This window comes from Pollachius pollachius (assembly GCF_949987615.1).
Source record: "Pollachius pollachius genome assembly, chromosome: 2".
NCBI classification, from domain to species: domain Eukaryota; kingdom Metazoa; phylum Chordata; class Actinopteri; order Gadiformes; family Gadidae; genus Pollachius; species Pollachius pollachius.
Genome location: NC_136935.1, coordinates 36,586,875 through 36,648,087, shown reverse-complemented (window position 1 = coordinate 36,648,087; position 61,213 = coordinate 36,586,875). Strand labels below are relative to the sequence as shown.

The 61,213-nt window shown below is 44.7% G+C and overlaps 1 protein-coding gene across 1 annotated transcript; it reads right to left on the bottom strand.

The window, feature by feature from the left end:
* Positions 1-23,664: 23,664 nt before the first annotated feature.
* Positions 23,665-36,046, bottom strand: LOC307071614 (uncharacterized protein). The gene is made up of 5 exons (XM_079730656.1): positions 35,959-36,046; positions 26,638-26,781; positions 26,373-26,448; positions 25,666-26,001; positions 23,665-25,123 (listed from the first exon to the last, which is right to left on the bottom strand). The coding sequence occupies exons 3-5, from the start codon at positions 26,434-26,436 to the stop codon at positions 24,747-24,749; spliced, it is 777 nt and encodes a 258-aa protein (XP_079586782.1). The 5' UTR covers positions 26,437-26,448; positions 26,638-26,781; positions 35,959-36,046; the 3' UTR covers positions 23,665-24,746.
* Positions 36,047-61,213: the final 25,167 nt, after the last annotated feature.

Below are 61,213 nucleotides of genomic sequence, written 5' to 3'. Positions count from 1 at the left end.
ACATAGTTTGTCCAGTCTTCGCGTGATGGACGATAAACAGACTCTAAGATCACTCTCCACATGGAGACGAGCTCTGTACTTTGTCTTCATTGCAGTCAAAGTTGAGAAAGATGACTCGCATAAGTAAGTAGTAGGAAATGGTAGCAATACCTGCATGGCCTGTGCTGTGAGCTCACGATACTCACATGAGAGGGAGGGCCAAAAGTCTACATGGCTCACCTGCTGGAATAGGGCCTTCAAAGTCCGATCACAAGATAAGTCCACCAACTCATCCTCTGCTTTGCTAGTGAGGTCGCTACATGTTACTCCTGGAGCAAAGGGATCTCGCACCCAGTCCCAAGCATCAGTATTCACGTCCGCGAAGTACGAATTGAAGTGCTTGCTGAGTGCAGTGAGGTGAGAGGTGGCTACCTTCTGCACTGCACCAACTGTTGTTTGTGTGAAGATAATCCGTGAGTTGCGGGAACATGTCGGTCACTCAATCTTGGAGTCTTCTTCTCCATAGCTTTGTTTTCCTCATAAAAGCAATTATTTTGTCGCTAACGTCAAGGATGGATGCATAGCGTCCCTGGATGGAGAGGTTGAGGCTATTGAGAATGTTGAATACATCCACAAGATATGTTCCCGAGTATGTTGCCAATTTGGCAACATACTCTGGGTCGGAAAAAACTGCGAGGTCGGGCTTTTCAGTTCTCAGAAGCTCTGACATCTCGCTGCGTAGCTCGAATACCTGCTGAAGCACCTTCCCACGAGACAGCCACCTTACTTCAGAATGGTAAAGCAGTGTGTCATGGCCCGCATCCATCTCCCGACAAAGTTGCCCAAACAAACGTGACTGCAATGCCCTCGACTTAACAAAATTAACTGCAGTTACAGCTTTACTCAACACAAAGTGCCGATCTGGTTCCATACCTTTGGAGGCGAGCGCTTGCCGGTGCAGCATACAGTGCACAGATTTCACTTTTGGATTTACTGCCTTTATCCGAGCGACAACGCCGCTCTTTCGGCCCGTCATTGCTGCAGCTCCATCAGTGCAAACAGCCACACATTTCCCCCAACTCAGCTCATGGAACTCAAAAAACTCGTTCAGGATCTTGAAAACCTCCTCGCCGGTTGTCCTGCCAGGGACCTCTTTGCAGAACAAGAAGTCCTCCAGAATGGCTCCATCCCACAGGTAGCAGGACAAGAGTGATTAGCTGTGCTGCGCTAGCCACATCAGTTGATTCGTCCAACTGTATGGAAAATTGCACCTCACTGCAACGAAGTCTCCCCAGAAGCTGCGATACGATATCATCCGACAGGTCATCGATCCAGCGCTTCACGGTGTCATCGGAGAGGGGTATGCTTTTTAATTTATTTGCTGCCTCTGTCCCGAGCATTATCTCACACATACCCACTGCTGCTGGGAGGATCAGCTCATGTGCGATGGTATGAGGCTTCTTGCATTTTGCTATCTGCTGAGCCACTAAAAATGAAGCCTTCTGTGCCCTCTCAGACGTTGTGGCCAAATTAGTGAGTTTTGATCGTTGATGGATATATTCTTCACTTTTCCTCACACAGAAGACCTTTGATGTATCACTGTACTCCGGGTGCTTGGGTAGGAGATGACGCTTTAGCTTAGCGGGCTTCATTGATTCGTTTGCTAACACTTGAAGACACACAACGCACATCGGCTTCCCACCACTGTTTTCAATAAATCCAAAGACAATGTAGTTTTCATCGTACCTCCTAACTTTTCCGCTTTGTTTAGGATGATCATTATTAGGCCTTTTTAAATATTTATCCATTGTGGATTCTCCTCAGTAGGCTACTTAAAAGTTTTCAGACTCGAGAATGCGTTGACAGATTGACGTAATGTTAACAGAGTTACTATTGGTCCAAAATTAAAGCAGACGGAGGGCTGAACACATTGCGCCTGTTTAATTGGCTTTCATTTAGTTATTCAGCTGCGAGATGTGAAGTTAAAGCCTGAGGGAGTTTGACGTAATGTAAAAGCTGAGTGTTCATTGGTTTAACGTTACGCCGACGGAAGTAATGACGACAGGCCCAGCACTTGCTCCATAAATACCGGTATGTTTATGTTGTAACAAGCTCTTCACGGACCCCCTGGCAACGCGCCGCGGACCCCCGGGGGTCCGGGGACACCACTTTGAGACCCTAGAGTCTAGGGTCTATAGCATATAACCGCGTTGTCTGATTACAGTTTAATTCATTTTTTCACAATTTACCAGCTCTCGTTTTGAAGAAAAATCACCGCGCCATTCGTTTCAATGGGAATTGCGACGGTACTTTCAACATAAAGTGTACATATTTATAATTCGAAATCGTCCCAGCCTTTATACCACAGATACTCTCGCGTTTTCTGATTACAGTTTAATGTAACAGTAACCTGAAAAAATCGCTAATTAACACCGCAATTGCAAATTAACTGCACAGAGATAACCATGGCAACCGGTCAAACAAAAGTTATTTTTGCCATTCGTCTGCGCGCGCATCCGCCGTGTTGATAAACATAATCCCCTATTGTCCGCACTCCGCTCCGTCATTTCCTGTTTACATGTTTACAAGTTAATTATAATTGTTTTGACAATGGATATATTCTATTTCAAGGGATTTTGAAGACGATGTTACTATAGAAACACACAGCTTCCATTTACAGTACATTTTTATTTCTGAGTAACCTTCTTCTTCTCCTTAAGGTCGAAAGGAACCGACATTGATCTGATCAAAACATTCAGTAGCTACTCCATGAAATCTCATTTCATGGAGTAGTCGAGGCCAGCGTAGGGTTTGGTGTGCCTGAGAGATGGCCTTTTTAATTGAAAAGGTTGATGTTACATCTTAAGAAGGACGATTCAAGACTATTTTCAGTATTATAGGATAGCTTGGATTACTCGACATTTGAATGATACATTTGGTGAGGTAGGCTCAGTTTAATTGAAGTTGTTTGTTTGATGTCCTTCCTTTTTCTTTGATTAATAAAAAAAAATTGTCTTTGTTACCTGCATGGACTGCCTATTGAATCATTAACTTGTATCCTGGCAAATTCATTATACGATATTGAGTAGCACACAGTATTTGCAGAATAAAATAGCATTATTGAAGGCATACAAGAGTCTCCTCTCTAGTAGAATGAGCCCCGATCAGAGTCTCACTACATCTCTCACCCTCCCCCACTCATTCTCCCCCTCTCTCATCCTCCCTTGCCCTCTTAATCTGCCTCTGTTTCCCCTCTCGCTCCCTCTCGCTCCCTCTCTCACTCTACCTATTACCCTCCCTCACTCACATACCTCTCTACGTCTCTCACTCTCCCTCCCTCTCTCACCCTTTCGCTCCTCTCTCCTCTGTCACTTTTAAATCCTACCTTTTAAATCCGCCTGTCCCGCTTTTTCTGTAAATCTTTCTTCATCCCCCTCCCTTCTCCATCCTGATTGTGATGTCAACACCTGTGGTTGCCATGGAAACCCCTCACTGGTTTGAGACTGAATAAATTTAAACACTGACCTACAATATAAGCATACCAACACCCATGCACCTCTAGATCATCAATAGTTCACTAGTATGTACTATAATACATGCAAATTAAAATGACACCTATTTAATAGGACCCCCATACTGTATGTGAAGCTGTGTGGTAGTTTGCCTTGTTATAATTCAGAGCACCTTTTAGCATGTGTCTGAATATATATATATATACAGGGTGCGATTTGTGAAAAAACCAGAGGGGGGGATAATTTTGAGAAACATTTTAAAATGTTTCAAAATGAAGACGGACCCTGTGTATTTTGGTTGTTAATTATTACGATGTAATGGTGAAAATACTTTGGGTGGGGGGGATAATTTTTATCCCCACCGAGGATAACAATAATTCAGCAGAGGGTAGGACGTGTAAACCAGAGGGGGGGATAATCCCCACCATCCCCACCGGCAAATCGCACCCTGTATATATATATATATATATATATGGTAACATATTGAAACATGTTGTGTTGTTGTACTAGTGTGCTTAAGAGTCTACAGCCTTAGTGCTCTTATTAGGGGTCCGAGCAGCAAAGCTGCTTGGCCTCTATTGTTTCTGTAATGGGTTTTTTTTCCCTCAAATTCTGTAAAAGTCATACTGCAGCCTATACCATAAGTCAAAAACTGTTGAAATTTTCAGGTATGGTTACCAATAACCCCCTCTACCCATAAACCCAAATTTGTGGTACTGCACCAAAAGGTGGCGCTATTGTAAAAAATCATGAATTAGGCTTATTTCTCCTCACCAGATTGACCTGGACTCAAAATTCTTTCAGAATATGAATCTCTAGAATCAGATGCATTTATAAAATCCCACAAGTTCATATTAAAGCTAAACATGATAAAAAGATTCACAGGCTACAAAAATAATCAAAAATTCACCAAATTCGCCACATAAAATCTTCAGACCAAGCCTCACAAAAATCATCGAATTTTGATTTTGTTTTACTTAGTTCCACTTGAGAAATATTGGGCAATAAAGTTGGAGCAGTTAGCCCATTTTTCTTATATGACTATTTTGTTATAGTATAAAAAACATACGACTATTATTAGGTGGATACCAATACCCTCCACTACTAATAAACCCAAATTGTGGTATTGCACCCAAAGGTGGCGCTATTAAAAAAAAATATGAACCAGCCTTATTTCTCCTTACGAGATTAACCTGGACTCAAAATTCTTTCATCATATTAATCTCTAAAATCAGATGCATCTTTTCACCCTGGTCTTCTGCTCTAAAAATGTTTACTTTCCCACAATTTCATAGAAAAGCCAAACATCCACAATCTCAACCCATTTTGCCTATATGACCATTTTGTTATTGTATAACTACCATACGGCTATCATTAGGTGGATGCCATTAAAAGTGCAAATTTTCAGATCTGTACTCTTTTAAGAAAGCCCTTAATTCTCTTGTGAAATGTGTGCTTGGAGTTTTCTTGATGTTGTCTGCTTATCAATCGACCGTGTGAATGAGGCTTCATGCAGCTCAGGAATGTCAGTGGCTCAATGGGATAATGCCGTGTACTGGAGATCTGGAAAATAGGTTGAGAATTTGAATACTGATTAGGGCATTATGACCAAGCTGAACATGACATTCTGTCATTGCCACTCATTTAAGAAACACTGCATTGAACAGCACCTGAAATTCATCAGGCAATCAACATTCCGGCTCATTAGTTTCCAAGAATCTGACTGCCAAGAAACAGTATGGCATTAAGGGGAACTTCTTTGTTAACCATTTTTCCTTCATAATTAACTCTTTCATATTTATATTTCTTCCGTTAGTTTTCTTGACTACAAATGTTTAATTTCCTCAGAATTTCAAAGATTGTTTAGGTATATGCTTTTAAGAAAGCCCTTAATTCACTTGAGAAATGTGTGCTTGGAGGTTTCTGGATGGTGTATGCTTATCAATAGACATTTTGACCATGTGAATGAAGCTGCAGTTCAGGTTTATCAGTGGCTCAATGGGATAATGCCTTGTACAGTTGATCCTTAGGTTGAGCGTTTGAATCCAGATTATAGCATTATGAACAAGCTGAACATGACATTCGGCCATTGCTCTGCAGCTCACCTGAAAGCAGAGGCACAGCATTGCATTAAGTGGAACATCTTCATCAACATCTTTCCTTCATAATTATTTGTCATATTTATGTATCTTCCATCAGTGTGTTCTTGACTTTTAATTTTGCTCGGACCATGCTAATCACCGCTTGCGGTTATATTTATTATTTAGAATGCAAGACAAAAAACCTTCTTATTGCCAAGAAAATAATCCTCCTGGATATCCATATAACTACACACACGCATGCGCGCAGGCACACACACACTTGTGCCTGCGTGTGTGTGTGTGTAGTTGGGAAGGTACAAAACTAAATATATACACTATGTATCGTTTTGTACCTTCTCTACTATACCCACACGGGCAGAGAGAGAGGTAACCATCACCATGTCCTCTATGGAGTGGTGGTTAATCCTAGTTGAACCACTTTACCTCTTCTTGATGTCCATCTTATGACCGTCTGTCTGTCAGGCTTTTGGAACTCCTTTATCTCATCCCTGTTCAGATTTGTCTGAAACGTCTTTGAGTGATACAGAAAAAGAACCCAAAAGGGCATGCTGTAACTTGTCTTTGCCATTGATGGAGCATTCAGACACTTAAATGCTTTCAGAGCACCACAGATGACTTGTGGGTGGAGGAAGAGGAGGGACTGAGTTCTCCATTTGAGGCCAAATAAGGGAACAACTGGCACAGGTGCTTAGAAGAAAGGCAACTTCAACAGAGCTTTCGACCTCTTCACAGCTCTCTGCAGGCATGAACCAATGCCCCCCCTCATTGTGCACCCTGCTCATTGTGCTCCACTCATTCATGCAATCCATTGGACAAATGGCAGGTAATGTGTTTCTAAGCTGTTGCAGGAGAGAAGGGTCCTGTTTAATCATTGCTAGGTTGTCACGACGATTAGATTGGATAAGGGTTGTCAAGGTAATGTTTAAAAGCGTCCTGTCTGCTTTTTTGGATCTCAACACAGAGGGTCCACTTATCTATTTTTACATCTATTTTGCATCTGTGATCTAATCTTGAATACAATTTCAGTACATTTCCCTTAAAGGGGACATATCATACCACCAGGTGTGAGTGTGATTAGCCATTACAAGCCGTTTTCAAAATGTGCAGCATTGTGACATCACAGGTGGGCGTGTCCATCTAGATGTGTTACGGATAGATGGACACGTCAACCTGTGATGTCACAATGCTGCACATTTTCAAATTTTTTTGCTTGTAATGGCTAATCACACTCACACCTGGTGGTATGATATGTCCCCTTTAACACAATCTTTTATGGTTAAATAGTTTGTCGGAAGTCTATGTGCGGAGTCAAGTTAATGTCAAACTAATGTGACACTCAATAGTAGCAGTGCAGGATGAATAAGCGGTACTTTCTTTGTCGATTGTCGTTCTTGATGATGCAGCGACAATGAAGCTGGTGTAAATGACCACACAAAACCACCACACCATGTGGTCCAGGCCTACACCTGCTTGGACGCTTGCAGCTGTCAGGCATCACAGCATGAGGCCGGATGATTCAACGGTCCAATGCAGATAATTGCCCTTGGCAACAGCGTTATTCTCGTTTGCACGCAGAATGCCAGATGTATATAAACGAAACCTGTGGGGTGAAAATATGCATCTTTCAATACACCTGAGCCTAAACATCCTTGGTAGGCTAGGGTGAGCAGAAAGAAGCATTTTTTTCCACCACAAGCTTGCAGTAGTTGGAAGCCAGTGGGAAATTGTGAGTGAAAGAGCCGAGAGATATGTGCATGTAGTAAGACCTCGGACTATCTAAACTAAACATGAAGGAAGGTGTCTCTGTATGTATGTCTTTCAAACGTTCCTCCCATCAACCTCACCTTCGTGTATTGCTGAGGGGCCAAGAGACTGCAGGGTCAAGTGCCGGCTCTTCAGATCCAAGGGATATATTTATTACCAGGCACAGCAGCAGTAAAGATCAAGGCACTTTTGAGCTTACATGCGATGGAAATAACAAATAGCAAATCCAGTCCACCCATCTCTAACCGTGAGCCCTGTGTAGGGCTCAGGGTTAGAGATGGCGTTATGCGCTCGATGCCGCGGCAACCTGTTTCCCAAATGTAATTGGAGCAATCATATTTTTCACAACTTTTGCGATTTTGATGTGATGAATGAGGCAAACCTAATGATTGGCCCCAGGCGTGTGGCTCCCAGGCGTGTGGCTCCCAGGTGTGTGCAACATCAATGAGACACAGCGACATGGTTGCTGAGCCACATGTCACTCAAATCAAGGGGCGTGACTGCAACTGGATTTCATAGTGGATCACTGATTGGTGGATTGACGAGTGGGTCTGCATGAGCAGCCTCTAAAAGCTTAGTTATGGTTCCATGTCGACGCAACGCAAGGGGGTTTACGGACCCAATACGTTCTTGCGGACCCTCCTTGCGCCACCGCAAGGGCCTGAAGTGCGCCTCCCAAAAATGTTAACCTTGCGTCGAGGCGAGAGCTGTGATTGGTCCGCTCACTAAAACCTGACGCACCTGACGTCTGCGTGGTCGGTGCATTTGCTTAAACGTGGATCCATAACTGAGCCCTTACCTGCAGGCTCCAGCTTACAGGGGCACTGGAACAAGGAGGGCTAGGCTGCAACCGGCCCATCCACTTTTCGCTCCTGCTCCTGCATATCTTTAAGTTGCAAATCACCTAACACTTTAAATGCTTCTATATTGCATATGGTAAAAGACGCATAGATTGTTCCCATCCACACACACCCACACACACACACACACACACACACACACACACACACACACACAGGTACATCCTCCTCAATGGAGACGGTAAATATGTTGATATTTCCTTTGCGAAAGTGTAAATGAGCCCTAGTGAAGGCAGATCATAATCTGCAAACACAGGTTCACCTGGGTGTCTGGTGAAAACATCTTCCCACCCTCTCTGTTTCTGTTTATCCGCACTTCCCTGTTTCACAAGAATGTCGTGCAAAGTTATTGTGTGATTGTGATTGTCGCACAGCCGTGTGCATTCTTGTCATCAAGTAACTCCCCACCACATATATTGCACAATTTCATCAGATGGTTAGAGATTACAGTAGAGGGGGTTAGCTTAACCGGAGGAAAAGTTTACATTAAGTGATCAAATCCACCTTCATTTGGGCACGTTCTCAATGTACACAGCAAACTAGTTGATCATTGACTTGTAAATTTACTGTAGCCTTATATTCTGAAACTCATGCTCTTTCAGACGGATATGTATTCCACACATAGATATGCAGTATGTATAAGACAGATGTTGATCTTAAAGCCTTTATGCTGGTGTTGGTTGTAAAGACCGCTCTCTGACTGTATACGTGTAGAGAGGAATGGGAGAGAAGTGGGAGTCAGCCGGGGCACCGGGGCACAGCAGGGCCCCGCTTGATCTCAGCCAACACGTCTCTCATCAAGGCTGCAACCACAGCGGCAGTGGGAGACCACCAACAGACGTGTTATCACCTCCAGTCACCTTACCTGTAAGCCCAGAGGGTAAAAGGTGTTGTTTCGGCCGTATCTCAGGATGCAAACGATAACCAACATCCTGGTTACATGTAGAGTAGAAATTGAAATTGTTATTTATTATGGAGCTCTACTCATGGCTTTGACTTTAGTTTTAACAGTTGTTATAGAATATAAAACCCTCTAGACTTTACCCATCGCTGGGACCCTAAGTCGATACAGAATAAAATAGCCAAACACAGCACAGTATGTACTGATGATACAGAAATTTTTTCATCTAGCTAAATGTGTATTTCTTATGTTCAGAGTGCAATTGGAACGTCAACGTTTTTGTAATAACTTATCCTTTTTATCCTTAGGCATCAGGAATATCATGTTTGATAACGATGATGTTATCTATGTGTATGCTTCAGCAGCAGATCTGATTTACCACGCTGCCATTCGTTGTAATTCTGGTGATAGATTTTGTATACACACCATTGTGAAAGGTGGGATGGCCATCGCTCATTAAGACAAGAACATCACTCCATTTCATTTGTTCATGCTCTCCTGCTGAAAATACCTCATTACTTGCGGCTGGCTACATAAACACTGAAATCGATTGCATAACTTTACAGATGCAACACAAAAGAATAACGTGTGTGTGTGGGGGGGGGGGGGGGGGGGTTAGTGTGTGTGTGTGTGTGTGTATGTGTTGGGAAGGGTGAGTGGATGGCTGGGGGTGTGTGTGGGGAGGGACCCAGCTGGGACCCAGCGTCTGGCTCGGCACAGGGACCTGATCTGCACCAATCAGGGCCGAGACGGCGGGGGGAAACCTGTCTCTCTCCATCTCAGGCGGCTTTCTTCCTCGCAGCGCTGCGAAGGCAGGAAGGAGAAGCAGACTAATGGGGGGAGTGGAGGTTTCTAAGCAGAGCAAGCAGCTGGCGGTTTGGTTAGGGGATCATCACAAGCCGGCGGATGTGCAAACTTTGAGGTGTGTGTGTGTGTGTGTGTGTGTGTGTGTGTGTGTGTGTGTGTGTGTGTGTGTGTGTGTGTGTGTGTGTGTGTGTGTGTGTGTGTGTGTGTGTGTGTGTGTGTGTGTGTGTGTGTGTGTGTGCGTGTGTGTGTGTGTTGTTGTCTGTCTATATGACCTTATTGATCCGTGTACAATTTATTAGCTCCTCGCTGCAATTACCCGCCAGGAAGCCCTCTCCATCCGGCCTCGATGGTTTTAACTCGACATGAAGCTTGGTTTGCAGTGTTTATTTGTCATGTAGTGAATTGCCTGAGCTCAGAGTCTTGGCAGAAGGGCTATTCATCAAAGCCAATCATTCACATTAAGTGGATTCAAGGAACATGGAGATATTGATTCTGTTTTTCCCGGAATGGTTAAATTGGTTATGCCTAATACATTGCAGAGAACCAACATCAGAGGAGAAATACGGTTATGATTCTGTCCATTGATTTATTTTGTTGTAGCCACATGTGGTTTGTGAATAATGTTAAAAAGCATATAAAACATATTTTTTACATTACTGTATGATCAACTTTCTGCTGATACTCCCACTTAAGCATATTTTATTCTGCTTCTGCGGATGACCTCTGGAGAGGCGCAGTCAGATGGCTGCCGGAGAGGACCCCAGAGAGCTGTGGGAGTTGTAGTTCTCCCATTAGATCCACTGCTGACCTTGAGGTCATTTTGGAAATCTCAAAGATGAGATTTGTTTGGACACACATACACACGCACACACACCCACGCACGCACGCACACACACAAACTCACTCCCAAACACACACACACTCCAAAACACACACACACACACACACACACACACACACACACACACTCACTCACTCACTCACTCACTCACTCACTCACTCACTCACTCACTCACTCACTCACTCACTCACTCACTCACTCACTCACTCACTCACTCACTCACTAACTCTCTCACACTGTTTACCACCTGTCACATGAATTCAAACATGGCTGTGGCTGCATGGCCTGAGTTACATCAGTGTGTTACAGAGCAGCACATACAGACCACATGGGTCTGTCAGGGAGGTCGCTGCATCTGAGCTGCTTGTTTTAGACACCGTTGATGCTTCTTATTCATTGCTGTCACGTTGCCAGTGCCACCAGGATGTGTATTTAGGTGAAATCCCTCCCAATAACTAATAAGATTTATTCTTTTCCGTTTCCTCTTTCAACGCTCAGCAAACATGTGGCGTGTAGGCAGTGGCAGTAATTTAAGAAGCTTATTGTCAACAGAAATATGCAGGGGATGCCTTTTTCATTCAACCACCAACAAATGTTATTCAATTTGCCTTTTTTGTGTATGTATGAAATGTGTAGCAATAAACCCAGGTGGTCATAAACTGACAGATGAGGCTTATTTCTTTTGGGCTATATGATTATTTTCTGTTGCATTACCGTATTTAAATCCTAATAGATATAGCTATCAGGCTTCAATGGTCTCCTCTACCACACAACTTGTTTGGCTGTGAGTCCCTCATTTAAGCACCCAGGAAGTAATTCTGCAGCAAATGTTGTCGAACTGGAATGTCTTGTAAACAACATATGAACTGTCAACAGTTAAACAATAAGTTTAACATCTTCCTGACCTGAAACATTGTATGAATGCAACCAAATATGAGATGGAGAGCAGGAAGTGTTCACTGGATACACATCCACTGGGTTTGTGTGAAGATATGTTTCTTGGAGTTTGAGTGTTAGTTCAAGCAGTGGTGATTTTGGCACCCTAGGGGAGGTCTAATACACATATAGATATGGGGGCTGCCACCCAATTGCTCTGCAGGCGACCGCTCAGGTTGCCTATGCCTAGAAGCACCCCTAAGTTCAAGCCTAAGAGAAATAGATAGATGGATGTGTATATATATATATATATATATATATATATATATATATATATATATATATATATATATATATATATCATCATTTGTTTCTTCAGAAATTGTGGAATTCTATTTTCTTACTGTTTTCAGCATTAAACAGATAGAAATTGACTAAGCAACCGGTCACTGCAGTCATTTGAGAGAGCGCTTACATAAGCGTTTAAATATACTGAGATAATGGAAGCATTGAAGGACAGATATTGCCAACTCGCCCCACACAGGTACTGTGCTTTGGGTTTGTCTTAGCTTACTGAACTTTTATAATAGTGTTACCTGTTATTATTACCTCCATTATAACCTGTTGTTGTTGCTGTTATATTGTATCATACAGTGCATGTGCAGTGTTTAGGCCAGCTACCTGGAAAGTGAACTGAGCTAGCGGGTATGTGGCATTGAAAAAAAGTGTGTGTGTGTGTGTGTGTGTGTACGGAAAAAACAGGTGGGTCTGTGCCCAAAGCGGGGAAAACGAAAATAATACTAATGGCTCCGTGAGCCACGGAAGAGTCAGTGCTATTGTCTCTCCGGCACGGCCGGTCTCGTTTCTGAAGAGGTAGGTCGCTCCCGTCTGGAGCTCCATTCCGGCGGTGCGCTCCTCGCCTGTCAACGTTGTCGGTGTGTGCTGGCTCCCTCGCGAGCACTGGGGAAAGGTCCGCTAGATCCACTGGTCGACCCCTCCAAATCGGGTCCTGGAGGTTCCCTGGGCCACTCGTGCTTCCAGTTCCCCCCCCACCAAGAGAAAATGACACAGCCTTTTGAAGGGTACCTGGTCTTCCTCGTCTTCCGCCGCAGGTGTTCTCCATTGCGCTGATTCTTGTGACGCAATGGATGCTCTCTTGCGCCGACTGGTGGATATCAGAGGTATATGAAATCCACCACCTCACCCGTGCATTAGAGTCCTTCGCACTGGCCATCCACTTGAGTGGTGCATGGTCGGTGACGAGCGTGAACTTCCGGCCCAGGAGGTAGTATCTCAGCTTGTCGAGGGCCCATTTGATGGCCAGGGCCTCCTTCTCCACGGTGGAGTACTTTTTCTTGTTGGAGAGGAGTTTCCTACTAATGTAGGTTACTGGGTGTTCCTCTCCCGCCCGGACCTGTCAGAGTACCGCTCCCAGTCCCACTTTGGACGCGTCGGTGTGGACTACTAGGGGCAGAGAGAAACCAGGTGTCATCAGGATGGGTTCCGAGCAGAGGGCTCGTTGAAGGTTACCGAAGGCCCTCTCTGCTGCCTCCGACCAGGTTACCCGGTCTGGCAGGGCCTTCCGGGTCAGACCATTTAGGGGGCTGGCCAGAGTGCCGAAGCCGGGCATAAACCTCCGGTAGTACCCTACCAGACCAAGAAACGACTTCACCTGTTTTTTGGAGGGGGGGCGGGGCCAGTCCCTGATGACTGCGACTTTGCTCTCCTGGGGTCGGACGTTCCCCTGTCCGACTTGGTTACCCAGGTAAGCCGTCTCCTCCAGACCTAGGCAGCACTTGGCTGGGTGTCCAGCCTTCCTTAACTCCCCCAGGACCATCCCAGCGGGCATCCCAGCTGGCGCTGTGGATGATGATGTCGTCTATGTAGGCTGCTGCGTATGCCTGGTGAGGCCAAAGGAGTTGGTCCATCATCCGCTGGAATATGGCGGGTGCGCCATGGATGCCGAATGGGAGGACAGTATGTTGATACAGGTATATTGATACAGACCCCCCGGGGTCACAAATGCCGTCTTCTCCCTAGTGGTTTTGGGGAGAGGAACCTGCCAGTACCCCTTGGTGAGGTCCAGGGTGGAGAGGTAGCGGGCGGGTCTGAGCCACTCAATCAGTTCATCAAGCCTGGGCATAGGGTAGGCGTCGAAGTCCGAAGTCCCATCAGGTTTGGGGACCAGGACGACGGGACTAGACCAGGCACTGCACGACTCTTCGATGACACTGAGCTTGAGCATTCCGGCGACCTCTCCCCGGATAGCGTTCCTATGGGCTTCGGGGACCCGGTAGAGTGGGACGCGCACCGTGACGCCTGGCGCCGTTTTAATGACATGTTGTGCCACCGTTGTCCTCCCGGGTACTTCCGAGAATACATCCTGGTGCTGTAGGATGACTTCCTCGAGGTCCTGCTTCTGGGTTGGGCTGGGGTCCTACGGGAACCACTGGTATGTCACGTCGGGCGGCCAGAACCAGGGGAGCCGGTGCTGGTGGGGAAGCGGTTGTAGACCAGTGCTTGAGCTTGCTGGGCCTGTCGGAGATGGTCCCGGACGATGGGCCAGACCTGCGCCATGCAGTCCCGCACCTGCTCCTCGTGGTCGACAAAAGTGAGGGGATGGCCGACTCTCCCACGCCTCCTTGGTGAGCTCCAGGAGTCCCCTTGGTATTCTCCCGTACAACAGCTTGAAGGGGGAGAAAGCCATGGAGGCTTGGGGCTTGGGGACTGCGAACAGAGCGTGGGGCAGGAGCTGGTCCCAATTTTTCCCGTCGGTGTCCATGGCCTTCTTGAGCATTTGTTTTAGTGTCTTGTTGAAACATTTCACGAGCCCGTCTGTCTGGGGGTGGTACACCGATGTTCTGAGCTGCTTTACCGGGAGGAGGCTAAAAGTTCTTTCATTACCTGTGACATGAAGCAGGACTCCTGGTCTGTGAATACCTCCCTGGCTATCCCTACCCGACTGAACAGAAGCATAAGCTCCTTAGCGACCGCCTTGGCGGTGGCAGCGCGGAGTGGTAGGGCTTCAGGATACCTGGAAGCGTAGTCCACTAACACTAAAATATACCTATGTTCCTGGCTGGTCTTCGGTAGAGGCCCGACAATGTCCAGTGCTAACCGGTCGAACGGTACTTCAATAATTGGCATGGGGATTAGAGGGTTTGGAACCGAGGGTCTCGGGGCAGTATGCTGGCATTCGGGGCATGTCTGACAGTACTGGACAACGACTCTTTTCACCCCGGGCCAATAAAAATGGTCTAAAATCCGGTCCCTGGTTTTATCCATGCCTAAGTCTGCTCCTAACAGATTGGTAGTTGCCATAAACAATACTTTGCTGATATAAGGTTGGGGTACCACCAGTTGTTCAGTCACCAACCCCCCCCCCCCCCCCCCCCCCCCCCTCTACTACCTATACAGCAGACCTCTCCTGGTGCTGAAGTGAGGGTGTGGCAAGCAACTCACCGACTCCCTCGCTTGGCCATCGTGGGCGAGGATGTGACTCCAGACGTGTTACAAGACGTCGTCCTGTAGCTGGGCGCTGGCGAACTGTCCGGGTCGATCCGTTCCTCCCCCCCATCGGGAAGAAATCCGAAATCTTGGTGAGAGGGGAGCTCTTGGCTTCTCCTGGTGGGCCGATCTGCTAAGCAGCCATCAGGGTATCCGGAGTGTCCAGCGGTGGCCCCGTAGATCCCGCTCGTGGGATCCTCCCGTCGAGTGGGCTGGGGTACCCGGTGAGGTGCAGCCATCCCCCTGGGGCCCATCGTCCTCTGCAGACGATTCTGCTGGGGATGAGTGGGCCACCCGAGCCCCATACGCGGGTCGGCCTGTTCGTCCGTGCCATCGTGGCGGGTCCCGCAGTGGCCGGGAACCCGATTCGGGGTTCCACAGTCTGTGGAATATTGGGCAGTAACTCTAAATGAGTAGGGGTACGGGGAGGTGGGGCACGATCCCGGCCCGTGCCGTAAACACCCCTCAGGGTGTCCGCACGACCACATGGCAGGTCTCATACTTGCAGGTGTCCCCATGCACAAAGGCGACCTGTATGGGCTACCCCCGCCGTCTCCCAGCTAGGTTGGGGCGCAGGAGGGTCACGGTACCGCCGTTATGCAGGAGGGCCTGAGTTTCCTTATTCCCTACCCGCACTGGGAGTGTTGGGGCCCCGGGCTTCTGATGACCCCAACAGGTGGACAGGAGACACAGTCCTGACCGTCCCTCGTCAGCAAAGGCCAAAGGCATGGATACGTCCTGGTTTCCGGGACAATGTCGGGCTAGGTGTCCGGTCTGACCGCAGCTGAAGCACCGTCTATCCTCTCGGGGCTCCTGGGAGAGGGTTGGCAGCCTCGGTGGGGGTGATCGTTGCAAGAAATTCGGTCCTCGTCTGTCCCTACGCGTCTCCGTGGGCCGCGATGGGTTCCGGACGCTGAAACTCAGCTGTTGAGCCACCTGCCAGTTCTCCAGTTGCCGGACCAGCTCGTCTGCCGTGTCAGGGTGGTTGTTGGCGAGGGTTCTCCGGGCTTCTGGCGGGAGCTGACGGATGGTGTTGTTTATTAAAACCCGATCCAGGAGACTGGGTCCTTCCCCAGCCGCGAGCCATCTCCGGATCAGCCTTCTGTTTTGGGAGATTTGAGTCCGCACGGTGCCTCGGATATCAAATCGCCATTAGTGGAAGCGCTGGGCCCTAGCGGCGAGGCTATGGCCATAGTATGCCAATATCGCCTGCTTCAACTGACTGGTGTGCTCCGGCGTCAAATCCTGGCTCGCCTGCTGTGCGGGTCCGGTGAGGAAGGGGGACAGGATGTGAGCCCACTGGCCCTCCGGCCAGCTCTCCCGACGTGCCGTCTTTTCGAATACCTCCAGGTAGGCCTCCACCTCGTCGTCCGGACCGAGTTTGGTGAGGCGGCTGGTTGCCGCGGAGGTCGGGGATTTGCGCACTGCCTGCTGGGTGAGTCGTAGTACCGCCTCCCGGAGAAGGACGAGGCTCTCGGCGGTGTCTCTCCTGTTGCTGATGCTGGGCGACAGCAGCGGCGGCGGCTCCATCCGGGTTCTGCATTGGCGGGTGGGTCGGTAATCTTAAGTAGTTCATAGCGTGGTCAGGCTACCTGCATTCTCCACCATAAGTGGCTACCCGGCCCCAGGAATGTCTCTGTCACTCTGGAATCACCAAGCATTAAGAGGCATTTATTCAATGAACAACGGAAAACTTGTGGGTCTGTGCCTAACACGGGGAAAATGAAAATAATACTAATGCCTCTGTGAGCCACGGAAGAGTCAGTGCTATTGTCTCTCCGGCATGGCCGGTTTCGTCCCTGAAGAGGGAGGTCACTCCCGTCTGAAGCTCCATTACGGCGGTGCGTTCCTCGCCTGTCAACGTCGTCCGTGTGTGCGGGCTCCCTCTTGAGCGCTGGGGAAAGGTCCGCTAGATCCACTGGTCGACCCCTCCGAATCAGGTCCTGGAGTTTCCCTGGTCCACTCATGCTTCCAGTTCCCCCCCCCTAAGAGAACATGATATAGCCTTTTAAAGGGTACCTGGTCTTCCTCGCTCTCCGCCGCAGGTGTTTTCCATTGCGCTGATTCTTGTGACGCAATGAACGCTCTCTGGCGCCAACTGGTGGATATCGGCGGTATACGCCATCCACCACCTCTCCCCTGGGCCGCCTGGCCCGAGGGGTTGGGACCGGGTTGCCACAGTGTGTGTGTGTGTGTGTGTGTGTGTGTGTGTGTGTGTGTGTGTCTGTGTGTGTGTGTCAATAAAAGTGTGTTGCAACTGAAAGTAATTGGATTCAGGAAACAGCGACACATCCAACAGTGGCCATTTTTAACATGCATTTTTATTTCATATTGTCTTTGTCTATTGTCACTTTCCTTCCATACTCAAATTGAACAGTACTTGATTTATTGCCTTATTGAATTTCCTTAGGCATTTTGTTTTGAAAGGCTGGATGGTTTCTTATGCATTTCGTTATAACTAATACAGGGTTTACTTATTAAGAGAGGCTACTGCTCCAATTATGTAATGCAGTCGTATGCCACTTGCATTGTTGTTTTATGTTGTTTATTTGGATCCATCAAATATCATTAAATGAATTGACTGCACAATGGCTTCAGTTACTTTCCATCACTGTGCCCAACAGCGGCTCTTGGGAAACCAACTAGCCTCCACGGCAGGGCCATTTATTTGCCTCATGCACCTCATTATTTTGAGCAAACCAAACAAAATGGTAATCTGCCTCCTTTTGTGCTCCAGCACTAAGTTTAGTGCTAGTTTTTAGGACATCCTGTTTTCAAAGTGCTGTTTTGTGCCCTTTCCCAATTACATTATATAATCCTCAGAGTAAAAGCCATGATATCAATTTGTTAGAGCTCTTAGAATAAAGAATAAAACATCTAACAGAAATAATGGAAGGAACAGAGACTGATATGTGAGGTTTGGTTAGTAAGCCTGTTTTCGTTTCCGTCTCACGATGAACTCACGACAATGCATCCAGGCACCACTGTGAGATGTTTGTTTGGTTGTCATAGATATCACTGCTTTCCCCCTCATTAGAGTGAGAGAGAGAGAGAGAGAGAGAGAGAGAGAGGGAGAGATTTTTTTTCTCCTGTGTATATTTGCGTTTTCTTCAGGGCGCCATTGCCAAAGGGGACATGGACAAGGACACATTTTGTCTTGAGCTTTGTAGATAATGTGTCTTATACAACCAGACACAGCCAGATAATAACCCCAGGGCATAGAAACCGTGGCTCACGCCTCAATTTTGCAGGGCAATGATATAGGCTGTATCTCCTCCTTTTGTTATGTGGTTTAGAGGTTAAACATATGGCACACACACACTCAGACTCACACACATCAAACAACAAAAACTGGGGAACATAAACAAGAAAGAAACTAAGTGTTGGGGAGGGTGTGTGTATGTTCACCGGGGGTTAATGTGTGAGGGGGGAGGGGGGGTGTGTGCAGGGGTGTCTGTGTGCTTAGGTGCCGGTGTGTGTGTGTGTGTGTGTGTGTGTGTGTGTGTGTGTGTGTGTGTGTGTGTGTGGGGGGGGGGGGGGGGGGGTTATTTGCAAGGGTGATGGGGGTGCAGAGGGGTGAGTGTGTATGTGCATTGGGGTTTTACGTTTGGGGGAAGGATTATGTGCAGGGGGGTTGTTTGTGCAGGGGGCTGTGTATGTGCAGTGGAAGCTGATTTAAATGGCCAATAGGTCTATCTGCGGGTTCACGGTGCTGCAGGACACACCCACTGTGCAGATCCTACGTCCAAAGGGATATTCTTGCAATGCCGGATGCTGAAGTGTTCCATTTTTTAATAATCATTTTTGTTTTAGTGAAGGGGGTGTGTCCTGTAGTAAAGGGGGAGTGTCGTATAGTGAAGGGGGTGTGTCCTGTAGTAAAGGGGGAGTGTCGTATAGTGAAGGGGGAGTGTCGTATAGTGAAGGGGGTGTGTCCTGTAGTAAAGGGGAGTGTCGTATAGTGAAGGGGGTGTGTCCTGTAGTAAAGGGGGAGTGTCTTATAGTGAAGGGGGTGTGTCCTGTAGTTAAGGGGGTGTGTCGTATAGTGAAGGGGGTGTGTCCTGTAGTAAAGGGGGAGTGTCGTATAGTGAAGGGGGTGTGTCCTGTAGTAAAGGGGTAGTGTCGTATAGTGAAGGGGGTGTGTCCTGTAGTAAAGGGGTAGTGTCGTATAGTGAAGGGGGTGTGTCCTGTAGTAAAGGGGGAGTGTCTTATAGTGAAGGGGGTGTGTCCTGTAGTTAAGGGGGTGTGTCGTATAGTGAAGGGGGTGTGTCCTGTAGTAAAGGGGGAGTGTCGTATAGTGAAGGGGGTGTGTCCTGTAGTAAAGGGGTAGTGTCGTATAGTGAAGGGGGTGTGTCCTGTAGTAAAGGGGGAGTGTCTTATAGTGAAGGGGGGGTGTCCTGTAGTAAAGGGGGAGTGTCGTATAGTGAAGGGGGTGTGTCCTGTAGTAAAGGGGGAGTGTCGTATAGTGAAGGGGGTGTGTCCTGTAGTAAAGGGGGAGTGTCGTATAGTGAAGGGGGTGTGTCCTGTAGTAAAGGGGGAGTGTCGTATAGTGAAGGGGGAGTGTCGTATAGTGAAGGGGGTGTGTCCTGTAGTAAAGGGGTAGTGTCGTATAGTGAAGGGGGTGTGTCCTGTAGTAAAGGGGGAGTGTCTTATAGTGAAGGGGGTGTGTCCTGTAGTTAAGGGGGTGTGTCGTATAGTGAAGGGGGTGTGTCCTGTAGTAAAGGGGGAGTGTCGTATAGTGAAGGGGGTGTGTCCTGTAGTAAAGGGGTAGTGTCGTATAGTGAAGGGGGTGTGTCCTGTAGTAAAGGGGGAGTGTCTTATAGTGAAGGGGGGGTGTCCTGTAGTAAAGGGGGAGTGTCGTATAGTGAAGGGGGTGTGTCCTGTAGTAAAGGGGGAGTGTCGTATAGTGAAGGGGGTGTGTCCTGTAGTAAAGGGGGAGTGTCGTATAGTGAAGGGGGTGTGTCCTGTAGTAAAGGGGGAGTGTCGTATAGTGAAGGGGGTGTGTCCTGTAGTAAAGGGGGAGTGTCGTATAGTGAAGGGGGTGCCTCGTGTAGACTTGTATGTGAAAGTACAAACCAGAACCTTGCATTCTTCCCATTATAGGCAGTACATAACTGAGGTGTTTGTTAAAAATTATCTATATTTTCAACCTAGTTTCAATCAAGTCGCGTATTCTCGCTCCATCTTTGGTTTCTATTGCCCCTGCTCTTCGCTCCCTCTTGTTTGCCAGCTTTTCGGCATCTTACTCACTCACTCACTCACTCCAATCACACCAATCTGCATGACATTGTTAGGGTGGCAATGAAGAGTTGACTTTAGGAGATAATAACCTACAGAGATGAAGAGTTGACTCTAGGAGATAATAACCTACAGAGATGAAGAGTTGACTCTAGGAGATAATAACCTACAGAGATGCAGAGTTGACTCTAGGAGATAATAACCTACAGAGATGAAGAGTTGACTCTAGGAGATAATAACCTACAGAGATGAAGAGTTGACTCTAGGAGATAATAACCTACAGAGATGAAGAATTGACTATAGGAGATAATAACCTACAGAGATGAAGAGTTGACTATAGGAGATAATAACCTACAGAGATGAAGAGTTGACTATTGGAGATAATTAAGTACAGAGATGATTTTCCACACACAGTATGCCATTAATGATGATTTGGGAGTTAGACTTCTTGCTCAAGGATGCCTGACCCAAAACGTATGGTTGAGAGTCAAACACCCTTATCACCACTACCAGTGCTACCCTTAAGCATCTAATACAAATGCGCACACAATGTCCATGACAACCAGGGACACACATGTATATCAACACGCACACATACACTTGATCACTCGATCATTTATCCATTTACTCTCTCACTCACTCACACTTTCACTCACTCACAGCAGATGAATGTAGCAAAGAGCAGTTGTCATGGAGACTTACTGTGTGTGTGTGTGTGCGTGCGTGCGTGCGTGCGTGCGTGCGTGCGTGCGTGCGTGCGTGCGTGCGTGCGTGCGTGCGTGTTTGTGTGCAGGCTTGAAAGTGGATATGATTGAGTGTGTGTATGTGTTTTGAAACAAGTATAAGTGTGTGTGTGTGTGTGTGTGTGTGTGTGTGTGTTGTGCTATGTACTTTGGCTGGCTGAGTTTTGTTCAGAAGAAGGCAAACTTCAAACCGTGAGTGCTGACATAACCACACTCTGTTTCCAGTGGTAACGGACCCCTTGCTTTGGTGACTTGTTGCTAAGACGAAAAAACAGACAGGTGAGCCCTTTATAACGTTACAACAAAAGTAGCAACCTAAAGTACCTTTGACAAGCAAAGATGCAAACACAGTTTTGACCTCATGCTGCATCGATTTCTGAAATACAAAATAATCGATTCAACAATGCAGCCATCAAGATTCAAGATTCAAAGTGTTTATTGTCATATGCACAATAAGAAACATGTTCTCAGTCATACAATGAAACTCTTCCTTTGTTTTCCACAGACTGAATGCCAAAAAAGAAATATAAAAAATATGCAATATACAATATACAAATAAAATAGAAAAGCAGCAACAATATAGAATATACAATTTACCAGGTAAATAGAAGAGCAGCAACTAGATAAAATAATACATTGTTGTTTATTTGTTATTAAGGAGTCTGAGGGCAGTGGGGAAGAAAGAGTTCTTTAGTCTGGTTGTTTTGGACTTCATACTTCTGTACCTCCGTCCTGAGGGTAGAAGTGTAAACAGTCCTTGCAGGGGGTGGGTGGGGTCCTTGAGTATGGAGGCAGCTCTCCTGTGGACTCTGCGGTGATAGATGCTCTGCAGAGAGGGCAGTGGGGTTCTGATGATCTTCTCTGCAGTCTTTACCACTCTCTGCAGTCGTCTGCAGTCCAAAGCAGAAGTGCTGCCGTACCAGACGTGATACAGCCGGTCAAGATGCACTCAACAATGCAGCTGTAGAGCTGTTCTGAGGATCTCAGGCGACATGCCAAACATCCTCAGCCTCCTCAGGAAGTACAGCTGCTGTTGTGATTCCTGAACCAGCTGTGTGGTGTTGAGTGTCCAAGTGAGGTCGTCGCTGATGTGGACGCCGAGGTACTTCAAGCTGCTCACCCTCTCTACTTCAAGCTCCCCGATGAGCAGTGGCCGATGAGGACTCCTTTTCTTCCTCGTGTCCACTATCATCTCCTTGGTCTTGTCTGTGTTGAGGGTGAGGTTATTGTCCTCAACCCATGACACCAGACTGGCCACCTCCCTCCTGTAGGCCGCTTCGTCCCCGCCCGAGATGCGTCCTATCACTGCGGTGTCGTCCGCAAACTTCAGGATAGTGTTGTCTATGTGGGAGGCGACACAGTCATGAGTGAACAGGGTGTAGAGGATAGGGCTGAGCACGCAGCCCTGTGGCGTGCCAATGTTTGTGATGATGCTGGCTGAAGTCCTATTAACAATCCTGACAGACTGGGGCCTGCCAGTCAGAAAGTCCTGGAGCCAGTCACAGATGGTGGGGTGCAGACCTAGTATAGACAGGTTCACCAGTTTGGATCCTAACCCAGGCAAATACGATTGGATACTGTGAAAAACGAGGGCATTCATCCATGTTTTAACCTGGCCTATAATAACATATATAACAGAGGCCTATGAGTAGGGGGGAACAAAGGTGTATCTCATGATGTAATTGTGTGCACTGGTATGCCTACGGACCCATCATTTACTTAATGAGCCACACCTGTTTACACCACTTCTATTGCGCCTCCGTCATGAAGGCTGTTCAATGGGTCCACTGTGTTTGCAGTGGCAGATGCAAAGGAAATCGCTGCTCATATCCCAAGCCTGAAGCTGGCTAACTTGCTCTATCTTGTGGTGATGCGAGGCTATTGCAAATAAATGTTTACATAGTGAGATTAGTGTTGTTGCCGTCAAATAAATTGCCATCACAGCAAATTAAAGGGGTGATATTGTGCTACCAGGTGTGTGTGTGATAAGCCATAGCAAGGCATTTGAAAATCTCCCTCTGCCTGTGTTTTAGTGACGCCACAATTTGGAGCGTCCACCTATGTATGATGGAAAGATAAGCAACATTAGCTACAGTCCACCGGGTAGGCTGGTAGACTGATACTGTCTATCCATCATAAATCTATGTTAACACTCTTTTGATGTCACTACAACACAGGGAATTTCAGATTTTCAAATGGCTTGTAATGACTAATCACACTCACACCTGGTGGCATAATGTCATCCATTTAAATGATCCTCATATATTTCACTTTGAAATTGACTGTAATCCTTATTTATTTCTTCTCTTTGGTCTTTGGTTTTTCTCTTGTGATTCGCTGTGTCCTGTAGTCCTATCCTTTGAAAGTTCCCTTGCAAATTCTTTGAAGCTATTTCATATTTAAAAAAAAACAATAATAAAAGGTTGTGAATTAAATATACTTGACGTGGTTCACTCTGTCAAAAAGAATAACGTTGATAGGAGAAACACAAGACCTGCTATTTAATAATTCATTTTTCCAATAGAGGACAATTGATGTACAGTAGTGTTGAATAAATTCTTTAATTGAAAAAATCGAACACGATAAAAATTAAAATTAATATATTTTATATGCATTGTAAAAAAAACACTAAAACAATCATAATTTCATCTAATAAATGCAGCTTATCCAGTTATACAAACGGATTAGTCCAGTCCGCACATTTTCCACGTCATTTATATTTTTTATATACACATCAGTACCAACATGTAGGTTGCAGTATCAAATAACAAAAGCTAAATAATAACCTCCTCAAATCTACAAAATAGGCCAGTAGTGGCCTACAGCCCTTTCAGGTACTGATACGACATAGCCAGATGATAAAGGCTGTGTTTGGGCTCCATCCAGAGTGACCCATCATCAGTGCAGGGACCTTCATCATCCATGGGACAATTCTCAAGGTGCCCTCCTCTCCGGCTCCCATCCGGACACGAATGACACATGCATGGTCTCATAATTAGACACAGATCCAACACACAGGCATTAAAAAATAAGTGGAAGTGTTTCATTCTATCAGGATACATTCAATGTAGCATTTTTAGCAATCAAATAAACTAACCTCAACTTCTCCCCTAGATGGCAGCAAATAATCACTTACAAAAGTATTGCCGGAGTACTGCCTGTGGTACTCACACAGGCGGCCATAAAGATTACAGTCTCTGTCCTTTAACCTACAGCAAGAATTTAAGTGGCACTGCTATAGTGGTGTTCAGTGGTGTGTGTAATGTAAAGTGGATGAGTCTAAACTGAAGCCCTACAACTCCCTGTTGACTCTCTAGGCTATTCACCTGCAAGTCCCCCCCTGCCAATTAACCGAACACCCGTTGCAACCCACGAAGAGCGCTGCAGGCTTTGTTATTACAGCATAAAGATTTTCCATTGTCTGGAGAATGTCTCCATTCTCGCGCTTATCTTTTCCAAAGTTCATCGTTGAATAGCAAACCTTTATCTCCCAAAAAGTTGTCCAAAGGTTTCTTGACATTTGCACTGTAAACCTACCATAATTAGTGTCGCCATGTCAGTTTCGCCCCGGCTCCAGGCAGTTTGGACTAAAACATGGAATGTGTGTGTGTGTGTGTGTCTACAAGGACATCAGTAGCACGGATATAATTAAACAATTCCCAATACTCCACCGAGCATGGAGCATCCCTGATCCAGACGTGGATTTTTTTGGGATTTGCTCAGGCTGGAATGTATGGCTTATGGTGTAATTTTGGGATTGGCTGTTCCACAGGAAGCAGGTGTAGGGCCCCGTAGGATCCTTTTTCGGCTTCAGAGAGCCGATGATGGTCAGGCAGCATTCCTTGTCCACATTCTCCTTTTTCTCGAACACGGCATCGTCCTCCGTCAGCCTGGTGTTCTCCTGGTACCAGTGCACGTCTCCGTCGTGACGGACCCCCGTGAAGCTGCACCTAGGACCCTCGGCCCTCGCGTTTGGATCCACACGCTGGATACACTCTGGAAAACAAGACAACGTGGGAGATGTTCTGAATGTTTTGGGATTTGTTTTGGGACTTCCAATAATCTGATTTAATTCATTCATATTTAATTTGATGGAGTGTGAAATGCAGAAATACCATCCCGGCAACATTATAAGATGATTAACTTATGTGATGGAATTCATTATTAAAGTTGTATTGTGTAAGATTGAGCCCCTCCGAGTTAGTCACTGTCTGCTCTCTGTCCACTGTCTGTGAAACTGTCTCTCCCACTGTATCTCACCCATCGCTTATGGGAGTGAGAGGTGTGAGGGGTTAGGTGAGTGTCAATAGTATGTTTAAACAGAGACGTACTGTTACAGTTACTGGCCAGCAATTTTTTGATATTATCGAACAGGACTGACTACAGATATTTCCATGTTCCTTTTTGAAGCTACTAGCCATCTATTACACATTGCATAGTCGTTCATTATAAGACTTGCGTATTCATATTATTTAAATGATCAGTAATGGAAAGATAAGGCAAAGGGCTTCTTTGCCCCTCACCTACTGGCCTCTGACCTTTCAACTCCACCCATGTCTTATTCAAGGCTGGTCCCCGATAGGAGCGCAATTTGCAGATGTATTCGTCCAAAGCGCGTTCTTGCTGCTCTTTCGGGGTTTGCCGAAAGGTGACAAACAAGCTTTTGTTGGCGTAGCGACACTTCGCTACGCCAACGTCGCTGGTAGGTTGCTTGTTGACCAGGTGGTCTTGCACGACCTCGCACAGGGTGATGTTGTTTTTGATCCAGGACAGGTAGAAGATCGGCTCTCGTTTCGAGGAGACATTGCAGTGAAGCGTGATGGACTGACCACATGTTGCCGTGACATTGGGACTCACCGACATGCCTGTAGAAGCTGAGGAACAAAAGGAGTTAAACCTGCACTATGCCACTGCCCTACCGAGCTATTGACACCATTTAAAAGTATCGGGCCGAACCCTCTCCCCCCCACCACCACCACCTTGGGAACATCTCCCACGACGACGGACGGTCAGTGTTATCAGCTATTGTATAGTTTTAACTGCAACTGCCATTCAAGCTACGACAGGTTGCTTATTGGAGTGTAGGTCGAATATGAAAAATGCTTTGCTGTGTAAGAATGGAAATCTTTTGTCATTTGTATTGATTTATTGCACATTACTCCTCAAGGTTAGAAACTCTCCACCGCTTTCACTCGAGAGCACACAAACATGATTCAACATGAGTTTCAACTTGATATGTACATACCTTGGCTTATCTGCACAGCAGCACTTAGCACCCAAAGGTGAACAAGCACATCTTTGCCCCCCATATTCGGCTTCCCCTGAAACATGGAAAAAAACATGATATTTAGAATGAAGTGGTCAAGTCTGGCTGTTTGTGTGCAAGAAAGTATGTCAGTTTTTTGTAGTTATTTTTAAGGCACACAAGCTTGAGGATTGCGCTGATATTTTTTGCTGTGCATTCCCAAACAGCGGAGGCTTGAATTAACATAATGTTGCTCAGATCTTACCTGTGTGATACACTGGTACTTCGCGGCTGGAGTTCTTAAGCACTATTCTCTTTCTCGATCTCTCTTAGCTCTTTCCCAGTGTCAGCCGTCCCCAAGCTCCTCTGAGTGCCTTTTAGTTCCTCCTTCCTACAAACAATGAGGGAACTGGGAGAGGGGGAGGGAGAGTCAAAAGAGAAAGTAGGCGTGGGGGGAAATTAGGGAATGAGAAACAGAGATTGAAAGATATTGAAAAGGAAAGTGATAAGTTTGTGGTGTTATGGATGTTTCAACAAGTGCAGGCATTGTTTGACTTTGGTGATTGATGTGGGGGAGGCGTAGTCTGCAGCCATGTCTGATCTATCAATGGGACATTCCCAGTCGCTGCACAGTTCCCATGCGTCGCTTGCAGTAAGGTCACATTGATCGTTGATGTCCTTCCATAATGAAAGTTGTATGGCGACCATGACAAGTGAGCCTATTACAACTAAAATGACACATTCATCATCTATGTATGACTCACTACTATCGACAGTGTTGTCGCTGTGTAGTCATGTCCCATGCCTGACATTCGGGTCATCACTGGATTCTTTGAGACCCACAGTTTGGCTCAGTGTTGACACTAAAATGGAAATGATTTGTGGACTACTAAACTTTCTAACGTACTAGGTGTGGCCATTTTATTTCAGGTTTTTGAGTACCTGAAACAACTTCTTTTCTATCAAGGAAACAACTTCAAGCTGTTCCCCAGATGCTGTGCTTTGATAGCAGTACACCAGGCCAATGTCAAAAGGTCTGCGTGTGTGCCACGCAGGCGCGGCACACACCTACACACACGTTGGCAAACAAGTAGTACAACCGGCAGCCCTACGATCGATTTGTGTGTTAAATCCTGTCTGTCAACATAACTTTATCTCTCTCTGGCCAAAAGTCATACGCCGTCCTGCAGCACCCTGTTCAAGAACCGCTTCTTCAATTTCCAGGAGCCATAGATTGCTATTGCTACCGTGATGTAATGTATGCCATGTGCTCCCACAGCCATTAAAAAGTACAACCCCAGGGTAATTATAATGCTCTCTGGAAACCAGTTTTAATAAGTGGTTTCGTTTTAACACCCTACTACTTGTAGCATGTGGGTAGAGCTCCCACCAAGGTGTTGTTGTGTCCCAAATTATCCCTCTGTGATGACGCTTCGATTTTAAATCTTTAAAATAAAACGGCTTCAGTAATTTTTTGTTCTTGGGCAAGCAAAGAGGGCTCTTGCTTCAGCTGTAAAAGTGAAGCGAGAGTGACAGGAATGGATATTAGGGTATTTGTATTCCCATCAGTTCCCTAGTTTTGTGTTTGTGTAGTCACGGCAGCTCTCTGCCATTGACATGGGAAACCAAAGAGGCCTATTCATGCTAGCCCAGCCCAGAGCTTGTTCTCTACTGCGCATGGGTGAGCCTCAACAAAGACCCATGGCACTGCTTGGGTTTTGGTGGAATCCCCCCAAGGGCAAATTCGTTGAGTGCGTAGCACTGTTTGGTGTGGGTAAATCCATCGTATAGTGGATGTATCTCTTTGACTAGGACCCCCCAAAAAAAGTTTAACTTAACCATTCCTAACCGTTTGTTTCAATTTGGGTCGCAAGTTCTAACTGCGTATAACTGAAGAATTGGTAGCCAATGTTAGCTAATTAAATTGGCTAAAGTCTTTTTATATATAAATATATATTACACCAAACGCCTGATTGACACTATACATGTCACTACATGTTTTACTTTCACAATTGGTGTGTGTGACACGCACACGCACGCACACACACACCTGAATGTAGCCATTGGAACAAGTTTCAACACAGATTCACTATCCCAAGATCCATTTCTTGTGTATAATCCTGTAATCACTAAAACTTGACGCATAACCAAGTGGCAGCCATCATGGGCAGAAGAGACTGATATGATTAATAAGGAAATAAATTATCTTATTTTCTTTGAAATACATCAAACTCTCCACGGTGGATGGCCAAACTTAGTTTGATGAGGTCAATTATCCCTATTTTCCCACTGAGTGCATTGTAGATTTACTGCTAGCTATTTACTGATAGCCCTGCCTGCTATCGAACGCACACGCTCATCTGCTCCCTGTGTCTATGGGTGTCTGGACCCGTCATGCCCCTCTGCGGACCCCCTCCTGCGGCCCCTAAACTCCAGAGGACATCTTCGTCCAACGCATTCATGACTCACACTCGTAGGCTAATCAAGAAGCTTTTTCTGCGCTCATAAAAAGCGCTGACCCCATCCGGCGCTGCCCATTAAACGCTATGCTGCCATTTCGCACTGTGACCTTTGCAAGCCGATTATGGGAAGGGCATTTAGCCGGTGGGGCACAGTGAGATGGGGCTCAGATGTTATATATATATATATATATATATATATATATATATATATATATATATATATATATATATGAAGGTAACACTTAGGGAGTGAATTAGTGTCCGGTAAAGACATGGATGCTGAGTGGGGAAGTGAAAGAGGAACTTGGTTATAGAATTACAAAACGTTTCATTTAGCCTTCGATTGAATATTGATTCTGCAAACAACTCCAATTTCCAGTGAGCACAAACCGATATTTAAGGTGGTTTCAGCGATTCTAGGCAGAAACATAAATGATCACATTCATCTGATCCGAAATCAATAGTATTCCAACCAATCACCGACAAGGGGTGGGTGTTGTGGGGTTTTGCGTTGCGTTCATGATTGTTTTTTCTGGATGCACGAAACACGGATGGTTGGGAGCTTCAAATACCAACAAAAGTGACGTCACCCAACATCGCTGATACAACCTTTAAATGTACACCCTGGTGCTTGATGTATGCACATGGCCTTTATGATAATGTCCTTTTTAATAAACAATCTGTACATTTACAAAGTTATCAATGCCTCGTTTTATATGTTAAGACCCTTATTATACAACCAAAGAAGTGTCGGGATGCTTTTAGCCTTTTAAGTGGTTTAAAATACAGATTAAGTTTTTACCATAACACATGCCCCTATCGTTCCAAGTTTATAGCGTTTTGATAGAATCGGCTAAAAACAGCCAACTGAAGAATGCGTCTATATGCGGTTTTTGTGCTCCAAAACGAACGTTCCAACTCGTTATCATACAAAACATATCCCAAATCCATTTTACACCGGATTTGTCCTTTAAGCTGTGGTGTGCAATCAACTTCCACTGCCAGCACAGAGTGTTCATGGTCCCAGTTCAGCCAATAGTGGCACCTGTTGATCGCTCAAATGATCTTGATTGATTTAATCAGTGGCAGAGATAATGAGCGGAATCATCAGATGCAACCATGCAGGCCAAATTGAGAGCCATGAACGATGAAATGTTTAATTTCCTGCTTAATGTGTAATATCCTGCTCAGTATGATATATTGGATGGCAAACAATATATATTATGCTAATCATTATTAATAAGTTAATTAATACCAAAAAGTTGTCCCTAAAGACCTAACATCTACTATTCAGTTCACTTCAACACTGCCAAACTCCGGTTTCACGTCATCTGTTGAGGAAGTCATTACAGACTCCCGCAGGTGTAGTAGTAGTAATAATAGTAAGACTATTTGGCTTAGTGACTGCCGTTCCAGCGAGCAGGATAGCTCCAGGTACACTGGGTTGGAAAAGGTTTCCTAACGTGACTAGCATTACCTTCCTTCCTATAATCTCCCTGTAAGCTCTGTAGGAAAACCCATCTGGGTGTCCGTGTTGTCCTCTATGTTTGACAGTAAGCGCGTTGAGGTGTTCAGACTACATATCCCACACCTCCTGTGGGCTTTTGTTCGTGGACCGCAGCCACAGCTCAGATCAATGTTTGAGCAGCAGGTTTATCGCCCCCCCCCCCCCCCCCGCCCCCCCCCCCAGCCCAGCAGAACCTGCTGTAAGCAGATCATAGACATGTTGTTTTCTGTGCAGAATCCAGAAACTAATCTGGCTCAGAGCTAGGCTACCCTGTTGGCAGAGTTGTACCCAGGCTCGCTCTACATGCCAATGTTTGCTAATGCAGAAGGATTAGTAACATCTGTCTCTAGCCTGCGTTGCGCAGGCTAGATACAAGTGTGAGGTGTGAATCGACGGCAATATTGTGGGTCCACAGGGAGATCTGGCTCGACTCCAGCATACAATTATAGCCTGTGAGGTTTTTGAGAAAATCAAATGATTAAATGCTGCCTAATCTTGTGCGACTCTATGCATGATTAGCAGTACTTGGATATCTACTTTACAGCAAAAGCATGTGTAAGGAGCGACAGCTTCCCATTTAAAGGGGCCGTTATACGCCTAATTATGAAAATCGAAAACTAAAATCCCCACGGTAATTACAGGAGCAACACAGCGGTTCTGATGTCCTCATCCTGCATGTGCATCAGAAGCATTTGTTGCCCTGAGCGATAACTCTCTGGCTGCTTCCCCTTTCAGGAGGTCTTGGACGGTCTCCGGCCAGCAATCACCCCCAAAACTCTAATTCTATACTGCGCATGGGTGAGCCCCAACAATGACAATGGCATTACGTTTAACAGACAAGTAATGCCAAGTGAGTGTGTAACTGATATAAGGTAAGGTATATAAGCATGAGTTCCGTGGCAGCTTATCAAAGGTATTGTGAAAACAGGAAGTCACGCAGGAAAGAGTCGTACAGGAAAGTAACCTGCTGAAGCTTGAACACTGAGTTGAAGCTATTGGGATGGTCTGGTTACCATGCAGTACCTCCCTTTTGACTTGCATCAATCCATGTGAATAGCAGGTGCCAGGTGGACTATATTGTTGTGCGTCCAAGCAGATGAAACAAAAGTTGAACTGGATGAGCTACTTTGTATTTTTTACATGTTCTTCTATGAAACGCAAGTATTAACTGACAGTCATCAGCATTATCAAACAGTCAACGGTGCTGATGTTAAATGTAAATGAAGAAAACACAGAAAGATTACCATACCAAACCTTTGGGGATGCAAACCACTGACCCCCTTCCCCTTATTCACATGGCTCTGAAGTTTGACATTTCCGTGTTAGCTGAAGTCAATGCCGAGTCTGTGTAGTCCACTATGAATGATGTGCTGATGTGGTATTCAAGGATAAAGACTAACTGTCTTTGAATGGTCAGAAGGGCCTGCCTCAACTTGGTTGGCAGCTCCCCATGTCGCTCATCTAATGACTACCTGTCTGCTGATTGGCTGTTGATCTGACATATTGCAAAAATGACGTCATCTGTGGGCAGCACTCGAGTTGAGGGGGGATGAGGGGGGATGGCATCCCCCTTTGGAATTAAAATGATCAAAATCATCCCCCTTCTAAAACAACCATCCCCCCTTCCCATCCCCTGTTATGTTATCGATTAATGTGGAAATATTACCGCTATTTCATTATAGTGGTTTCCTTTTTCAATTCGGCGCAACGTTACTTTTACCAGGGACAGATTTGACAGGACACTGCATTCTCGGGCAGCATGCTATTGCGAAAGCACGCAGGCACGCTTGCTGCGCGCCTGCCTACTTGCGCAATAGTGCCTTCGCGAGATCTCATTCCACACCGTACGAGACAGACACTGGTAGCGTGAAGCTGTCTCTGCATCTCAGACATCGCTTCCGCAGACAACTCTGTCCCCTTTTCTCCCATTCATTCCAACCCGTGAGCAACGCTAGTCTCCCTTCTCTGCCGAATGCATTTTTGAAAAAAAGAATAAGAATCAGTTTTTAAAATCCTTAAAAGTGATGCATGCCTCGAATCGTCTGATGCGTCCAATGAACTGCGTTTTTGGGGATAAAATAAGAGCAATGACAGTAGTCATCGCTCTTATTTTATCCCAAAAAATATATAATAATATAATACTACTACTAATAATAATAATAATAATTATCACACCGTTGGTCTCCCACCATATGCGCTGTTATCAGTACAAATTATCTGTCCCTAAAAGTTAAAATCCACCATCCCCCCTGGCTTTTTTTTACAACTCGACCGCTGTCTGTGGGTAATGTCTATCAGCAGCAGCCATCGTTCTCCTTTCCACTTCCTGTGATCTTCATCTGATTTAGAAGAGCTGAGGTAGACAGATTTGAAAAAAGAGAACAAGTGATTTATGCCACTGTTTCCTGGTATGCCGCCGTACGTGCGTGCACGTGTGTTTGTGTGTATGTGTGTGTGTGTGTGTGTGTGTGTGTGTGTGTGTGCATGTGCATGCGTGTACTGACCTTTGATGCATGCTTACTCAAACTGAGAGACGGGGGAAGCAGTGGGGGGGACGTTGGGTCATAAGGTTGGAAGTGAAGTAGCTAAACACTGTTTTCATGTGAAACAACAACCACTCTGGGCAAAATATCAAGAGCTGAAGTCACACGGCACTCTATTTGATCACACCGAAATCGACTGTCATTGTCTTCTAATTAAAACAACAAACAAAATCGAATTTAACAGCAGAGCCTGAGCAGATAATGGCTTCGCAGTTGTAACGGCCATCGTTTGGCTGCCACTTAACCACCAGAGTGTCAGGAATAACAAACCTGTGCACTCCCGCCAACCACCCGCATGGCTATTGAAGCCAATCACCCGGCAGCCCTCAGGAACGTGCTCAAATCGCTCAGAGCGGCCCCGAGCCCCGAGGTGTCAGCTTACAAAGAGAGCTCCCCCCGCCCGCTATGCTGACCCCAATGGCCTCGCTGACATTTCACCAAAGTGCAGGTTGGAGCCATCATGCGTCGACTCCCGTTACACAGTTCAGCCCAGGCAGACCGTTAGCCTGCAGGAGCAAACATGGCTGACAGGCAGATAAGACTCAGTTTTGCTGGAGGGGGCGGGGGCTGAGGGAGGGTCTCATCCCTGGGTGAGATCATGGAGAGAGGGAGAGGGGGAGTGGGGGGAAGTGACCTAGCAGGAAAAAAAAAAGGGTAATGAACTTGCCTTGTCTCCCTCCTGTTTTTTCTTTTCCACCCGTGACACACTGTCATTTACACTCGAAATACACGACGAGAGGCCACTGGCAGTATTCCTCGCGTCCATATACCGTGACGTTTGGCCAAGTAGGACGGGGTGTCACGGCAGGACAAACTGAAGGATGGAACGTGATGTGACTTGGCATTTGATAGTAGGAATAACTACACTGTCTGCTGCGCAGTATTCAGACTGCTGTTCGCTGGAATGTTTACCCTGTTTTACCTGAAAATGCAATCACAGAATCGTTTTGATTCATCAAGTTTAAGAATTAGCACCGAACACAGAAAGTGGAATGATTGGTTCCTCAGCTATGTACAGCTTCGGCAGGTAGAAACAGCCGGTCCAAATGGATGGTCCTCCTAGGTTTTGTTGTTCTTTTGTTTTAGTCGTTGAGCTCTATGACCAAACTGTTTCACAGTTAAAAGCTATGAAGTTCTGCTCGTGTATTTTCAACTGGGGGTACAAAGTTATTGTTGTTGGGGTTTTTCCCCTAGTCATGAACCCACATCAGCGAGGCGCACACACAGGGAAGAAGGGGGCCTTGAGACACTCACATGCACTCACACACTCACATACCCATATACACACTTCATGCGTTACAATGCTTTACTTTCTCTGCACACATTCTTCCCGACTTCAAAGTGCATCTGATAACATTATCACTCATATCTGTGGTTATTCTTTAACGGGGATTACTTTCTCCGCTGTACTTTACGCCCTGAACAGTGTCTATCTCAGAGCAGACCAATCTTATGCAACAAGAGGGAAGAGATATGTTGCTTATATAAACAACTCCAATTACATTGTACTACAGCTAGACCACATCTTCTTGAAAGACAAGGTAGTTAATTTGATCATAAGGCCATTGTGTGTGTGTGTGTGTGTGTGTGTGTGTGTGTGTGTGTGTGTGTGTGTGTGTGTGTGTGTGTGTGTGTGTGTGTGTGTGTGTGTGTGTGTGTGTGTGAGTGTGTGTGTGTGTGGGGGGCGGGGGGTGGTTCTATGCTGGTGTTTTAAGGTGTGTAATACCTTAAAACAATAAAAAGCTTAGAACAGCTTAAAACTTGGAAGCAACCACAATTTGTAATGGAACAACTGCTGATAGTGAAAAACAAAAACACCCAAAACAGAAATTCAGCATCATTGCACAATAGCAGAAGTGTCCCGTGTCTTTTGCTCCTACTATTGCCAAAATATGACATATTCATCAGAAAAAACAAAGGTCTTTTATTGGTCTACCTTGGTTTGGGTAATCTGAGAAGCATCCGTGTTTACACCTCAAAACTGGGATCAGGCAGCGAAAGGTCATAGGTGAGCTTGACTTCACATTCCAAGTTGAATGCACCGACTTTCCTCTTCCTGTCCGAGCATGCTGGCTGCAGCATGGGCTTTCCACTACAGCCTGATTACGCAATGTTCCACTTCTCTGATAGGCTGTCGTGGTGTAGTCTGAATAACACTGATACTCGCTCCACACCTTGGTAGCAGTCTATTGTTGGTAGCTCAAAAGCCTTGGCCAAATACCTGGTAATTAAACTTCTAACAAGTTCTGCTCTGCAGCCAGTGTATTCAGATAACGTGCATTGCTTTGGTATCAGGAGGCTGCTATTTGCCGTTTGGTCTGAGTCAACAGAAATGCCATTTTAATCCAGTTTCTCTCAGTGTGGCTGCAGGGTTTAATAAAACTCTGCCAGGTAAACTTTGAGAGTAGTTTAAAGGTCATAGAGAGGAATAAAGAGAATTACAAAAAGAAAGACCTGTATTTCAAAAGTTGTCCCCAGGCCTTGTTTCTTCAAGCAAAATAGAAGAAATAAATGCTGACATTTTTCATTCTGCTTTGGCCTTTTCGGTTTTGTTGAATGAATTCTGTCTGTTAAATAAATGTTCTGCAAATCAGTGCCTTAATCAATCAGTGCTGCAATGATTGCTGTTTCAATTACAATACTGCATAGTTGGCCAAAATAACTTCCTCAAAACCACATTGTTCTCATTATGATCACCAACAATCATCTCCTTACTCATCCGCATCAACCATCATGACAGTTGATGATATTGAAAAATCTGCAGAAATGGCACAACATTACTGACAAAATAATGTAGATCTATAGGCCAAATAATTTTGACTATGAATGAGAAGGTATTGATCTTCAGACATCATCTTCAAGCAATGTTACTTCTTTGACCATCGATTCACACAAAAAGATAATATGACATTATGGCCAAAAAACAATTTTTAGCTTTGACATTATGACCAACATGATATTTAGCATGTGTGTGTAGTCGTCAATGTAGCCTTATCATTGCACTTATAACATAGTTCCACTTCAATAGAAGTTCTCTGCTTCGGGTAATGGGTATATTTGTATCTGCCCCCTACCTTTTTGCATCCTGTACCCGGTGAACGTTAGAACGGTGCTTGTTCTGAACCTCTACTCTTCAGATGAGCAGCATTTCAACCAACAGCGATCCAACCCTTGTGCAGCAACACAAACAAAGAACACAGCGCCACGCCAGCGCCGTCCTCGCGACTCATTTCCCAAGTCCGGGAAGTCCTGGCTTGTTTGTCTTCTTTAAAATACTGAACTTCCCGTTCACTGATTTTGACAATAGAGTCGCTGGTGTCAAACAAGTTGTCCTTCCTTCCCTGCTTAGACTATGAACTCGAGTGCGGAGCAGGAGCATCCGCTCCTCTGTCTGCCAGGACTGGTCTGGCCTGGCTGCTGCTGCTGACCTGGGGTTCTGGTGAACACCGCTCGTGAATCAGGCAGACAGGCTGCTCATGATCTACTGGTTCTGGTATTATGCTAAAGTGAGTGTTAAAGTGAGAGGATCCTTTTAATATAAAGAATTGTAGACATGTTAGACTATGTCTGTACATAAACAATATTCTGTAGCAGGGTGAGGAGCTCTATCCTAGTTATCTAGTTTTGGTACACTTTGATTGAGAATTTGAAATAAGGAATATCCATTAGGGAATTAATTAATCAATGAGTAATATTGTATAATGAGTACCTTTGACAATTTCATTAATATGACCAGATCCTACAACACGTGTGTGTTTCAGTGTGTTTCCTACAACACATGTGACTTAAGGAGATATTATCAAACCCTGTCAACAAAAGATATCATGTCCTTGATTGCCGAATTCACCCATTATAAGCCAGAGCAGTAGGGCTGTTCTGATGGATTTGTTTGAGTCCACACGTCCAGTGTGGTTTTGATGCTAATGCCTGATTGGATGACGCTCGCTGTTGATTGATCTCGTCCAATGGTCTCAATGGCTTGTTGTAGCCTCCACATGGCCTGACTCACCTGGTCCCTGTGTGGGGTTAGAAAGATGTCCTGAGAGCCTGGTAACTTGCCCGAATTGTAATTCTTTGAGAGAGGTTGACTTATAATTGGAAGGTTGCTAGTTTGATCCCCGGCTCCTCCTAGTGTCGAGGTATCCCGGAGCAAAACCCTAACCCTATCTGATCCCGACGAGCTGGCTGTCACCTTGCATGGCTATCACCCCCATCGATGTGTGATTGTGTGTAGGAATGGGTTAATATCAAGCAATAATTGTAAAGTGCTTTGAGTGGCCACAGGTTAGAAAATCACTCTATAAATGCAGTCCATATACCTTGAAGAAGGTATACTCTGGTAAATAGAGGAACATACTTGAGTGCAGTAGTATCAAAAGCAGGAGTAGAGATAACCTTCGCTGGAACCAATTGTAATTATGAGAGTTATTGCCGGTAATTGTCAGCAGGATACTCCTTTTCAAGGACTGAGGATGGGGGGGGGGGGACTATTTTCCAGTTTACCCAGATGCTCTTCTCGTCACACCATTGGTTTATAGCATTGCCCTGCGAGCTTTAGTACGGGTTTCAATCCGCACTAACAGTGGATCCCCCATCCCCCCCCTTGTCCATCCAACCAGCCCTAGTTCCCCTCATGTCTGTAGGGCAAAGTGTAAATTTTTTTACTTTAACTTTGAGTGCACATGTTTGTTATCATCACACAGGGAAGAGGCGGAAATAGGTTCTTGGATGAAAGTATTCTTTGAGTAGGCGTTGTCTGAAGAAATAATAGATGTGCATCTACTACATCGCGAAGGAAGTGCACTTAATAACAAAACAGGCTCGACTGTGGCTTGATTGTCCATTAAGCGCGCTAGAAAGTCAATTAAGTGTGCTAGTGGTCGTCTTGTCCTGTTAACAGCGAACTGCAGCAGGGTATTAGATGGATGTTATGAGGACCTAATGGACCTTGCTTAATCGTTTGTTATTTCCCCTCCCCTACGTTACAGTATGTTAGCGAGTATCGTGGTACTGAACTGTGATGTCTACTTCAGACATTAAGGAGAATGTAATCATGTAGAATGAACCCACATGCATCCAAGTATGTCTGTATAGCTCTCTCTCTGTCTCTCTATCTGTCTGTCTGTCTCTCTCTCTGTCTCCATCCATCTGTCTCTTTCTCTATCCATCCTTCTCTGTCTAGTGATATGCATTTTTACCCGTCTTCTCCTCGCCATCTCTCTATCTCTCGATGCATCTCTCTCTTACAGCCACTCGGCCCTGTTTACCTGCCCCGTTGCTCTCAATCTTCCCCGGGTTGGGGCCCCCGATTTGGGGGAGGCTGTGCAGAGGGTCCGTGGCGTGAAGCACAACACTGGAGCCCTGCTCCGGAGGCCCTTCTGGTTTAATGAAAACCGACAGTCCTGCTTTAAACACACACACACACGCTCGCACACAAACACGCACACACACACGCACGCACACACACACATAAATGCATTCTGACACACCCACACACACACTTATTGTCAACCACAAGCACACACTAACACACACACACACACACACACACACACACACACACACACACACACATAACTTACATCATTCTTCCACACTAAAACTAGCAGAGCTGGGTTGATAATTGCCAGTGCCATGTCGACTCCCAATGGCATTTAGCAAGTGGTCTTAGCTCACGGGCTGTCTGCTGAAGGAAAGATTAATGGCAGGCCGTCGATGAGAGACACTGCGGTGTGTTTGAGGTGGAAATGTGCTCCCTTGTGTTTATGTATGCAGGTGGAGCAGGTCAACTGAGCTACCAGGCTGGGGCTATTTGTGCTAAGGCTTTTTTTCAGAGTGTTTGTGTGTGTGAGAGCAGCTCCTCTGGGGGCACCCTCCGGAATCACTGCCAGGAAAGCGCTTTAGACCTCCCCCCCCCCGCCCAGAGCCATTCTCTGTTGCTGTCTGCGTCTATATCTCCCCCTGCTCTCCTCCCCCCTACCACCTCCATGGCTCATCCTCAGCACCAGACGTGAAATAAAGCTATTATTATATTCTGGTATATTCCAAGTCTTAACAAGGTGCTGTTTAGAATCCCAAATATAATCAAGTATCTCAACAGCACAAATATGTATACGAAGGATTCACACAATAAAAACAAAACTTTACAGGGAAACACACACAACACGCATATACAGGGTTACACTCAATAATATAATATAACACCTTTACACAGATCCACTCAATAACAACACAAATTTACAGGGAATCACACAATAGCATCACACATATACTGGGATACACGCAATAACAACACAAACATGTATACAGGGATACACGCAGTAACAACACACATACACAGGGATACACACAAGATCAAAACATATATACAGGGATACACACAATAACAAAGCACATATACAAGGATACACACAATCACAAAACACATATACAAGGATACGCACAATAACAAAACACATATACAAGGATACACACAATCAAAAAACACATATACAAGGATACACACAATAACAAAACACATATACAGTGATACACATCATAACAACACACATATAAAGGGGTACACACAATAGCAACATATGTGTCAATCTTCCTTTGTACCCTGGATGGCGGGGACAGGCAAATAGCTGCCATTGGTTGAATGTGCACATGTACATGTGAAGAGGTTTTTAGATAATCATTATGATATGACCTCTATTATAATTGAGTAAATATTTGTTTTGGGCTTGGCCAAGAAAAGTTTGTTAAGCATTGCACGTTATCCCTGGACTTCCTTATAAATGATGTAATCATTAACCAGTAATTTGACCACATGACCATCAAGACCTCTTCCATCAGCTCACCACATCTCTGATAACACTATGTGGAACTCTCAATTGAGTGTTTTCAAATAGTTTTATCTCAACACTATGAGATAAAAAAATCTAAGCTTTTTGGGGGGAGAGGAGTGGTTAGGTGTTATCTCCATGCTTACGACCTAGGGCGACTTTATGGTACTTATTTTGAGGCAAGATTTCTTTGTTAAAAATCGTGGAAGACACACTAACACAGAATAAATGAGTTCACTGGCACTTTAAATGCAGTAACACATCTATGCTTTCAACTACCACACAAACACACACACGCACACACACGCACACAAGCATGCACGAGCACATACACACACACACACACAGGCACAAGTTTATTCGTTGACCTTTTTTCAACGGCAGAGCAGTTTTGCGCAAAGCAATATTTTGTTCTGCCTTGCAGTGCATCGATAGTCACAGTGCATTAGTTTGGTGGAGGAAGATAAAGGCCAACTCCTAGTAGGAAGCACAAAAATCAGTGGGCTCAAGGACCTTTCAGCAACACACACATGGGAGTACACAGATCTTCCCTGGTACCAAGCGATAGTTAGCAAGCACAAAGAAGAAAATTATAAGTTATAGGAAAGGAGAAGATGGTTTCTTGACACAACGTGACGGATGAACAAGAGATGGCATTTCTTGTGTCTGTGTGTGGGGGGGGGCGTTGTATACGGGAGGTGAGGAGGCTGTGTGTGTGTGTGTGTGTGTGTGTGAGTAGGTGTGTGTGTGTCTGTGTGTGTGTGTGTGTTTGTGTTTGTGTGTTTTAGTTTGTTACTTTCTTCAGCAACTCTCTCCCCTGCCCCTACGTGTAATAACAAAGTCAATATTCAATGCTCTCATGCGCTCAATCACACATCTGGTGTTCCTCTACTTGTTTAACTATTTATTATATTGCCTTTGGCCCAGCCTGAAGTTATATTGCGCCATATTATGCACGTGTGTGTGGAAGACATGTGTGAGCTCGCAAGGGGTGGACTGGGACAAAAATTCAGCCCAGGCATTTTCCGTCAAGACCAGCCCACTGCATTATCAGCAGACACTACATAGAAGTCCACAAATCTGATGCCAACCTTCTCACCTCCATCACCAAGACCAAGTATCGCACCCTGGGGGACAGAGCCTTCGCCATCGCCGCCCCTACCCTCTGGAACTCCCTCCCTCTGGCCATCCGAAACTCTGACACACTCTGTTCATTCAGAAGTCAACTAAAAACCTATCTCTTCAGGACCACCTACAACATTTGACAAATCATCCTCCGCCATCTTCCACTCTCTCCTGCTCTCTTAATGTGTTGCCTATTGTTGTGGTGTTGTTTATTTTTTCCCTTTTGTTTGATTGTCTGTACTGTCTGTATGTATTCCTTTCTTATTTGTAAAGCGTCTTTGAGTATTTAGAAAAGCTATAAAAAACGGATCAATTATTATTATTATTATTAAATCTCACAGCATCTCCTCTCATGCATACTACAAAGGAGAGTCATATTCCTTGATAGCAGTTAACAAATAAAGAACGTAACTATGAACTCAAGGAATAAAACTGCAAGAAATAGCAATCAATCAATCAGTCTTTATTCATTATAGTCACATCACATCACAACAGAAATTATGTTCTGACTAGGGGTGGGACGAGACTAAGGGCAAGAACCCTCATGCTACCCTTTCAGTTTTTAGTCTGTGACTGAAAATCTTTTGGTGTAAGCCCAGCATTAGCTAAAACCAGACTCGGACAATAATAACAAAATATCCTGACAAATAATCTAAATAGAAACATATTACAGACAGTAGCAGCATTAGAGCTGAAACTCATTTGTTTTAACGGTGACTCAGTCATTATGAAACCATAAATAGAGAATTGAAAAAATAATAATTATCTATAGCTGTGTGGAAAAAGTCTAAGCCATGAATTACAGGTCTGAATAGCTATGCATTCTCATATACGTGTATGTGCACATGTATATATTGTCCTACTTCCTCGTCCGCAGCCAGCCAGCTACACAGCTCACCAAATTGATGACCTACAAGAAACAGCAAACAGAACTTGTACTTAGTATCTGTAAAAGTATATGTAGCCATGTAGCCTTTTTGTGATGTAGTGACACTTAGTGAACAAATTGATCTGTCATGAAGGATGACTTAAGTCTCAAAAGAGCCCTAAGGCCTACCTGCATAACTGTTAATTGAACTTAAAAGATATGCAGATGTTTGAAATTAAAATCATCAATATGAAAATCTTCAACCAGGAAATAATCATAATCAAACCTTTTGTTTCAATCTGAGACAATACAAGTTGCATAATAAACTCACAAAGTAAAGATGAAGCTCTCTCTCTCTCTCTCTCTCTCTCTCTCTCTCTTTCAAGCATCATAGAATAACTTCTAGTAGGTCAGGAAAACCTGTTTGACAGGAGATGATGGTAGCAGAGAATATAAAGAGACATTTATCAATTACCAATTGTCATTTTATCACATATAGTATGTAGCGTAACAACACTAATGGCTTTGTCATATTTTGATTATGACACTAACGTTTTCCAATGCAAAAAAGTCAGATCTTTGTGACAATACCTGAAAATGCTCAAGACAGCACTATATACAACCATTAACACATTTACACAGAAATTAAAGTTAGACACAAATTATACCTACGAAATAGTTATCACCTCAGTAAACAATAAATGAATTGAAAGATTACAATAAATCAAATGTTGGCAAATATGGCAAATATTGCAAATTAAACTAATTATTTCCTTTAGGTTTACTTGTATCTTGTGCTAAAATTCAAAGAATCTCATCTGTATTTACAATACAGCTTGATTCTGCATCTCTATTTACAGCTCATTAGTCCATGTCAATGTTTACTGTTGCTATGGCAACAAGAGACTGCTGACGTGCTGTTAGCTAGTTTAGCTAAATCATCTAAACAATAATAACCCATAATATCACAATTCGTCATATTTAAACAAAATCAACCACAACTACCAACAGGTCACAGCCCTTCAACTCTGGGCTAATATGTTGTCACAAGTATGCAGTTAATTAGGTCACATCACATTCAATGTAAAAACGTTTTCTACTTTGTTTTGGACATGTCTCAAAATGTAGCCTGGCTAGCCCCAGGCTAACGTTACTTACCATATATGCCTCCACTCGCTCGTCTCCCGGCACAGCAGGACCTGTTGGGGTGGTAATCCCGGCACCAAATAGGTCTGTCAATTTTGAACATTTAGCAGCTTCCACGTCCAGAGACTTCAGCTTTTTAAGTCAGAGTTTTTCAGCGCCACCTGGGCACTATCTCTGTCTCTCCCTCCTCCTGTCTCTCATTTGATCGCTCACTATCTGTTTCTTCCACCACCTCCTATCTCTCCATCCATCTCAATATCTCTGTCCATGTCTCTCTCTCAATCTTTCTCTCACATTTTTTTTTTACTCTCTTCTCCCCTTCCTCCTTCACTCTCTCCCCCTCAGTTTTATTTTCTCTTTGTGCCATTTTCTCTCAACATCTCTCCCTCTTAGTTGTCAATCTCTCTTCCCTCGCTGCTGCGTTCAGCTGTCTCAGCCTCTCTCTCTCTCTCTCTCTCTCTCTCTCTCTCTCTCTCTCTCTCTCTCTCTCTCTCTCTCTCTCTCTCTCTCTCTCTATATATATATATATATATATATATATATATCTGTCTCTGTGCCTCTGTCATCCTTCCTCTCCACTTAGCTCACCATTGTACAGCTGGCTGTCAGCCCAATGTCCGTCTGCTAATGCTTTCAGCACACTTCAATTAGCTCTGCGTCGCGCACGGCCGTGCTGAGCTCCACTCTCCCATAGAAAGGGCCTTTAGACGGTCTGCAGCGGTGAGGCCATTACGCGATGGGGAACGGTGCGTGACTGTTTGAACAGACATGATCAACGCGGAGCACGGTGCACTCCTTTTCAGGCGCCTTTGTACTCTTATTACGCTCCTCTCCCTTGTACGACTGAAGGGTATTGATTTAATACATGTTTCCGAAAATGAAAGGATATTGAAAGGAGCATGTCTTGTCAGTTGTTCATAAGACATTAAGGTAATGTTAATGGCCCGGCCGTAACCTTTCATTTTGTTATGCCAAATAGAATTCGCAACCAATGTGCCAAAAATAGCAAAAATGTTTTTACTATTCACTTTTGCTCCATACAATATCATACAGTTTGACTTCTTGGTTGTCAATAATACCCATATTTATTAACCGTTATTAAAAATGAATCTCACAAATCTTAAATAACTTTAATAGTTATTAATCAATTATAATTTTCAGTCCCTCAGGGTTTTTCTTTAAGTCCGGGGACAACTGAACACCAGGGACCGTTTCCAGGGACGCTCTAACCCAATAACCCATTGGTCTGGGAAACATTTTAAACTATTGCCTTCAATAAAGATGCTCAAACGGCCTTCAACGAGGTAGCTGTAACTTTAAAGGACTTGCAAACCCCCTTCAGCCTGGTCTTATAGCGCCAAGGTAGTATAAGTCATCCAATCCCAGCATGCATCTGGCTGGGATCACAGCAATACTGTTTTAGCAGGATACTTGGTCCAGGGCCACTGCTCAAAGTGCAATCTTTCACAGCTCTCCCACGGCAGTGGGAGAGAGCTATAGAAGCGCCCATCCAAGTGGGTTTGTGTGTGTGTGCTTATGTGTATGTGTGTGTGTTGGGTATGTGTATGAAACACTTTCTGCCATTTCAATGATCTCTTTCCAAAAACTTTCGAAAGCTCAATAAAGTTTGAAATATAGTTGGTAAATATAAACGTTGTAACGTTGTGTCAGGGGAGAGCCAGGGCAAGGAGGAGCAATGATGATACGGCGATGAAGGGAGTTTTGGGGGCGGGGGGGGGGGGGGAGCAGCTCTGGCTACATTTCTCCTGCAGGCCTCAGAGAGACAGCGAGAGAGAGAGAGTGTGCCATGGGAAATATTTATGTTCTGAATCCTATTTTCATCTCATCAAACAGCCCGGGAAGCAAAAACAACCAGTTGTGTGCCAGACCCGTCCCCAGTTTCTCTCTCTTTCTCTCATAAACCTTATTTTTCTACTTCTTCTTCTTCTTCTTCTTCTTCTTCTTCTTCTTCTTCTTCTTCTTCTTCTTCTTCTTCTTCTTCTTATTATTATTATTATTATTAGGGGTCCGAGCAGCGAAGCTGCTTGGTCCCCTATTGTTTCTGTAACGGTTTTTTTTCCCCTCAAATTCTGTAAAAGCCTATACCGTAAGTCGAAAACTCTTGAAATTTTCAGGTATGGTTACCAATAACCCCCACTACCCATAAACCCAATTTTTTTTTGTGTTACTGCACCCAAAGGTGGTGCTATTGTTACGTATTTTAAGCACATAATCTGCCCCCACATAGCTACAAGGAAGCAGGATTGAACACAAGCTGCATTACCTCCACATAGCCACAAGGAAGCAGGATCAAACATATAAGCTGTAATTACTATACATAGTCACAAGGGGAGCAGGACCAACATATAAGCTGCCATTGTTCCAACGTCTTTCAAGACTGCCAGAATAAAGCCTCTCCTCAAAAAACCAACGCTTGATACCACTGACATCCTGAATTACAGACCGGTATATCTTCTTTCATTCCTCTCTAAATCATTGGAACGTGCCGTCGCTAACCAACTGTCCTCCTATCTCTCATCTAACAACCTGCTTGACCCTCACCAGTCAGGCTTCAAAAAAGCACACTCCACTGAGACGGCTCTCCTCGCGGTGACTGAGTCCCTCCGTGCGGCCAGAGCCTCGTCCCTCTCATCGGTTCTCATTCTCCTTGACTTGTCTGCAGCATTTGACACTGTGAACCACCAGATCCTCCTCGCCACTCTCGCCGAGCTTGGCATAGCTGAATCTGCCCTTTCCTGGTTCACGTCCTACCTGATGAATCGCACTTATCAGGTTACATGGAATGGCTCCCTGTCCAAACCTTGCACGCTTGATACAGGTGTCCCTCAAGGCTCGGTACTGGGGCCTCTTCTGTTCTCCCTCTACAGCAGATCTCTGGGCTCTGTTATAACATCCCACGGCTTTTCCTATCACTGCTATGCTGACGACACTCAGCTATTTCTCTCCTTTCCCTCATCTGACAAAGCCCTGATTGCAACACGCATATCTGAATGTCTGGCAGAAGTCAGCACCTGGACAACTTCCCATCACCTGAGGCTTAACCTCAACAAGACTGAGCTCCTCCTAATACCAGGGAAAGATTGCCCACACATGGGCTTACTGGTCACTGTTGAAAACATCACTGTATCTCCTTCTCCAACTGCCAAAAACCTTGGTGTAGTGTTGGACAATCAGTTATGCTGCACCGCAAACATCACTGCGGTGGCCCGATCCTGCAGATTTGCACTTTACAACATCCGCAGGATCCGGCCCTTCCTCACAAGGGAAGCAGCTCAGCTTCTAGTCTAATCACTGGTCATCTCCCGCCTCGACTACTGCAACTTGCTCCTGGCTGGACTCCCTGCCTCTGCGATTAAACCCTTGCAGCGCATCCAGAATGCGGCAGCGCACCTCGTGTTCAACCTACCAAAGTTCTCACATGTAACCCCCCTCTTCCGAGACCTCCACTGGCTCCCTGTAATAGCTCGCATCAGATTCGAGATGATGGTACTGGCATACAAGGCAGTCGATAGAACTGCCCCTGCCTACCTCCAAGCATTAGTAAAGCCACACACCCCAGCTCGATCCCTCCGCTCAACTACCTCAGCTGGACGTCTGGTACCGCCATCGCTAAGAGCAAGCAAAGGTCGATCAGCAAAGTCACAACTTTTCTCTGTTTTGGGACCTCAGTGGTGGAACGAGCTCCCTACCGATGTCAGGACCGCAGAGTCGCTCACCAGCTTCCGCAAAAGACTCAAAACTCACCTGTTCAGAGTTCATCTCGACTCTGCATAGAAACCAATGCACAGCCACCATTGAATGTTGTACGTCCTGGCACTTGTACATTGCACTTATTCAAGGTACTTAATTGTGTAGCATCTACAGTAGCTGCTATCGTTGCTTTACACGGGGAATGGGTTAGCCTAGCGATTGTAATATTTGCACTTGGTTCTATGAACATCTTTACTGTACCGACAGCGATATATTGTTTCACTTCTTATGACAAATGTACTTATTGTAACAAATGCACTTATTGTAAGTCGCTTTGGATAAAAGCGTCTGCTAAATGCCCTAAATGTAAATGTAAATGCAATAACTACTCCAGCCACAGATGGCAGCACCTTTAGACAGGTGAGGAAGCCGGAACCAATACGTCACATAGGCCACGCCTACTTCACATAGGCCACGCCTACTTGATACAACCTGGGAGCGGGAGTCAGATGAGGTCAGACACATATGGCAGTCCCGTTGAAAGCCCCGGGGGAAGCGCAATCGCTAAGCGCTACCGCAGCGCTATCTTCCCTTCCCCCGGGGCTGGAAGATAGCGCTGCGGTATTTCTCTCCACGCGTGTTAAATACAATTCCCTCATTTTGCTTCATAGTTACCATACCAATACTTTAACAAATAAAGTGAGTTAAAAGCGACCCGGATTGAACTACTATCTTCAAAAAAAATCACAAATTAGTCTTATTTCTCCTCACCAGATTGAATATTAATCTCTAGAATCAGATGCATCGATAAAAACCCGGGTCTTATGCCCTAAAAATGTTTTCTTTTCCCACAATTTCATATTAAAGCCAAACATGATAAAAAGATTAACAGGCTACAAAAATAATCAAAAATTCACCAAAATCGCCACATGAAATCTTTAGACCAAGCCTCACAAAAATCATCAAACAGAATTGGTTTTCTTTAGTTATATTTGAGAAATATTGGCCAATTAAGTTGGGGCAGTTAGCCCATTTTTCTTATGTGACCATTTTGTTATTGTATAAAAAACATACGACTATTATTAGGTGGGTACCAATACCCCCCACTATCCATAAACCCAAATTGTGGTACTGCACCCAAAGGCGGCGCTATTTAAAGAAAATATGAACTAGCCTTATTTCTCCTTACCAGATTGACCTGGACTCAAAATTCTTTCATCATATTAATCTCTAAAATCAGATGCATCTTTTTCACCCTGGTCTCCTGCTCTAAAAATGTTTACTTTTCCCACAATTTCATAGAAAAGCCAAACGTCCACAGTCTCAACCCATTTTGCCTATATGACTATTTTGTTATTGTATAACTACCATACGCTTATCATTAGGTGGATACCATTAACAGTGCATATTTTCAGATCTGTACTCTTTTAAGAAAGCCCTTAATTCTCTTGTGAAATGTGTACTTGGAGTTTTCTCGATGTTGTGTGCTTATCAATAGACATTTTCACCGTTTGAATGAGGCTTCATGCAGCTCAGCAATGTCAGTGGCTCAATGGGATAATGGCTTGTACTGGTGATCCTTAGGTTGAGAGTTTGCATCCTTATTAGAGCATTATGATCAAGCTGAACATGACATTCTGTCATTGCCACTCATTTAAGAAACACAACATTGAACAGCACTTGAAATTCATCAGGCAATCAACATTCCGGCTCATTAGTTTCCAAGAATCTGACTGCCAAGAAACAGTATGGCATTAAGGGGAACTTATTCGTTAACCATTTTTCCTTCATAATTAACTCTGTCATATTTATATTTCTTCTGTTAGTGTTCTTGACTATAAATGTTTAATTTCCCCAGAATTTCAAAAGATTGTTCAGGTATATGCTTTTAAGAAAGCCCTTAATTCACTTGTGAGATGTGTGTTTGGAGTTTTCTAGATGTGTTGTGCTTATCAATAGACATTTTGACCATGTGAATGAGGCTGCAGTTCAGGTTTATCAGTGGCTCAATGGGATAATCCCTTGTACAGGTGATCCTTAGGTTGAGAGTTCGAACCCCGATTAGAGTAAATTGAACCAGCTGAACATGACATTCGGCCATTGCTCTGCAGCTCACCTAAAAGCCGAGACACAGCATTGCATTAAGTGGAACATCTTCATCAGCATCTTTCCTTCATAATTATATGTCATATTTATATATCTTCCAGTGTGTTCTTGACTTTTCATTTTGCTCGGACCCCATTTATCAGCTCTTGCGGTTATATTTATTATTATTATTATTATTATTATTATTATTATTATTATACCTCTTCTTCTGCTTCTTCTCCTTCTTATACTTCTTCTTCTCCTTCTTCTCCTTCCTCTTCTGCTCATCGGTCAGACAATACAGCATTTTCATTCATTCAGCAGAATGGGGGACTCCTCTGCACAGCCACTTTTATTTTCTAAATACATTTCAATGCATGTCGTCATGAATATTGACACAAATAAATATGTATTGGACTGGAGAGGGAGTAGGGGGACGTCTGAAACCTCACAAAAATAGTCTGTTACTACAGTAAATATAAATAGGCTCAAATCGCGATTAAGCTCGAAATAAATTCAAGCAAAATGCACCACAACCTTCAAGAGAAGTCTCAGAAGTAACAACTATTAGACTTCGACAGCGCAAATTGCTTCCCCTTTATTGGAAAACGCACCTTTTAAGTGCAGGTATGGGAGACAAGCATTCCTGCTCATAATCAAACAGAGACGCAGACTGACACTCACACAAACATGAAGACAAACACAGACACACACACAAGCAGAGGGCTTTCCAAGGTTTTTGACAATAAAGTTGTATCATTGGAAGGAAAACCATGTCTCCCATTTTAGAGGACCAGTGTATATTTCTTTATTTTCTTTCTGTATCTGCACACTTGTGCAGATTGCTGGAAGCCCGGTACGACCAGCAGTTACAAATTGCAAATAGCTATGAGTTAAAATTTTACACACATCGGAAAATTAATAGTAAATCGATGTTAGACATCTAATAACAATGTCAACTGTTTTAGACTTTATAACTACTTTAACAGGTTGAGTATTGAGGGTAGGTAAATATGAAACGTGGGTAGCGATAAAAAAAGCAATAACACAGTCCTAAAATTGTAGTTATAATAAAATTCCATATCCTGAAATGATATAAAAAATATTCAATAAAACATCCCAAAAGGATCAATAAAGCCAAGTCTAAGTCTAAGTCTATACAGAAAATGTGGTTATGAACTGAAATACTCAGACATTTCGTCTATCAAGCTGGAGAACAAAAGAATGTGGGCGGAATTAATCTGAAGCCAGACAGAGTTCTGCTGGGCTGCTGGGAATACCTTCCATTGACGCAGAAAAAAGCCACGTCCCCTCTTATAAATAAAAGTCTGCCAGTCCATACGTGTCTGGACAACCGTGGATTAAACAAAATATGTATTAAAATAAAATGATCTGCTGTCTTTCTACGTCTGGCAAAGAGTGACTCACAGTGCTTTGAAGCTTTCCTCATTCGATGACTGTGTGTTGCTACACATGTGTTAATCTTCTTTGTTTAACGCCCAAAGGAGGAAGGTGCGTTCCCACGAGATGCGGTAAGTTACTGTGTGCGTCCCTCTCCGTTGTTTCGCTCTGGGGAGACCGCCAGGGTGGGGAAGGCCCGCTTCACGACGCACCCCAACTCATGTCACTCATATCTAGTCACTCATGTAGTCACTCATAACTAGTCTCTCACGACAAGTCTCTCACTACTTGTCTCTCATGACTAGTCTCTCATGTCAAGTCACTCATGTCTCAAGTGAATGCACCTAGAGTGTTTTCGCAGAGGGCCTTATCGTAAGACATACAAAGGTGTCGCTCATAACACTAACGATGGTTCTTCTTTAACCCACCGCGGATAGTAGACTCAACTAGTGTAGGTGGGTCTACCGCTGCCTGCTGCATCAAAGTAACGGGCACATCATGCAGTGGGCCCCCCCCCCTCCCCCTCCCTGCACTCTCGACATCAGCCCACACCCCTGCCAAACCCAGGATATAGAAATACAAGACAAGTCAAAGTGCAGCTGGGGCAGAATCCATAACATCAAACGCGTGACTCAGCCGCTTTGATCAAATATGGATTATATTTGGACAGATTATATTTGATGTACAGTGTAAGTCTCCCCCCCACATCCCCCTCTGGTAAGTGAAATACGATGATCAAGGCCAGCTCCAGTCATCCCCACCCCCGAATAGGTGTCTGTATCCGGAGACCCCCTGATGGGCGGGCCCCTGACAGGGGATCACAAGGCGCGGCGGAAGGTTGCCATTTCCTTCCCATTAGTCGTGCATCGTGAATAAAGCAGACGGTCTTCGCCCAGCACTGTTATACTTCCTTTGCCCCCTGACACCCCCCTCCCCCCCTTGCTTCATGTACATCACCCAGGGTCCTGTGTTGTGATAGGACGAGGCTTTCAGCAGGAATTTAAACGGCAGAGAAATGTCTTGACCTGTACCATAAAAGAGTCAGCCAGGTTTGATTGAATAGTGAGTCTCGGAGCGGCTGGGAACGGTTCAACAGTTCTCTCTGTTACCTGCGGAGCAGTGAGTCACCCGCCCCGGAGTGGGGAACGAGGTGGGATTAATAGGACTGTCACAGGAGGCTTTGGTGAATTGATTATAAATATGAATTATGAATAAACTATTATGATGATAACTCAATCTAATTGAAATAAACTCAAGCTGTATTAAATTCCTAAAATCTTAAACACAGCAGCCGAAATCAGGGAACACAAACGCTCCACAAATCAATTTCCCCTCATAAATCTCCACGGTGGGCACAGGATCATGCCGTGTGATAACTCTCCAATACATCACGTTTTATTTGTGTCTTTGACAACGTCATGTCCACTGATTTTTTAATGACATTACATTTGAATATATAGCCTACAGAAAGACTGTTACACATTGATCCACTTTAAAGTTTGTACCCATTCCCCATCCCGAATGAGTGGATGGTTTGGACACCAGCCTTTGACACACACACGCACACACAGGCACGCACACAGATACACACACACATTTTGAAGAGGTGCAAGGCCCTCCTGCTATCACAGCCAATTCAATCATGATGAAGCATTCTGTGGTTATTGTCTTGGATGCTAACCAATCAACACAGTCTTGTGGGCTAATAGCCAATCAGGTGTTCTTTCGCTGACCAGGAGTTTGACTCTTTGCTTGCACTGGATAAATTAGTTGAGGTAACCAAAGGAATTGCAACCGTGAGATGACAGGTAATCTACCAAAGCAACATGTTTCTCCCCTACAATCTCTGCCACTCCTTCTTGTATGTGTTTTGTTTGAGTGTGTATGTGTGTGTGTGTGTGTGTGTGTGTGTGTGTGTGTGTGTGTGTGTGTGTGTGCGTGTGTGTGCACAGTGCTTGGATGTGTGTGTCCATCCGTCTCTCAGCCCTCCCTGTTTGGGCTCGCTCCAGATAACGTCTTAACTCATCTGTGCCGGCTGTATGAGGTGAGTGCGGCCGAGGTACAGATCCAGTATAGAGATTTATGAGCGCAGTTTGTTCTGCCAGGGAACGGCCATGAAATTGGGATCATTTATATTGTGGCATATAAACGCAATCACACTGGGAGCAGCCAGGGAGAATGTGTCCAGAATAGAGTTTCTGAGCAAACGTACATTCTGTGTACACTCATGCACAGATACGCACACCCACGTACACACATACACAGACGTGTCTGTTAATGAATGCTGTGGTTATTTTGTATTTTCTTGTAGCTTTCTTAAGCTATCCTGTGTGTGTGATGACCCTGGGCTGATGACCCTTCCGTGCACCCCACTGCCCCAGTGATTCATGGCTTTCATCACCTCCGAGCTCCAGCCCCTCGCCGACCATTGCAGCCCACGGCGCATCGCTGCCTGCTCCATGCCACGCCACCACCATCTGTCCCGCCCACCACCAAAACCACACCTATCAGCCCTAGCTCCCTGCACCATTGCCCTCAATGTTGGACTTATGGTGGTGAGACGATATAGAGCAGTGGCCGTCGCATGATTCACCCAGGCTAGTGGCCATCTTGGTTCTAAAAGCTAAGGGGGAACTGAATGTGTTCAAACGGAGATGACCGCTGGGTGAATCCGCCTGCTCTTCAGAGTCAACCACATTTGCACGTTTATGCCCTCAAACGTGCCTGTGCACTACTTCATTAGCACTCATGGGCATTGCAGCATTTGAAGAGCAAATTAAAAAAACACCCGTTCCAGGATGCAATAGCTTACCTGGTTGGGTTTGCATTCATTGATGGTTTAGTGATGGTTATGGTGGTATAGTGATGGTGGTGGAAGTACTATAGTGATGGTGGTGGAGGTGGTTTAGTGATGGTTATTTTAGTATAGTGATGGTAGTGGAGGTGGTATAGTGATGGTTGTGGAGGTGGTGTAGTGATGGTTATGGTGGTATAATTATGGTGTTATGTTGGTATAGTGCTGGTGGTAGAGGTGATGGTTATGTTGGTATGGTGATGGTTATGGTGGTATAGTGATAGTTATGTTGGCACAGTGATGATTATGATGGTATATTGATGGTGGTTGGGTTGGTCTAGTAATGGTGGTTGTGCTGGTGGTATAGAAGGAGTGGTGGTTGTGGTATAATGATAGTTATGGTGGAGGTGGTATAGTGGTGGTTGAGGTGAATAGTTTTGACAGAGGCGGTGGTGCTGGTGGTGAATAGTGGTGGTGGAGGTGAATAGTGGAGGAGGTGGTGTGGTGGTGGTGGTGATGGTGGTGGGTGAGGTGAATAGTGGTGGAGGTGCTGGTGCTCGTGAATATTGGTGTTGGCATCAGGGATTCCTCCACAGCCGCATTACCAGCCGCTCCTGTTAATAAGCATCGATGTTTACAGCAGACGGTCCCATTTTATTGCCCCATGCGGTGGAATGTGGACAGATCAATCACTTCCTCTACCTCCACCCCACTGACTTTCTCGTGTGCTGACATTACCAAATCCCTTCAGATGTTTGCTGCAAAGGAAACACACGGGGAGATTCACAGCACTACGTTACAATAGATCACAATACATTCTATTCAATTACGGGATGATCACATGACGTCCCACAGCAAATTCGATTTCATCCAAAGTTTGTTACAATTGCATTCCTAATCATTAGGATAAGCTCTGCATGCAAACTGTAAATTGCAGTCGACTTGCGCAACGGCAAATTAAACCAGAAGAAATGAGCGATTAGCGATAGTTGGATTTTCCCCTTAAAGCCAGCCTTCTGCTGCTCTGTTCGCCTCACTGTATCACACTCTTTTCAGAGATTAGATGAAAGTCTGTTCCGCAGAGCATGCTTAAGGTCAGAGCATTGGCATGACTGTTCTTTTGCTTTTTATTGTATGTCACACCCTATAAAAATAAAGTCCCTCCAGAGAGCGGCAGTCAGTAATGGGAGGGAATGGATGGGGTGGAGGTTGCTGTTTGTTTGAGGAAGCGCTAGGGTTTGGGGGAGGATCCTTTCTCCCAGGATGGAAGTGGTGAGATCAAAAGGGGGAGGCCGAGGCTGGGAATATGGGGTGTTGGGGAGCAGAGGCATTCTGGGACTATCTAGCTCTTACTGAGATAAACATTTTCCTTTCAAAAGGGAGATTTTATGTTCCTCTTATCGCTATCCCCATGAAACGACCAAAAGCGGCAATCTTTCATGTGCTTTATGTCAGAGTCATAAAAGAGCTAGTCACAGAGACACAAGGTGATACATGATTGTTGTATTGGAGGCTTTATTAACAATATGGGGTATTCTTTTGCTGGCATAAACATTATAATTTTCTGATGTGTGTGTGTGTGTTTAAGATGTTTACGTGCGAAAACAGTAAGGAAAAACGCAACGGCATCCAGCGCTCTCCTTTAAGCGGAGTTCAGGCACTCCGAAACAGTTTGTTTGATGCCGGGCCGTTGTCTCCTAAATTAATTTGGTCTCCATCTACCAACGCTTCGCTTCTCTTCCGACATTGTCTCCCCAAGTCACTCCAGCTCCTCAAACACTCATCACCGTGGGCTGATTCATAATATGCTGCCGCAGCTTTAAAGGCTGTGTTCTGGGAGGAGGTTAGAAACTAAAGAAGTGTTTAGTAAGAGTAAGAGTGTTTTAGACACTGGGCCCTATCTTGCACCCAGCGCAATTGACTTTCTACACCAACGCAAGTTTTGTTGCTAGTTTGCACCCGGCGTTAAGATGATTTTCCCCCGCATCAAACTCGCGCCACTACACTTGCGCCCTGGGAGGCATGTCGGCGAAAAGCAGGGGCGTGTTCCGGCGCAAATGATACATGCTGCTATTTTACAGATCGAAAAGGCATTTGCACCACTAACTGAAAAATGTCTGGTCTAAGTGCACTAGCGGATAGCGCAGTTGGTGTTGCTATTTTGAAGTACCATGGCAGGACGGATCCGTCGGAACTGCAACATAAGCTTACAAACCAGTAGTCTATACACAGCAAAAACATAACAGCACTTGAAATATTATGATGATGATGTGGATTGTGGAAGCAATTTTTTTCCATAGGGGCTGCATGAATGGACACTGTAGTAGGCTATGCCATGAATGAAATTAATAATAACAATAATACACTCGAGCAAAGTAGACTATATCCCAGCCTTCCAAAACAAAACATTGTTTTAGGGTAAATTATAACGTTGGTTAAATTATTTGGGAAAGAACAGCTGATACAGCGGTAAGAAGTTGTACTTTTAAAACAATGCATCTGCAACACACGTACAGCAAACCCTATGTTCTTGACCAAGACATTGTGTACAAGCCCATAACTTTTAGGATTGATGAGTATTTGATTGTGAGGAAACATTGTTTTACCGTGATTGAGTGTTTAAAAGAATGAATGAATGCGGATGATGCTTGGCGCATGCTTGTGTGCATCCATCTGTTTAAACACAAGCAAAAGAAATACGTAAAGCATAAAACATTCCATTGCAATGTATATTAACGGGGGGACACATGCATATTACGAACACAAGTCGATAACGATAGTGGTAAGAAACAATGTTTGTTAATGTATTGCCGCACATCATTAAATAGACCCACAGTTGTGGCCACAGGACCGCATATCATAGATATGTTAAGTTCTCTGGCAATGTATATTTACATGACGACTCAGTGTTTCGGAAGTTGTAGAATAAACGCTATTCCATGTGTGAATTAGGCCTATTAATTGGCCATAGACTGAGCCATTTGAAGTTTGAAATTCATGTGGTCATGCATCTGTCTCAGCGGAGACTGCAAACACGCTGTCAAAATTTAAACTCTTCAAGTTCAAATGCACTGGCTCTTATAGGGGATGGGAGATGGAACTCTCATTGGTTTATTTCATGTTACGACCAAAACACACCTACAGGTTTCAGACCAACCCATTTTGGATTTGCGTCGGGTGCAAGAGTCATTTATCCGCCGGTATAATAGCAAAAGCGCCAGAGATCCGACCACAAAGTTACTTGCGCTTCGTGATTCTCTCTTGCGTTTCAGACAGTTAAAATAGGGCCCACTGTGTTTTAGTGCCTTCAGACAATTAGGATTACCACATATTAACATTGCTACTTTAGGAGAGTTTACAGAGTCTTTTGAGAGAGAGACAGAGAGAGAGAGAGAGAGAGAGAGACTCAAAAATCTGAAGCACTGATCCTCCTGAATGAAGCGCACCCCCTAGATTTTAACAATTTTTTCATATATTTCTTAATAACTAATAACATTTTTATTTTAAAAATACTCACAACTCTACCCTCAGCGGAAGTAGGCTTGAAGTAGTGCTGACTGATAGGCAGAGAGAGTAAGCAGGCCCCCTGTTGGCAGACACAGGGAACCCCCCTCCTGGAGTCGGCTCTGTCACCTCAAGTCAAGAGGTTCAGCCCCCTGGATGAGTTGGCCTCCAGTAAGCCTCCTTGGTGGGCTTGGCACGCTGACATGAGGCTGGAGCACATTTCATGCATAGTTTGTTCAAAGAAAAGATCCTCTGTTTGCATACATACTGTGTTTTGTTTTTGCCCATCCTTTTAAATGGTTTATTTTAGTGTGTTACTTCCGACTGCGTTCTATACTACCCGTATCCTTGTCTTTACCCTGTAGTGCATTGATTTAGGATAGCTTACTTATATTGATCCCTTGTATATTTATTCCCTTGTAATATTAGATGGGCATACTTATCTTGATCTTAGGTACATCTTTTTGATTGACAACAAATTTCCCTGTTTCCCATCGTCTTTGCATGTTGGTTATCTCATTCCAGTAATAGCTCATTTACATTCTCTGACTCGAAGAGAAATGGAATACAAATTTCCAAAGGAGGGAATTGAGGTAAAATATGGAGGATCTCTCATTGTCATTTTCAGTTTCATCTGTCTCTGATTTTATTTCTGCACACACATGAATTCTGCTGCTTGAGGGAATGATTCTAATTGTACTTGGCTTCTGGTATCTTTTTTTTTTTAACGGTGTGTGTGTGTGTGTGTGTGTGTGTGTGTGTGTGTGTGTGTGCGTCAGTCTGGCGAATGATTCGTGAGTGTGTTAATTTGAATACCTAATGTGTGAGTTGGAATCTAATCTTGGTTGAATTTGACATGAAATTGGATAACTTGTTATAAAGTGCCTCAGGTATGGGCAGTGGTGGTGGGGGGATTGGGAGATCTGATTGGTTGTGCCTGGTCAGACCTAATGTGCATTAGCTGTTGATCAGAGATGCAGAGGTAAGTCCCCAGATGGAGTGATGGACTGAGATAGAGAGAGAGAGAGAGAGAGAGAGAGAGAGAGAGAGAGAGAGAGAGACAGAGACAGAGAGAGAGAGATAGAGAGAGCGAGAGAGAGAGAGAGAGAGAGACAGAGAGAGATGTGCTGAAGACTTCCCTCCACTTCGCAGCGGCCGCAGGGAAGATGAGGCGCGCGGTAGCTCCCGGGAGAGCGCAAGATCATTCCGTTTTCCGGTCGTATTGTGACTCCTACAGTTGGCACGCCCCTCACAGCCCCTTCTTAACACAAAGTGAATGCGCGTGCTCGTTGGTGGACAGTTTCTTTCATGCGATAGATGAGTTAAAAACATCACACGCTCTCACACACTGTTTACGGGGGGACTTTCTACTCGTGTTCGTGTTTTTCGTGTGCTGTCATCCTGAATCTACGCGCGCGAGAGGAAGTTGAAAGACAAACTGATGAATAAAAGACAGCCAGACAGGCAGCAACACCAGACAGATGGCCAGACAGTAGGTATGTTTTTCGGTACAGCAGGGTAAAAAGAAACCAAACATACATTTTTTTCTATATATATATATTTTTAACATTTTTTGGGGGATTTGTTTTGATTTTGATTTATTAAATTGTATCAAAGAAATGACTTATACAAATGAAAATACATAAAATACAATTGAGGATAAAACACAATAAAGTCCAGGACTATTTTTCATTGTGGTCCTCAACACAAAATATCAGGACAAGACAAGACAAGACCCACAGTGTGTGATAATCAATAAAAACTTTTTTCGCCTCACACAAAATGTAACGTGCATCGGACCATTAGACCCGTACCGAAAATGTTAGGTACTAATACGCGTATCATTAGACTCCTAATAGACAGACCAACCTCATTACAGACAGACAGGCATACAGACATAATGAGACAAATGTACGGACAGACAAACAATCAAACCACCAAATCGACATAAAGACAGACGGACAGTTGCAGCACTACACAGAGGGAGGATTACCCGTCTGTAGGTGAAGGATTTGTCTTTTGTCCCTGTCTAGAGTCCAGGCAGAGATACTTGTCCCCACTGTACCTTGCAATGGTTTGCCTGCTTCACATAGTCAGTCACAGTGACAGGGTAAGGGGCCCCTGGGAGCCCCTACTGGCCCCTCTTCCTCTGTGGTTTCTGTTCAGATAACACATTTGCACACTCCTCCATGATCTCTGTCAAAATACTGGCTCCTGAATAACTGTATAACTAAACTGTGTAAACTTGTGTGTATGTGTGCTGTGCGTGTGCATTTGTGTGTGCCTGTGCGTGTATATGTGTGTGCGTGTGCGTGTGTGTGTGCATGAATCAATGTAGTTATGCGCGTCATCATATAAAATCGAGTACATTTAATAAATGTGATACATAAAGCATTATGAACATATTTCTCCTTATGTATAATTTCTCAGGGTGGTGTCTGTATAAGAGAATATTGAAAAAACAGTGATCAACATAAATATATTTGTCATTCTTGACTCTAGTCATATCAGAACATCTGTCAGGATCTTGTTATGAATTAGGTCCTGTCTCCTCATATACTGCTTGTGTCCCAGGCTCTTTGTAAAAAAAGGAAGCATGGGACAGTTGGGGGCACATGTCACTGCTTAGCAACAGTTGCCATGACAGCCAGAACAGAGGCCACCATACTTATTGGGACAGCTGGGTCTTGAGGCAGACAGATGTCTTGATGGCTCTCTGTTTCCCGCACCCCGTCGTGCAGTTTACATGTGGCTATGGCCCCTTGATTTAGCACTGTCCACAACAAGGTTATATACGAGTTTGGTGGGACAGCGGTCCATTTCTAGCATCAAACTAAGTCTGTATACATCATAGCCGCAATGTGTAGTATGTGTCGTTTTTATGTTGATTTATCCTTGAAGTTTGTAGTATTACGCTGCATATCTCATGTCGTCAAAACATTCTTATGCATGGGATTTTTACATCAAATTGGAACCACTTGCTACACAAGCCTACTTATTGTAACCTATCATCAACCGGACCATTACGCACTTTGAATGCAGAGGGCTTGGTTAGTAACACTGTGACTCAATCATTATACGAATGGAAATGGCCTCTTTGATTCTCTGTGGAGTAAATGCCCTAGGCCTAGATAACACAATACTCCCAAACAAATATTTGCCCCAAAAAATATAGATTTGGACTGAACTAGAGAATTACAATCCAGCGTATTAACAGAGTTCCAGACGGTAAACAGCAAGTTGGCCTTTTTCGGTTGGTTTAAAGGTAGTTTTGCTTGTCATCTTCAGGCTTTGTCCCGTCTCCACCCATCGCAAAGGCCACACACTGTATCAAGTTACTCACAGCGTGTCCCCATCACGGGCAAAGCCACGGCCACCTGCTGCTCCGTGCCTGCACCCCTGCACCCTTATATTTGACTCTGGCTCTCTCTCTCTCTGCACCTTGGTCCTAGTATTCTAAACATTACACCAAGAGCACAGCTCATCCCAAGACACCCTCTGGCCGTGTGTGTGTGTGTGTGTGTGTGTGCGTGTGTGTGTATATGTGTGTGTGTGTGTGTGTGTGTGAGTGTGTGCGTGTGTGTGTGTGTGTGTTTGTTTGTGTTAAGTGTGTGTGTGTGTGTGTGTGTGTTTGTTTGTGCGTGAGTGTGCATGCGTATTTGTTTATGCTGTGTATGTTGTCCACTTGTGTATATGTGTTTGGGTATATGTCTGCATGTGTTATGTGGTTGTGTGTGTGCCAGCGTGCGTGCGTGTCTTGGATAACTGGTGCTGAACCATCGGGGACAAGTATTCCTCCACTAGCGAAATAAAAATGCAAATGATCCTCATATCGACCTGGCTGTCACTCAGACACAAACACACACACACACACACACACACGCACACACAGTGTCACACACACACACACACACTCACACACACAAACACACACACACACACACACACAGTGTCACACATACACACACAGTCACACACACACACACACAAACAGTGTCACACACACACAGTGTCACACATACCTACACAACATGTCAAACACACATACTCACAATGTCGCACACACAAACACACACACACACACTCACACACACACAGTGTCACACACACACACACAGTGTCACACACACACAAAATGTGACACACACACAAAATGTCTCTCACACACACACACACACACACTGCCACTCACACATACACACACACACAAATATGTCACACACCCACGAAAAAAATGTCACACACACACATACACGGGCACTCACACACACACACACACAAGCAATCAAGCCTATCTTGTGAGGGACAAATTACTCCAGCAATCCATTTCCCCCGTTCAATAGGGATCAGTCAATCTCCCCACATTGTTATGTTCCCTCCTTCTGACCGTTTTCTTTTCCCTCATAGATTTCCTCCCCCACTCCTCAAGCCATCCTCACCCCTCACTCCTTCGCTGAGGGCACTTCTATTCAAAAGACTTTCCCCCAGGTCAGTTCATCATTTTAACCGTGCAAGTTATGATTCTTGTTTCACCATTTTCCTCGTCAACAACAGGCTCACTTTCAAATATTTGCACACCTCTATCTTCGCATAGTCATCAAAAAGCGCTTTAGAGCTAAAGATAAAGCCAAACAAATGTTCTCTAGCTCCAAATCCAATAGTCAGCTTGATGAATTATGTATGTTTAACACCCTATGGTACTAAATGAAAGAAGTTTTTACTTAACTTTTTTCCATAGTAGTCAGTGTGGCAGTCAGTCCAAAGTGGAGGCGGTGGAATGATGGTATTTCCAAAATGCACCCCTTCTAGCCTAATGTCCAATTGAAATATGCACATAGGTAGTCACTCATTTTCCACTGAGTGGCTGT

Bases quoted from the DNA above. Each gene is read 5' to 3' on its own strand.
- LOC307071614 (XM_079730656.1), bottom strand. From the start codon at position 26,436: ATGGGGGGCAAAGATGTGCTTGTTCACCTTTGGGTGCTAAGTGCTGCT. The intron at 26,002-26,372 runs GTATGTACATAT...TTTGTTCCTCAG, and splicing joins TGCTGTGCAGATAAGCCAAG to CTTCTACAGGCATGTCGGTG. The intron at 25,124-25,665 runs GTCAGAGGCCAG...CTTGTTTTCCAG, and splicing joins GACATGGGTGGAGTTGAAAG to AGTGTATCCAGCGTGTGGAT.